The sequence below is a fragment of the Petaurus breviceps genome, unplaced genomic scaffold (assembly GCF_028583685.1).
Source record: "Petaurus breviceps papuanus isolate PSGF00001 unplaced genomic scaffold, PetGlider_PUasm1.0 90792, whole genome shotgun sequence".
Lineage (NCBI taxonomy): Eukaryota > Metazoa > Chordata > Mammalia > Diprotodontia > Petauridae > Petaurus > Petaurus breviceps.
The window spans coordinates 8,034,440-8,103,664 of NW_027187347.1; the positions used below are offsets into that span (position 1 = coordinate 8,034,440).

The 69,225-nt window shown below is 40.3% G+C and overlaps 1 protein-coding gene across 1 annotated transcript; it reads left to right on the forward strand.

The window, feature by feature from the left end:
* The first annotated feature begins 31,929 nt into the window (after positions 1 to 31,929).
* Positions 31,930 to 55,560, forward strand: TAGLN3 (transgelin 3). Its single transcript, XM_069069830.1, has 4 exons — positions 31,930 to 32,302; positions 33,486 to 33,660; positions 52,381 to 52,483; positions 54,039 to 55,560. The coding sequence occupies exons 1-4, from the start codon at positions 32,123 to 32,125 to the stop codon at positions 54,178 to 54,180; spliced, it is 600 nt and encodes a 199-aa protein (XP_068925931.1). The 5' UTR covers positions 31,930 to 32,122; the 3' UTR covers positions 54,181 to 55,560.
* Positions 55,561 to 69,225: the final 13,665 nt, after the last annotated feature.

Consider the following 69,225-nt stretch of genomic DNA (forward strand, 5'->3'; position numbering starts at 1 on the left):
TTACATTACACATCTACTGACTAGTGCTCAATCGGTGCCAAATGGTGGGATTTCTCTAGATGTTTCTATCTCTGTAGGGGACTCGTGTCTGGCCAGTTAACTTTTGCCAGTGGTTCCACCAATGTCTCAATGAGACTACTGGGAGTGGGGGAAGGAGAGGAAGATGTCAGATCCTTTTAGAGATCTCATAAGGCCCTATAGCAAAGTAAAGAAGATACAAACAGGAGGCAGTCCTCCATCCCAGACCCAGGCTTGCCAAAAAGGCCATGAGCTCATGGTTTGAGACCCCGAATGAAAAGGACATACTTGAAGCAACTGTCTGGTTCAGAAAGTCATCTTTTCACCTTGAAGTCAAAATGAAAAGTCCTGAGAGCCAGGAATTGCTCTTAATTTATCCATGAAGTTCACTGGACAATTAAAAGATTCATCAGGGTCAACAGGAAGCAATTAGGAGATACCTGCCCCTTGTTAGAGGAAAGGAGCAAGGACTTACCCCCATTACTTATCCATAAGGGGGATTACATAAACCTTAAGGTTTACAGAACTTCAATATTATGTAAATGTGAGCTATGATTGTTACTTGCTAAATCTGTATTTTAAAATTAGACGTATATGGAACTCACTCTTCAAAACTAATTTTGCCTGTGAAGCTCTTTTCTCTATTCTCCTGTTGCCAAATTCTCAAGGCTCAAACTGTTATCTTAAAGACTAGAATAATTCCTGTAGTTCACTTTTTTAGGCTGCTTATTTTACACATATTCCAAGAGTCTCATGAACTTGCGCTCTTTTCCAATGGAATTCAATGCATGTCTAGTATGCCAAGGATACAAATGGAATGAAAAAGGGTCCAAATCCTTTTGCCTGAAAGCAGGATTCTGACCTTTCACCAAAATATAATCACACACTAATGAAACAATTTTGAAAAAATTGAAGATATAACCCTTGAAAATTAATTTTATGCTGAAATTCATTCCTATCTCATTTTGGCCAAACCAGCTGTAAAATTATGATCCCAAGTTTTGTCAACCATTTGTGCTAAATTCAAAGAACTTTGGAGTCCACAGTTCCATGTGGCTGGGCTTTCTGAAATTTTTCTTTCCCTGAAATATTGAACTCCCCAACCTATACAGTTCTTCCCACTTCCCACTTAAAATAGTCAAAGCCTGATACAGTTTTAAAATTTTGTGAACTTTGTGCTTTGATAAAGAGAAGGATGCCTTATTTCCTAACCAAATTATTAAAACACCAGTGAGCACACATATTTAAATAGCACACATGAATATACATCATCCCAATACAACAAGACAGCAGATTAGTCACTGAACCATACAATCTTCCACATAGTCATTTGCCAGGGGGAGAGTACCACCAGGTCCCTTAGATTCAACTACAACTACAGAGCAATCTAAAAACTGTCTTAAACCCATGTTGCCATTTTTGCCATTCGGCCTTCTGTCTCAGAGACTTTGCCTGTTTCCTCTGAGAGTGCTAGACAGCTATTCTCCTTTTGCTGAACAGGAGCTCTACAGTTAGCTGGAGAGCAAGGGTCTGGTATTAGTCTCTTTTCTTCTTTTATGGAATGGAGAGCGTTTCCCACCTTATTTCTGGAAAGATGCTCCCTTAGGATGGGAATCATTTCTCCAATGGTTCCCCCGTGCTCTGATAAGAGCATTATGACGTGTGACTTCCACTGCAAAGGAGCCGAGTGAATTAACTGGGCCCTGTTGCGATTTGACAGTATTACCGCATCAGGTCCTGCCAGGCCCGCAGCCTTCCCCAGATAAATCCACTCTATCATCGCTTCCTCCCGCAGGCGCTGCACTGCCTCCTCTAAGGACATCCATGGATTGGGCAAAGGGTCATTATGGTCCACCCGAAAAAGCCACCTTTGCCGCCAGCACTGAAGGCACCATTCTAAGAGTGGGGCGTAGGGAACCGCCAGGGGAGCGCCGCGCAGGATTGCGTTGTAAAGGGTGTCACACGTCAGTGGCCCTAAAGATCTTAGCGTCTTAGCGTCTAGGAGCAGGGAATCCCCCCCTTTGTCTAACACATTCAGAATCCATGCTTTCAAGGATTCTCCTGGCTTCTGCTGGTATTTCTCAGTAAGTGAGGCCAGCTCATAAGTAGTAAAGCTTGGAAAATCTCTAAACGTACTCTGTTGTCCTTGGAGGTCTGCGGTCTCTCGGTCTACGCGCGCAGATCTAGACGTGACCCACATCTTACGCTCCCAAGGGGGAAAGGGAGCTGCTTTATAGTTATCCCCCCGAAAAGTCGTCTTCCAGCCCCTATCCCTATTCTGGCTCATTAGTCGTTTCCACTTTACCGGTAGTGTTCGGCAATCCGCTGCGGTTGGGTCTGGAGACACCTGTTGGGGCGGGGTTGACTGAGGCATGGTTGGTGGTGGAGGGACCTGTGGGGGAAGTGGTGGTATCCGCAGGAGAGGTGAGGGCGCCTCTTGGGGAAGCGTTGATGAGAACGTCGCGGGTGATGCGGGTTCGAGAGCTCCCGGCTGGGATGTAGCTGCTGGTTTGAGTGCTTGTTGGAGAGGTGCTGACAGGGGTGTCCTCGGTAACGCAGGTGCCTGTTGGTGTGGAGGAGACACCTGGGGAGAAGATTCTGTTAGCTGAATCTGAACTAGACAAGAAGGGTCAGGAGAAGGAGAAGGGGAATGAGTAGGGTAGATGGCTGGAGAAGACGAGGGGGCAGATCCAGAAGGGGAAGGGGTGCGGGAAGGGTACTGGGAAAAGGCAGGGGAAGCGGGAGGAGGAGTAGAAGGCTCCGGCTCCTGTTCAGGCTCAGGCTCAGAAAGGGGAGGAGTAGGCACTTCCAATGAAGGCACTGCAACTTTAACCAACTGTGCCTCTACAGCTTCGACCTGGGCAATCTGGGCTTTCGAGGCCTCTTGTAAAACTGTTTGGGCATCTGCTTGCATAGTATTCTTGTTCTGCATGTCCTGGAGCTTCTCATGAGCTCCATCCAGCTGTGAAGCTAATTTCTCAATGACAGTGAGCATCAACCAGAGCAAACTGCCTGTGGCCCCCCTCCTCTTCGGCGTCAGACTACAAGTAATCCACTGGCTCAGTCCGGCAGGATCTATGGGGCATTCCCCTTTGTTCCAGTGCACAGGGCTGCTTACCTGGGAAAGCGCTTTAGCCACACAATACCACTTGTTGGTGCATGGCCACCCAGGAATTATCTTCGGAACCTCCTCCTGTTCCCCTTCTCCCTTAAACCGTCTTCTGAAAAAGTCCATTCTTGTTGAAAAATCACACATCAGGCGCCAGTTGTCCTGGGTGGGCTCATCCATATTCTTCTGCAAGTTGTCAGGACACACAGTGGAAAATAAAAGCTGTTTTGCTGGTAAAGGGGCCAGCTATTAGGTGAATCCTCCATTAAGAAAAAAAAAAACAATTTTCATGTAGATCCATATAGGTACATCACCATGTCCTTGAGATAGGATAATCTTGAAGAACCTTGGCCTTTGTTCTTCTGGATGCCAACTATCATTCTCCAATGTGCCTTATAGCCTCCATCTCAGGCAGGAAAATCAAGAGGAAAACCTCTGATGGAGATGTTGTCTCAATTTATACTGTTCTAGAACAACAGCGGCTCTCATCCAAGCATCATGTATAATGTTAGATAACTTAGGGCAACAATGGTTATTATCCAGATGCTGTGTACTTTTTAAAAATCTTATTTAGATATAATTCATTACACAAAGACACTTTTACTTCCTGCTGTTCTGTACGTCCTGTTCCAAGATGTTGGCTGCTAGCCACATGCCACCTTCTTACATAAAAGACTTGAGATTTTTTAATACATTTACAGAAACCTATTGGTGGGAGATAAGATTGTAATAGTAATTTGGGGTCATATTGTTGAGTTTCTTGAATGCTAATCTGAGGAGTTTGAATACTTCAGTTGACAACAAAGAACCATTTAAGGCTTTTGAAATGATGAGGGCTCACAATTAGTCAGACATAACTGAACAGCAATCTGGCATGTAGAAGTTTTCAGCTTTAGGTCAGGTAGAAAAGTCCCATGGTCTTTTAGGTGCTGTTCCAAGACAGAAGGTAAAACATCTTCTTTAACGTCATGTCCAATGACAAAAGTATTTCCATTTCTCATGTTGAAGCACTTGACAATAACAAGTACTTTAGTGATGAAAATTACCCTTTCCAGGTCTTCAGTAAGTATGGTTGCTGTGCCTGCAGAGGCAGTTGCTTGGCTGCATGCTCCCAAGAAATTCCTTCCCTGAATAACTGGTGTGGGGCCCATGCTAGAACCAGAGTTCTTGATCTAGGAAAGGACTACTGTTCTCAGGGCTCTTGGATTTACCTGCCTCCCAGTGATAGTTGGTCAGTAGGTGCTGGTAAGGATGGTGGGCCCCTTCTCCGTAAAGGCTGAATGAAATGAGACTGGGGGAAGAGATTGGAAGCTGAGATCCAGTGGAGATAATTTGTCATTGGTGTTGTTGTTTTTAGTCATTTCAGTTATGTCTGACTCTTCATGACCCCATTTGGGGCTTTCCTGGCAAAGATACTAGAGTAATTTGCCATTTCCTTCTCCAGCTCATTTTGCAGATTAAGAAACTGAAGCAAAAGTGTTAAGTGACTTGCTGAGAGTCACACACTTAGTGTCTGAGGTCAAATTTGAACTCAGGAAGAGGAGTCTTCCTGATTCCTAATAATTTAACTTAATTAAATTTGATTTACTAAGTCACTTCAAATGTATAAGCATCTCACCACTCTACAGAGTCACATATTACTTGGGTTCATTGTAGGGGAAAAATATAAATGGAATGCCCATCAAATGGCCATCCTGCCATAAGCTCAGGAAGAAATAATGTGCAAAGTAGCAAAGTATTTCACTGGAATAGAAGAACAAAATGACTAACAGGAGGAAACATACTGTGGTAAAATGCCCTGGATCTGGAGTAATAGGATCTAAGTTCAAATTCTTGCCTGTGTGATTATAGACAAGCCATTACATCCTTCCAAAGGAAAAGAAAGGAAAGGAGACAAGCATTTATCACCTACTATGTGGCAGGCACTGTGTGCTAAGAGCTTTAGAAATCTAATCTCATTTGATCTTTATAAAAACCTTTAGAGGTACGTGTTATTATCATCCCTATTTTACAGATGAAGAAACTGAGGCAGAAAGAGGTTAAATGATTTGCCAAGGGTCACACAGCTAGTAAATGTCTGAGGTGGATTGAATTGGCTCCAGGCCTAGTGTTTAATCCACTGTACCACCCAGCTGCCTTTACCTGCCTCTGATTCTCTATTTCTTCATCTATAAAATTAAGGGATTGGGGTGGCTAGGTGGCACAGTGAATAGAGCACCCACCCAGGCATCAGGAAGACCTGAGTTCAAATCTGACCTCACACTTAACACAAAACTAGCCATGTGACCTTGGACGACTCAACCCTACCTTTCCCCTCCAAAAAAAGCAAAAATAATAAATAAATACAAAATACAAAAATAAAATTAAGGGATTGGACTAGTTGGTATCTGAGATTCTTTCTAGCTCTGTATCTATGATCATAAGATCCTCTTAGTCTATGACCCTATGATCATTCTTAGCTCAATAAACAGATGAATATAATATCCTACATATTCACGTACTGATGGGAAAGGGGAACGAAATCTCTGGAAATCTTGTATGCTGAGATGAGGATGGGTTTCGGCTTGAGTTGCATCTGCCTGCCTTTCCCTGTAGCTGGACACACTTTTCCTGCCTGAGTTCTCATGCCTCTCTCATTACTGCTGAGAAGAAGCTACCCTCACTATGTTGATCCTGACTTTCATAGCTTCTCAATGTGGCCCCCGAGTTCCCTTCCTTCCTTTGACTCAACAGCTGCCATCTGCCTAAGTTCCACTCAAACATTGTACTCAAAGTGAGAAAGTCATTCAAGATGTCAAATCTTGATTGAAGACTTGGATTAACACTATGAATAAATTCATCAATCTGGTAGAAAATCAGCTCTTTTTGAGCTTTGTGACAGTTTTGGGTTTTTTATATTTGTAAACCCAGGGCCAAAAAAACAAAAGTTCGGTAAAATAGAATTCAGTACTTGTGTAAAACTTGATAAAAATAGTATTTTAAACTGTACAGTCACCAGAAGCATAATTACAAAACAAAATAATAATCCCACAATTCCCTTGGCATTTCCAGTATCTTCTGATTCCTGTGTCTGGTCTGTCATGGCACCTCCCTTTTCTTTAGGGTTGTTCCCACTCCCCTGCTGACCCTCTGCTAAAGCCTCCACCAAGACTTTGTTTTCCACCACACTTTTTCAGAGTGAGAGCCAACATGGCCAGTCAATGCATTTTCACCAAGTCAGTAAGCCTCATGGCTCTTTTCTGGCTTACAAATAAAAGAGCATCTCCAGGGGTGGCTAGGTGGTACAGTGAATAGAGCTCTGGCCCTGGAGTCAGGAGGACCTGAGTTCAAATGCTGACTCAGACACTTAACACACACACACAAAAACTAGCCATGTGACCTTGGGCAAGTCACTTAACCCCAACTGCCCCTCCAAAAAAAAAAAAAAGCAAAAAAAAAAAAAACCCCAAGAGCCTCTCCATCTACTCTAAGACTTGCAGTTGCCTTTCTCAAAGGAAAGTCCTCAGACCTCTATGACTCTTAGTAGAGTTAGGGTAACTGCATTCCATTCTCTTCTTCGCGACCTAAGGGTGCAGGCAGGGGCCCCACACATGGACACAAGTGCTTAAGACTTCTCAGGGAATGTCTGAAACTGAAGAGAAATATGGGAATGCTTTTGTATGGACCCTTTAAATTAGCATCATGTGACCTCTGTCACTAGTGCCTAACCATATAAATTGTCTTGAAAACTTTTATAAGCCTGCAGAATAAATTGGAAACAAAGTCGGGGAGGAAAACAAGCTGGCAACTTTCTCTGGCAAAGTCCTTGTCCCCCTTACAAAAACATTTATTAAGTAACTGTTAGGAGGGAGGTACCAGGATTCAAACAACAATGAAACAGTCCCTGTCTTGAGGGGGGGAAGGGAACAAACATTTATTAAAGACCTACTTAGAACCAGACAAATAGCTTATTAGATTCTCACACCAACCTTGTGAGGTAGGTGCTATTATTACCCCTATTTTATAGTTAAGGAAACTGAGGCAGACAGAGGCTAAATGACTTGCCCAGGGTCACACAGCTACTAAGTATGTGAGGTTGGATTTGAACTCAGATCTTCCTGACTCCAAGCTGAGCATCTCATCTACTGTACCACCTAGCTGCCACTGAAAGAATGGTATGCTATAGGATGGATATAACATGTATATTATGTGATGTCATTGGTCCTCTCCAGAAATGATGGATGAACAAGAAACAAATGAATAGAAGGTCTCTTGAAGAAGGAAAAAACAGCAACTGAGGGAATTGGAGAAGGAAGGCTTTCCAGATGAGGTAAGCCTTATGGGAAGAGAAGGATTTGGAGAGGTGGAAAGATTGCCTATATAAAATGCTGACTTTTGAGGTTGTTGTTCAGTCATATACAGCTCTTTGTGACCCCATTTGGGGTTTTCTTGGCAAAGATACTGGCATGGTTTACCACTTCCTTCTCCAGTTCATTTTACAGATGAGGAAACTGAGGCAAGCAGGGTTAAGTGACTTGCCAGGATCACCCAGTTAGTTACTGCCTGAGGCTGGATTTGAACTCAGGAAGATTAGTCTTTATAACTCCAGGGCAGGCACACTGTCTATTGTACTACCTAGCTGGTCTTAAAATTCTGACTGGTATATGGCAGATAGTGTAATTCAGCTATTCTGATGAGTATGTGATGGGCAATAATATTAAGTAAATCTGAAAAGGCAGGTACAAGGTAGTTTGGAATGATGGTGCTGAATGCCAAACTAAGAAGTTTATTTTAAGAGGTCAGAGAGGACTCCTGAAGATTTTCAAGCAAGGGAGGAACTTGGTCAAACCTGTATCTTCTCAGGTGATTTGACATCTGTGTAGAAGATTGGAGAGAGAGGAAGGTCTGGAAATGTAAATCTATTAGGATAATTGTGGTTGGATTATGAGGGCCTAAAGTAGTGGTGGGGAATCTGTGGCCTCCAGGCCACATGTGACCCTCTAATCCCTCGAGTGCAGCCCTTTGACTGAATCCAAACTTCACAGAACATATCCCCTTAATAAAAGGATTTGTTCTATAAAACTTGGACTTAGTAAAAAAGCTGCACTGGACAACCCAGAAGGCCATATGAAGCCTGGAGGCCACAGGTTCCCCACCCTGGTCTAGAGTATAGTTTGGCGTGTGAGTGGAAGGAAGGAAATTAATTTGAGAAGTGTTTTGGAAAGACAAACAAAAATTAACAATGAATCTGACATGGTTCAGAGAGATATGGGAGGGAATTCAAAGAATCAAGGGTGACTCCAAGGTTGTGAACAAAAGTGAGTTGGAGGATGGGTGGTGGTGAACTTAATGTAAATTGGCAGATTTGGAGTAGGCCAGGGTTTAAGGGCAAGGTAATGACCAGTCAAGAGGATTAGGAGCGCAGTGTTGTGAAGACCAAGGGATGACTGAGTACCAAGGAGGGAAGGAGAGATGGGCTATTAATATCAAAAGCTACAGAGAGGTAGAAGAAGATGAGGACTAAAAAGAGACCATAGTTTTCAAAGTTAGAAGATAACTTATTACCATGGAAAAAACAATTTCAGTGAAGCATAGGGATCAAAAGCCAGAATGAAAGGGGCTGAGAAGTGAATATGAGATCATGAAGTGGGGGCCACAAATTGATTGATGTTTGACCAAGAAGGGGTAGAGAGAGATAGGGCAATAGGCTGAAGGACAGTGAAGGTGAAGGGAAGATAGGAGTTCTGTGCATGATGCTAGGCAGTAGGGTAGGAGCTAGTTTACAAGGACAGATTTAAGATGGTGGAGGGAGATGATTAAAGAGGCAAGCTCCTAGACAAGACAGGAAGGCGTGGAATCAAAGGAATAAGGAAAACCATTGGCCTTGGAGAGAAGAAAAGCCACCTCTTCCTCTGAGACTGGGAGTGGAGGAGGAAATTGGGAATGATGTAGAAGGATTTTGAGGTATGGTAGAAGAGGCAACCAGCAATTATTTTCTTTTTTCAGTAAAGTTAGAGGCAAGTTCATTTGCTGAAAGGAGAAGGGAAGGGATCTCTTAGGAGTACTGAAGAAGAAGGAAAAGGTTTGAAATAGCCACTGTGGACAGTGCAGCAAGGGTCAATCATGGAAGAAATAAAGGATTACAAAGCAGCAGTGCGGGTCCAGTTGAGTTTAGATAACATGAATTTGTAGCAGAGTCATTTGGCACAACTCTGAGATTGTCATTTTCAGGAATAGGGCATAAGAACAGAGAAGGCAGATTTTAGGGTAATCCAGGTTCAAGTGTTGGTAATGAGTTAAGGCTATAGGACAAAGGGCAAGGGATTGATTCTAGAGTGAAGGTTTGCTTAGAGGATGGGTAGAATGTGGCTTCAGGGAAGAAGAACAAAAATATTGTCTTTCATCTTCCTCTTAAAGGGAGTGGTAATGCTTGCTTCTCCAGAGTATGGCAATATGGTGGGCCCATGCTCAGTGCACACTTAAGGACTGATTACAGTGTCTAGTTGAACTGGTCAGTTCTAGAATCAGGAGCATGAAGGGAACATAGTGATGAACTGGAAAACTTGGGAGATGTGAAGGGATTTCAATGAGCATGAAAAAAATGAGTCTAAAGGGAATGAAGCAGGGGCAGATATAAAGGAAAAGAAGGTTATGATCCAAGAGTCTGAGAGAGCCCATTTATAGGTAATGGCAAGATCTACAATTTTAGCATAGGGGAAGCTGGGTGGCACAGTGGACAGAGAACTGGGCTTGGAATCAAGAAGACTCATCCTGAGTTTAAATCCAACCTCAGACACTAGCTGTGTGACCCTGGGCAAGTCACTTAACCCTGTTTTCCTCATCTGTAAAATGAACTGGAGAAGGAAATGGAAAGCCACTCCAGTATCTTTGCCAAAAAACCCCAAATTGGGTCGCAAAGAGTCAGACATGACTGAAATGACACAATAGGAGCAGTAGACAATATTAGCCTCTGTGCAGGTGGCTGGGGTGGATGTCATGAGATTTGATGAAGTTAATTAATTAGGGTATTTATAGGGAGAGGGAGGCATTAACGTACATATTAAAGCCCTCTGGTAGGAGGTTGAGGTTTGGATGACTGTGAGCCAGGAAATCCTTGAGAAAGAAAGAAGAATGACCCTCCCCTCTCCTTCCCTCCCCTCTTTTCTTTTTTCTTTATAGAAAAATACTTTATAGATGAGGAAACTGAGGAAAAGAAAGGTTAAGGCATTTGCCCAGCGTCACACAGCAAAATATCTGAAACAGGATTCAAACTCAGGTCTTTTCAGATTCAAGCCCAGCACTCTCTCTAGGGTAGGTACTATCCTACACTGTCATAGGACAGGTAGGAACTACCGAGGTACTTCTTGTAGGAAAGAGAGTTCTATTTCCTGAAGGTAAAGAAGATGGCAAAAAGGCCTAGAAGAAGGGGTCTAGGATGAATAGGAGTTTAATAACAATGCCATGAGCGGTCCAAAAGGCAGAAGAAAATTGGGATTGGGGAGGGACAGGGTTGAGCTGAGTAGAGAAAAAGTTTTGTTTTGTTCTATTTTTTATCAGCAAATGGAAATTGAATTACAGGACTCTAAGGAGAAGGAGGTGGGAGTTTTCCAGCAGTAGATAGCCATGGGCTTTCTCCAGTTTTCTCTTCACTACAACACTATCAGTTGATTTTGTCTCTCTCTGGGGTTCTGCAATGATGGAGGGCCAACTTTATTCTAGGTCAGTGGTCTTACCTTTTCTGTCTCCAAACACTGGAGAGTTGGGAGTAAAGGGAGAAGGAAGACCAGAGCAGGAAATCTGGGTAAGTATATATCCATTAATCCATCTCCCAGGGGACCACTTAAATCAGTGACTGTTCCTTAGTTGCATCTTAAAGTGAAGAAGAAGAGGGGATGATTCACTTTGCCCATGGAATATGTACTTGTTTCCTGTGAAGATATGGAGTCTGAGAGGCATTGGTTTCTCGAGTTGTCCTATGACCCCTGGGCATGTTAAATACTATCTCCTCATGTATTAGTTTTTGAGTTAATGAGGCTTCCAAATTTGGTACTTAAAAGAAGCTGGGGCTAAGACCCTTTCTTCCTTTTGGGATCCATTGAAGGAGGAGGGTGGGGTAGATAATGGGTGGAGCAAGGATCTCAATGTCAGTTAATTTTTTCACTTCCAGTTGTTGATAAGGGGGATATATAAAATAGCAATGAGCAGCTAGAGTCTAACTGGGACTGGGCAAAGGGTCTTTGTTCAAAAGCAGAACTTTAAAACAGAGCAAGAATTGTAAAAGGGCTACTGAAAATGCCTGTGTTCCTTTAAGGAAGAAGACAGAGGCAGAGGAAGGAGGGAGGGTAGCAGCGGGCAGAACTGACTGAGCAGAGATTGTGATGGGATGGTGAGATTGAGGGGTCAAAGAAACATCTCATTGGGAGAGCTGTCTGACAATCTCTCTCTCTTTTTTTTTTTTAAACAGAAGAGGCAACTCTTTTACGGAATGGAGAGGATGATATAGGTGGACCTACTTCAGTAACCTTAGATGATGTATTTTCTGTGCATCTCCTACTCAGTCTCAGGCTTGGAGAAATGTGTGGGGATGGGAATAGGATTGGTGGATCCTTCTGGGGTCAAATTGGGTATAGAAGAAATGGGGGGGTGGAGAATCAAGATGTTGCCCTGGTTCTAATAGGTGGTCTCCAAAGGATTGTTTGTCTTCTTTCCTTCAGGTCCTCTCCCAGCTGGAACTTCCCTGGAGGAGTGAGTGGGAAGCTGAACCTTGTGGAGGCCAAGATTTGAGGAATGCATAGCTGTGGCACCCCACCACCAGACCAAAACAGGCTGTGTTCTGCTGTCACTGAACCTTTCAAAGAGTGGAGTGAGGAGGAGATGGGTGCCTGCACTGTCATGGACAATGGAAGAATGTCAATTCTGCTGTGTCCTCACCCAACAGGGTAAGTGTGAAACTCTGCATCTGCTCACCAGTGTTGAGTCTCACCCCTTGGAACTGGTCCTCAATCACTATCATCCTGAAGAGGAAAAATGGGCAACCAGCTTTGAGCCTGCATGCAGACCCAGATGTTGGCAGAGGAGGGGAGAAACAGGTAAGCAGAGATCCCGCTCCCCCCCCCCCAACTTCCCAATTCTGGAAATGCTGCAGATAGGCAACAAGAATAATTATTTAAAACAGAAAGTTAATGCACTATTTATCTCTTTCCTTTACTACCAAACTCCCAGAGAAAGCTTTATATTATTTGTTTTGATTTCTCCTCCCACTCACTCCTCAGGCCTTTGTAATGTAACTTCCATTCTCATCATTCAACTCTAGCTGCTCTCTTCAAGGCTCTCAAAGACATCTTAGTAGCTAAATTGGGTTGCTTCTTGTCCTTCTGATGTAACATTTGAAAAATACTGTTGGCCTCCCACCTCTTCCTGGGTATGCTCTCCTCTTTTAGTTTTCCTGATGCCACTCTTTCCTGAGTCTTCTCCTACCTGTCTGATCATTCTTTCTCAAAATCATTTTGTAGACCACCATGATCTCCCACTCTTAGTGTGAATGTGTCTTAAGACTGTCCTGAGCCCTCACTTGTCTCTATATCTTTCCCCAGCTATTTCTAAACCTTGAGAGCTGTCCCTTTGCCCTCCACCTCCTACCAGAACTTGGATGATGCTCCTGGATCCCTAGACTCTGATAGGTTGGCTTTTGCCTTGTCTTGCCCAGAAGACCACTACATCACTTCCAAATCATGTCATCTCATGTATATTTGCCACCCTTTCCAATTCTTGCCCCTCTTTATGTGCTTTATAGTACCCTACCACCAGAATATGGAACTCCTTAGAATATAAACTCCTTGAGGAAAGGGGCTGTCATACTTTCTTATTTTTGTGTCCCCTGCACTTTAACAAAATACATGGTACATTAGAAGTGCTCCATAAAAGTTTATAAAATTCATTCATTCATCATGACTTCACATTTAGAGAGTAGGTGATCATGGTGGTCTATACAATGCTGTTGAGAAAGATTGATGAGACAGGTAGGAGGAGACTCAGGAAAGAGTAGAATCTAGAGTAGTTCCAATCAGCTGCTGTGGGTTGAACTAAACATTTAACAAATACTTACTGGCTTTACAAATGAATCTCAGAACTACACACACACACACACCCAACCCCAATCACTCTCCTGAGCTCTAATCTCAACTACTTACCTGTTGGACATTTTCAACTAAATGTCCTTTAAGCATCTTAAATTTAGCTTTTCCAAAACTGGATTTATCTACTTCATTCTCTCTCTCCCACCTGCCCCCCCCCAAAAAAAAGCCAAGCAATTCACCCTGTCTCCGAACTTCATTATTTTTATTGAGGGCACCAGCATCTTACTAGTCATCTGGGTTCAGTTCCTCAGGGACATATCCTTGACCTTTCCCTCTCCCTTACCTGTCATATCCAAATTTGTCAAGTCTTGGTGTTTTTTTTCCCCTACCTCCACAACATCCTCCATTCATCTTCTTTCCACCCATATGACCACCAGTATAATTCTAACCCTCATCATCTTTCAAACTCGCAATTGGACTGTTAGTTTTTAGTCTCTCCTTTCTTAGATACATTTTCCAACATGGCTACAAAAATAATCTTCCTAAAGAACAAGTCTGACTATGTCACTCTCTTGCTCAGAGACAAGCTAGATGTCATAATGGATGAATGATTAGCCTGGAGTTGGGAAGCCCTGAGTTTGAATTTGACTTCAAACACTTACAAGCTGTGTGATCCTAGGCAAGTCACTTAAACTTTTGCAGCCTTATCTATGAAGTATGGATAACATATTCTGTGTCTTAAGGTGATTGAAAAAATAAAATGAATTAATAATTGCAAAACACTTTAAAAATATTTAAGCACCATATAAAGTTAGTGGTTTATTTTACTATTTAACCATTCATTCAGTTTTTTCACTCATTAATCTACTTTAAAAAATATTGTTACTAGACTTCAGTGGTTCCTTCTTGCCAATAGGATAAAAATAAACTCTTCAGCTTTACATTTAAACCCTTCACAGTTTGGCTCTAGATTACCTTTCAAACTTATTTCATATTATTCCTCTTCAGACATTCTATAATCCAGTTAGACTGACACACTTGTTATTTCCTGAGCTCAGCCTTCCACTTCTTACCTCTATCTTAGTACAGTCTGTTCCCCATTCCTGGAATGTCCTCTCCTTTCACTTCTGGCTATGAAAATCCTTACCTTCTTTTAAGACTCATCAAAAGACCATAGGAAGCCTTTCCTAATCACCTTATTTATGCTTGTTCTCTCCCTCCTCAATTTGTATTGTGTTTTTTTTTTACCAGTTGAAATGTTTTATTCCTTAACAAAATGTAAGAATTCTGAAGGTAAGGAATTTTTGTTGTTTTGTTTTAGTACTCTCAATGCATTACATAGTGATTAGCACATACAAGATACTTAATATGCTTATTATAAGTAATAAGTGATTATAAAGCCTTTTATATTGGATTGGAAGCTTCCAGAAGATTTCCCTATGTTATCTCCTCTCTCCTCCCCCATTTCAGTTTCCTAGGGTCTTTACTTCTTGATTCCCAACCTGAGGGTGTGTTTCCGCAGGTACAGATGTTCCTCATTAAATCTATTAAATAATAATTAATAATAAGATAAATCAAATAATAACTAATCAAATAATTAATTAAATATGGGTAAGAACTACAAAACAGTCTTTACATAAATAGACAAATCTAATAGTTGAAATATTAATTGCCCATGAGTGAGCCAAACCAATATAATAAAAATGACAATACTAACTAAATTAATTTATTTATTCAGTGCCATGAAAAATCAAAGTATTAAAAGATTCGTAATAGAACTAGAAAAAATAATAACAAAATTCTTCTGGAGGGACAAAAAGTCAAGAATCTTAAGAAAATAATAAAAAAATTGGGAAGGAAGGGGGCCTAGTAGTGCCATATTTTAAACTATACTACAAAGCAATAATCATTTAAATAATTTAGTACTAGGTAAGAAATAGAAAGACTAATCACTGGAACAGGTTAGGTTGTACCCAATAAAGACAGGCAATTAAGCACAGTAGCCTAATGTTTGGAAAATTCCAAGATTCCCACTATTGGGGAAAGAGTTACACTATTTAACACAACTTTTTTAGAAACACTTGAAATCAGCCTGGCAGAAATCGATATGCAGCAATATTTCATACCATATACCAAGATAAATTCCAAGATAAAGGGCTATATGATAAACAAATTGGAGGGGCATGGTCATTATCACTTGTCATATACATAAATGATACGTATTTTTATGTATGTGTATCCATATCTATCTACTCATAGATACAGGTTATATATATGTATGTATTTACATATATATGTATAATAGATACACATATATGAACATAGTCAATGTGTGAATTTGCTTTGCTTGACTATACATATGTTACAAAGGCTTTTTTTTTGTTTTCAGTTGGAGGAAGGTGGAAAGGAGAGAAGAGGATTTTTGGTTACTTGAAAAAAATTAGTTAAAAAATCTTTGTGAGCACCTGAATTAGCATAGTGTTAAGATAGAGGAAAAAAGAGAAATTGTGAGAGGCATTGTAAGTTGAAATCTCAGGATTTGGACACTTACTGAGTTTGAGAATCCAAGGAGAGGGAACAGTCAAATATTTCTAGTCTTGATGATAGGGAGAGTGGGGGTGCTATTTAATATAAATAGGGAAAATATGACAAGATGCTTTAGGGAGTGAGTTGAGCTGTTAGGGGTGGCATAGTTGAAAGACAATGTGGAACAGTAAACGGAACACTGAGTTTAGAGTCAGGAAGATCTGGATTCCAATTCTACTTTATACTTACTTGCTGTGTGATGATGATCAAGTCCTGTAAGCTCTCTTGGTTTAGCTATTTATGAAGAACGTAAGTCTCCATGTTTTCTTAGCCTGCCTCCAATCCTGGATTTCCAGAGAATCTGGTGGTTTCAGGAGCTGAATAGCCTAGCCAGACGTCCAGAAATTTCTTAGTCAATGTGATTTCAAGGGTGAAGACAAAACTGATGCTTCCTTAACCCACACAAATCTCTTGTTGGCTGGATGATGCCTGGAATTTCATTATGAAGGCCCCATCCCTTCATCTGACTTTAAATTAAGATGTAGATGCCCTTGGGAGGGATAACAGGTGCAAATGACTAACAACTTTGAGTGAATAAAGGCTCTAAGAGGAGACTCTACCATCAATGTAGCCTTTGTGTTTATCATTTTCTTTTCTGAGCATCTGCAATTGTTTTCAAATAAAAAAAAAAACAAACAACATTGTTTCTTCAGTCAAACAGAAGTGTCTTCTACCATGTCCATTCTAGGACATGTCAAGTCACGCATTTAAAATGCACGGACTCTTTTACTCAATTTATTTCAACCCAACAAGCGTTTATTAAGCATGTATTAGATGCAAAACCATTTGCTAGGTGCTTGGGATACAAAGACAAAAATGAAACCGTGCCTGCCCTCAAGGAGCTTACATTCTATTTGTCAAAGAACAACAGCCAAACTATTTAAAGTAAGAAGAAAAAAGGTAATATGATAGTCATAGACTCTGGAGGTTGAAGGAACCTTAGAGATTATCTAGCTCAAGCTTCTATTTAATAGGTGAGCAAACTCAGGTCCAGAAAGGTGAAGTGCAGCTTGGGAAGATCTTAGGGGCACCAACAATGTACAAATGACAGTGGGTCACAGGCCCCCTTTCCTCCTGTTATTAATATCTTCCCTGTTGACTTATATGTTTTTTTTGAAGCTTATGGTTTTTCTTTCTTTTTTATTTTTCCTTTTATTTTTGCTTTTTGGAAGGGGGAGAGCAGGGCAATTGGGGTTGTGACTTGCCCAAGGTCACACGGCTAGTAAGTGTTAAGTGTCTGAGGCCTGATTTGAACTCAGGTCCTCCCAACTCCAGGGCTGGTGCTCTACTCACTGTGCCATCTAGCCACTCCCTGAGTCTTCTTTCTTATGAGATCTTTGGTAATTGTATTCTTTCTTCCTTATATTTCCCTATTACCAACTTTTTGACTCTTCCCATCTTGATGTCAGATCCCTCAGAGAGGAGTAAAACCTCAAAGCTGCCTCATTTTCCTCTCACACTGGGGAATTCACTTTTCACTGGCCTCAAACCCCATCACAAGTGACTTTGGAGTTCTGACTGGCTCCAAATGGGATGCCAGTCCCCTTTCCTTAAGGCCCAGTGGAGGCCCACATACATGCTGGTGCCCTCCCCCACTTCCCTCTGTTCTTCTTTTCTCTGACTGATCACAGCTGCTCAATGTACTGCCACCACAGATAGCACATGTTTCTGCTTTCTTCTACCTTCCCTTCCACCAAAAGGGGAGGGGGCAGAGTTGGAGACCAATCCTTGTTACCACAGATTGGTGGGGGGAGGGCAAGAGCAAAACATCTAGCCAAGACTGTTGTAGCAGCAAGGAAATGCCAGACTGGATGAGAGGACAAGCCAGTGGGTCAGACTGGACCACCCTGGGCTAGTGGGGGAAGGGACCGCTGAGCTAGAATGAGATTGATTAAAAATTAGCCATCTAACTGTTAATTCATTGGGCTGTTACTTTATTAGAATTCTTGATATCTTGACCTGAAGAGGCAGCAGCAAGTGCTTTATAGTTACTATATATAGCTTTATAGTTCCTTTATAGTGTATAGTTCCTATTTGGGGTGTTTTGAGAGTTTTAGAGGACTAGAGAAAGTATCTAACCCTCTAGCTTGTTGGGCCACAGAATTCAGTTTCAATTATTTTGTTGCTTTTATTTGCAATTTCATGTTTGTAGTCATTGCATATGGTGTTTTATTGGTATTTCTTGCTTTACTTTATATCAGTCTATATGACTATATGATATAAAGATTAACAGTCTTCCCATGCGTCTATCTGATTAGGAGCAGCAGCATGGCGTGTAATGGGTAAGTAGGGGTGGGGAACCTATGGCCTTGAGGTTTCATGTGGCCTTCTAGGTCCTTGGGTGCCACCTTTTGACTGAGTCCAAGTTTTACAAAACAAATACTTTTATTAAGGGGATTTGTTCTGTGAAGTTTGGATTCAGTCAAAGACCTTCACTTGAATACTTAGAAGACCACATGTGGCCTCAAGGCTGCAGGTTCCCCACCCATGTTGGATAGGGCCTTAGACACTCTTAGGAACACCTGGATTTGAATCCTTCCACAGTCATTTCCTAGTTGTGATCCTGGGCAATTGATTTCACCTCTCTGTGATACAGTTTCTTCGTCCCTCAAAAGATGATTAGACAAGATAACTTGTAAGATACCTTCTAGTTTTAAAGGTATGATCTTATGACTCAAAAAAGAATAATTTTGAACATAAACACCAAAACAAATTTTCTCCATATATACATAGTAGTACACAAAAAGAGGATTTTATATGAAACTGTGGATATCCATTTCATTTTGCTTGTTTTTTTTAAAACCAACATAATAAATTTAGCATATTACTTTCAAAGCTGTTCTGCTTGTCTGTACTTCTTTCTGAATTTTCTTCTGGGCATTTGAAAAATATTTCTTTCTTCCCCCTCCTCCCACACTTTGATTTCACTATTGCTAACCACTTCCTCCCCAACTATCATCCACCCCCTTTAAAAAGAAAAAAAACAAAACAAAAAAACCCCAAACAAAACCCTTGTAACAAATAAGCAGAACAATCTATATGTAGCCATGCCCCAAAATATATGTCTTTTTCTGCTTTTTGCGTTCATCATTGTCAGGACATGGATAATACGCTTCATTTTGATTGTATGGAGATATGATTGGTCATTGATTTGATAAGAAATTTTTTTAAGCAATTGGGGTTAAGTAACTTGCTCAAGGTTACACAGCCAGTTATTCTGTGTGGGTGCCAAGTATTTGAGGCTGGAACTGATCCTGGGTCTCCCAACGCAGGGGCCAGTGCTCTTACTCACTGCACCACCTGGCCGCCCTGATTTGATAAGAATTTTTAAGACTTTCAAAGATGGTTTTCTCTACATGCTAGTATACTTGTATAAATTGTTTTCCTTGTTCTGTTCACTTCATACTTCTTCTGTTCTTCTTTCCTAGTATTCTCTGAAATTTTCTTAATGGTGCATTAATATTCTTTTACATCTATAAACCACTGTTTGTTTAGCCATTCCCCAAATAATGGTCGCCCCCTTAGTTTCCAGCTCATTTTCCCTTTTTATCTCTTCTTCAGGATTAAGAAGTCCATTTTCCTTGAGGTCATTTCTTTCTTTGAGCTATCATCCCTTGTAACACCTTCTCTATCTATCCCTTCATATTTCCCAGATGAGTTTGATGTACATCTACTTTAAACTCTTGTTTATATGTGCATTCAATCTTCCTTTGTCTGGTTCCGATAAGAATGGGGGTCATCTAATACCTACTTCCCAACTACTTTTTCCATGTTTGTATACTCTACTCATACACCCCAATTATGAGGATCAAGACCAACTCCCCTCTTCCTTTGTATATAAGTATTTCCCTCCTTCCTTCCTTTTTCTTTCTTCTTTTAGAATCCTCAGAACAGAATTAACCAACCCCTAGGTCCTTTGTTTTTCTTTTTTAACTCCTTTGATAGCCTTTAAAGACATTAAGGTACTGAAGGGACATTTGTTGCTTCTCTTCCTATCAGAATGTTAACCCTATATGATCATATAACCTTTTCCAGCTGCTTAAATAAATTTACCTTTCTGGCTTTCTCTGGACTCATGCTTGCATTTCAAAATTCCCACTCGGTTCTGATATTACCATCAAGAATACTAGATAGGGACGGTTAGGTGGCACAGTGAGTAAAGCACCGGCCCTGGAGTTCAGTTCTGGCCTCAGACACTTAATACACACGCACACACACACACACACACACACACACACACACACACACACACAAACTAGCTGTATAACCTTGGGCAAGTTACTTGACCCCGATTGCCCTCCAAAGATGGCCAAAAAAAAAAAAAAAGAACACTAGCTAGTCCTCTGTTGCGTTAAAGGCTTACTTTTTCCCCCTGAAGATGACACTCAGGTTTGCAGGATAAATTATTATAGATTGTAAGCCTATCACTTTCACCTTCTGAAATTTTGTATTGGGGCAGCTAGGTGGCGCAGTGAATACAGCACTGGCCCTGGAGTCAGGAGGACCTGAGTTCAAATGCAGCCTCAGATACTTACCACTTACTAGCCTTGTGACCTTGGGCAAGTCACTTAACCCCAGTTGCCCTCCAAAAAGCAAAAAAAAATTTTTTTGTTTGTTTTTTTGTTCTTTTTTTTTAGCTTTTGTATTAAGTATATGAGGCCGCCCCACAAAATGTTTTTTTTTTAAAGAAATTTTGTATTCCAATATCACCTCTGATTTTTATTAGAAGCTTCTATGTGATCCTAGATCCAAGAGCCTTTCTACCATTATTACTGTGGTAACTTGATATTTTCAATCTTTCTTTATGATTGTTTGGAGTATATTTGTATGGAGTATATTCCCATAAAAGTTAGAATTTCTCTTGTTTGACTGAACTATTACTACCATGGTACTCATTCATTCTCAAGTTTTCTTTTTCTTCCCTCTTTTTTTCCCCTTCCCTTTATCCCTCCTTCTTTCCCTCCATATCTCCCTTCCTTTTTTCTTACCTTCATTTTTTCTCCCTCCTTCCCTTCCTTTCTCCTTCCTTCCCTTTTTCCTCCCTCACTTTCTCCTCCCTCCTCTCTTCCGTTCTTCTCTTCCTTTCTCCCTTCTTCCCTTTCTCCCTTCTTCACTTCCTTCCTTCCTTCCTTCCTTCCTTCCTTCCTTCCTTCCTTCCTTCCTTCCTTCCTTCCTTCCTTCCTTCCTTCCTTCCTTCCTTCCCTTCTTTTTTCCTGTCTCTTTCTCCCTCTGTTTCTCTTTCTGGCTCTCTTTCCTTCTTTTGTCTGTGTTGACCTACTTTGACCAGGATGCAAGTGCAGTAGTCACTCACATCCCAATACCATTATTGATAAGCATGGGTGCTTCAACCTGCTCTGCTTTTCCCACCTGGACCAGTTTGACCTCCTTAAGCAGCCTGGTAGCTCCCCCTGAACCTAGTGGCTCACAGTACTGTTGCTGGACATGTGATTAGTTTTGCCTACTACAGCTCAGAACTTCTGAGTTCAAGCTATCCAACAGTTTCTGCTTCTCTAGCATCAGGAACTGCAGGAGCCTGACCTGCAGTTTAATTTCAATAATAATAGCTAATATTTTTATACATATTTCAACTTTTCAAAAGACTTTTCATACATATTTTCATACATCACAATAATCCTGTGAGTTAGGGATAATAAAAATAATGATGAAAATAATAACATTTGTATAACACCTACTATGTGTCAGACATTGTGTGAAGTGCTTTATAATTATTATCTCATTTGATTATCACAGCAATCCTGTGAATTGGGGACTATTATCCCCCTTTTATCCTTCAATTTTGCTCAATGTGTCTAAGACAGGATTCAAACTCAGTTCTTTCTGACCCCAAATCCAGTACACTATCCACTGTATCACATAACTATTATATATTATTCTGAGAAGATATTTATTGTTGTTGTTGATTGTTGTTTATGCTAAAACCTATGCTCAATTTCCCATAGGAATAAAGAAAAAACATTCCATAGCTGCCTACCATCAACACATATTTTATTCAATGTCTGCTATTGATCAGAAATGATGCTCTTCCCCTCTGCTATTTATTATCTGTGTCCCCTTGGGCAAATCACTTTCTGACTCTTGTTATCCTTATCTGGAAAATGACAAAGTTGGATGAGATCATAGATTTGGAGTGGAAGAAGGACCTTACAGGCCACTGCATCTAATGTCCTCATTTTACAAATGAGGAAACTGAGTCCCAGAGAGGTTAAGTGACTTGTCCAGATTCACATGGCTAGTAAGTGTCTGAGGTAGGACTAAAGCTCAGTCTTTCTGACCTCAAGTCCAGCATTCTATACACCATGCCACAAAGCTACTGTTAAATCTATGATCCTGTGACCACCATGGTCATCCTAGTCTTGTGGTTCATATATAGGTAGGCTATGAATCATCTTGGAAAATATTCTCTTGTTTGAATGTAAGCTCCTTGAGGTCAGAAACTGCTTTATTTTTGTCTTTGTTTCTCTAGCACATGCACAATTCATGGTCCACAGCAAGTGTTTAACAAATACCTACTCTGTATGTAAATTGATGGTAATTGATGAGGGTATGCAAAGCACTTAGAGACTATAAGGGCTGCTCTCTAGTTTAAAATTTCATTGGGCACAACTCCAGTACATAGAATTGTGGAATTTGAGAAGAGCAAGGAACTTGGGCTATCATTTAATCTGGCCTACACACTTGACGTTTCGGACTAGCTGTTGTCCAGCTTCTGCTCTAAGACTGTCAGGGTCTGGTTGGCCCTCTGCTACATAGCTTATTGTTGTTTGTCCTTTGTTTTCAAAGAGGACCATGACATCAGGAAGGTGATGTCATGACTTGCAAGTGAATTGGATTTAAGTCAAACAGGGCTGTGCAAAGTCACCAGCCTCATTCTGTCCTCCAGAGCCAACTGGGTCCAGCGGCAAGATATGGATTGGGATTACTAGAGATGGCCCTGCATAGTTTACCTAGATGGCCCTGCATAGTTTACCTAGATTTCTAACAACCTTTGGATAAAGTATATCATTATATGATTTGGAGAAGATGGAGTGATATAGATTAGATAACAATACAATAAGATAGATTCAGAACTTGTTGGATGAGTCAACTCAAAAAGTGGTTGATTCCATGTCAACACAGCAGAAAGATTCCAATGGAGTAACCCCAGGGATCTGTGGTTGGCCCTCTACTATCTAACATTTTTATCAATACTTTGGTAAAGACTTGGATGGTAGGTATGCTCATCAACACATTAGATGACAAAGTCATGCTCCAAAAGGTTAGAGCACTGAGCTGAATCTCACAGGATTAAATTCAATGGGATAAATATGAAATCCTATATTTTGATAGAAAAAAAATCTCAAAAATAGAAAGTAGAGGAGAAATGGATAGCAATTGTTTTGAAAATTAACTTGGGGTTCTGGTAGACTGCAAGCTTAATATGACAAGTTCAAGATCATTCCACTTCTGGAAAGTTAGGAAGTTTTTCCTTACATTAAGGTGAAATTTTCTGCTTTACAGTTTTTACTCCTTTTTCCTGGTTTTGTCCTCTGGCGGGGGTGGGGCGGGGTGGAGAGGCAAAGGGAATGAGTCTAATCCTTCATTCAAATACTTGAAGCTAGACATCATCTTCCCTGCATCTTCTCTAGGCTACACATATCCAGTTCCTTTGACAAAACCTTTCATGATGTTGACTTGAGGCCCTTCACTATACTGGTCACCCTTCTCCCAGGGCAGCTAGGTGTCACAATGGATAGAGAGCTGAGCCTGGAGTCAAGAAGACTCTTATCAATTCTGTACCCAGTCAAGAACCTTTCGGATACTGACTTTGGGTTTGTTTGTTTTTGTTTTTTGCTTTTTAGAGGGGGAAAGTTAGGGCAATTGGGGTTAAGTGACTTGCCCAAGGTCACATGGCTAGTTTTTGTGTTAAGTGTCTGAGGTCAGATTTGAACTCAGGTCCTCCTGGGTGCCCTATTCACTGTGCCACCTAGCTGCCCCTTGGATATTGACTTTGTCATCTAATGTGATAGCTATCCCTCCCAGCTTTGTGTTCTTTGCACTTTTGATGAGCATGCCATCTATGTCTTTATCCAAATCATTGATAAAAATGTTAGATAGCAGAGGATCAACCAGAGATCCCTGGAATATTCCATTGGAGTCCTCCAGCCATGTTGGCATGGAACCAACCATTTTTTGAGTTAAGCCATCCAACAAATTCTGAATCTATCTTATTGTCTAATCTATATCACTCCAACTTCTCCAAATCATATAATGAGATACTTTATACAAGGGTTGTTAGAAATCTAGGTAAATTATGTTCTATGCACTCTTTTCATCCACTCATTTAGTAGTTCTTCTGAAAAAGGAAAAGATAGACAAGAATGACCTATTTTTAAAGCCATGTTGGCTCTTTGTAATCATTTTTTCTTTTTCTATATGATTGACAGCCATCTCTTTAATAAAACAGTCAAGGAATATTAGTGCCTATTATGTGTTAGACAGTAGGGATGCAAGTAAAGGATTAAAACAATTCCTTCTTGCAATGATCACATATTCCAATGGGGAAGGGAAAGCATTTATTTAGCACATACTATGTACACTGTGATAAATGCTTTCACAAATATTCTCATATTTGATCCTCACAACAGCCCTCTGAGTTAGGTGCTATTACTTTCACTGTTTAAAGTTGAGGAACCTGAGGCAGACAGAGATTAAGTAATTTGCTGAAGGACACACAAGAGAACAAGTGTCTGAGGTCAAATTTGAGATCAGGACTTCCTGACTCCAGGTCCAGCACACTCTGGGGGATAAAATATGTACATAGCAGAAATACTAAGTTTATAAACATAAATATACTGGTTGGTTTGTTGTTGTCCATCTTCCCAAGGAGGACCAAAATAATATTGCTATGTTGGAGTAAAGGTACAGGGTTTCTGACTATGCCTGATCAGACCCATATGATGTCAGAAGGCTCTCCTACAGGTGAGGCACAGATAGTCCACATGAACTTTTGGAGTGGTGATGTCTCTAAATTTGGGCATCTCACATTTCTTTTGCGATACTGTAAATCTGTTTTGCTCCTAAAGCACAACACTTTCTCTAATAAGGGCACACCATGCTGGGCAGTCTTTCGCTAGTGTCTACTATGTTATACAACTGATTCCGAAGTTCTTCAGAGAGACCTTGAGGCTGTCCTTGTATCATTTCTTCTGCCTTCCATGTGATTTTTTACCTTGTGAGTTCTCCAAAAAAATAGACTTTTAAAACACAAATAGAAGTAGCCCAATACAAAGTAGTTTGGAAAGGAAGGCACTTTCATTTGGGGCAACAGGAAAGACTTCAAGCAGAATATGGTACCTGAGCTTCATCTTAAGAAAAGAGACAGGGGTAAGAAAGGAATGAATTTCAGGCATTTGGAATGATCAGGACAAATGTATAGTGATGAGAAATGGAGTGTTATGTGTGAAGAACAGAGAGAATGTCAGTTTCTCTGGATCAGAGTACAGGAGAGAAGTAATATTCAAGGAGGCTGGAAAGATAGACCCTGGTTTCAAGCTAGCTTGTATAGAAATTTAAAAGCCAAACAATGGAGTTTATGTCTTATCCTAAAAGCAATAGGAAACCACTGGAGTTTGTTTTGTAGGGGAGTCACATAGTTAAATCTTCACTTAAGGAAAATTACTTTGGAAATAGTATGTAGGATGGACTGGAGTGGAGAGAGATTTGAAGCAGGGAAACCATTTGTTGTTTTTGTTCAGTCATGTCTGATTCTTCATGACTCCATTTGGGGTTTTCTTTTTTTTGGTAAATATGATTTTGGTTTTTTTCCAATTACATGTAAAGATAGTTTTCAACATTCAATTTTTAAATAAGATTTTGAATTTCAATTTTTTTTCTCCTTCTCATCCTTCCTCCCCAAGATGGCAAGCAATCTGATACAGGCTATACATGTGCAGTCATGTAAATATATTTTCACATTAGTCATGTTGTGAAAGAAGAAACAGAACAAAATATAAAAGGCACAAAAAAGTGAAAATAGTATGCTTCAATCACATTAAGTCTCCATAGTTCTTTCTCTGGATGTGGATAGTGTTTTCCATTATGAGACTTTTGGAATTGTCTTGGATAATTGTATTGCTGAGAAGAGCTAAGTAAGTCATAGGTGATCATCGCACAATGTTACTGCTACTATGTACAATGTTCTCCTGGTTCTGCTCACTTCACTCAGCATCAGCTCATATAATCAGATCATCCAAGTTTTTCTGAAATACACCTACTCATCATTTCTTATAGTACAATAGAATTCCATTACATTCATATACCACAACTTGTTCGGCCATTCCCCAATTGAAGGACATCCCCTCAATTTCTAATTCTTTGCCACCACCAAAAGAGATGCTATAGATGTTTTTGTACACGCGGGTCCTTTCCCCTTTTTTATGATATCTTTGTGATACAGACCTAGGAGTGGTATTGCTGGATCAAAGGGTATACACAGTTTGATTGCCCTTTGGGCATCATTCCAAATTGCCCCCCAGAATGGTTAGCTCAATTCACAATTCAATGAACAATTCATTTGTCTCTCAATTTTCCATTTAGGGTTCTCTTGGCAAAAATACTGGAGTGGTTTGCCATTTCCTTCTCCAGCTTATTTTATAGATGAAGAAACTGAGGCAAATAGGGTTAAGTGATTTGCCCAAGGTCACACAACGGGCACATGTCTGAGACTGGATTTGATCCAATGAGTCTTCCTGATTCTAGCCCAGTGCTTTATTCACCATGCCACTTATCTGCTCCACATAGCCATAATATTGTGCTTTCTTTTATTTCTGAAATTATGCCACTAAATATGCATAAAACTAAATGTGGCCCTTCTCTACATGCCTGTCTGTTGTAAGACATTGGTAACAAAGCTCCACACACCCTCAGATTAGTGTAAGAAAAGTTAACAAGGCTTCAGATTGCTTTCTTTTCCCCAAACAAAGTCAACAAATTAAAAGGCTTAACTTTCATTTTATTAAAAATATTGTTACATATTCTTATAAATCTTGAAAAGCTTACAAATACCAGAAAATATATTTAAAAGGGTTATTTTTTAAACACAAAGATCCATCCTTTAAAGTGTTATGGTCAGAAAAGTGACAGTTAAAATGGCATCTCAGTAGTCAAAATTGAAGCACAATTAGGGACTTTTAAAATAATTGAGACAGGAATTAAGGTAGTAGCTATGTGGATGGAGAAAAGGGAAGAGGTGATAGAAATGATAAGATAAAAATATTAAGATTTGGAAACTGATTGAATATGTGGGGTGAGGGAAAATCAAAGAGTGCAGCAAAATGCTGAAACTATAAACTTGAGAAACTGGAAGGGTAGTGGTACCTTTACCAAAAATTGAAAAATTTGGAGAAGGTGGGGGTGGGGAGGCAGGGGAGGTGTAGTTAGGGAGAAGTTAATAAGTTAAGCTTTAGACATGTTGAATTTAAGATGTCTCTGGGATATCCAGTTTGAAATGTTCAATAGACAATTGTTGATGTGAAATTGGTCTGGTGAGAGTAGTGGGAGACTGGGACTGGATATAATGATCCAAGAGTCATTTCCACAGAAATTATATTTAAACCCGTGAGAACTGATAAGCCACTCCAAAAATTTCCCAGGGATTTAATTCATGCTCACTGTCCTATAAATGGAGACATTTGCCTTTCTTTAATCTTATTATATCCCTCCCAATTTCCACGATTATTTCCCTATTTTTTGTTTGTTTATCTTAGGCTCTGACTTGAATCAATTAAGGTCAGCTAGTTTCTCTCTTGTTATCTCCTTATATATTTTTGGTATAAACTACTATTTAGTCATTTTTGTTCTGTCATTTCTTAGCAGAGAACACAGAAACAAAAGAATTAAGTGACTTTTCCTTCTCTTGGTTATCATTTATGATCACCTCATACACCTGATATAAGGGTACTAATCCTTCTTTGATTCTTCTTTTTCTCCCAATATAGCTCCAAAAAAATCCTTTCTGTAGGTGCTTCTAATACTTCTGCCTTTCATGGGAGGTAGTTGTAAGAGAAGGATCAGGAGAAGAGAACCTTGAGCTTAATATGAGGATGAAAAAAAATCATCAGTGAAGGATTTATTAGTAAAGTATCTCAGAGGTTGCATTTTGGGAGAAGAAATTTGACCAAGAACAATCCAGATAATTAGTCAAGATCAAGAAAAATAAGGAGGTAATAGAAGAATGAGGAGGATCAAGGAAGATTAGAAGTAGAACCTGAAGATGAAGACTCAAGAAGAATAAGAAGCCAGTAGTTGGCAAGACAAGGTAAAGTAAAGAAAGGTAAGGAGAACAATTAATTGTTGGCATTCACTTGTGTCTGACTCTTCATGACGCCATTTGGGGTTTTCCTAGCAAAGATACTAAAGTGGTTTGCCATTTGTTTCTCCAGGTCATTTTTACAGATGAGGAAATTGAGTCAAACAGGGTTAAGTGACTTGGCCAGGGTCACAGAGCTACTAAGTGTCTGAGACTGGATTTAAACTCAAGAAGATGAGTTTCCCTGACTCCAGGCCCAGTACTCTATCCACTGTACCACCTAGCTGCCCAGGGAACAATGAAAAGGTTAATCGAATTGACACAGTGAATTCATGGGTGAGTCAAACAGGTATAATACATAGGAGAGTTCTAGAAGGCTCAAAGGGAGGTGGGTGTAGCTGTTGCTGTGGGGTTGTGAAGACAAAGCAAAAGATTTTGAGTGGAGTTGTCAAATGATTAAGAAGTGATAATTAGCTGAGAAAAAAAAAAAACTTCATGAAGGTTTAGGGTTGAATTGTAAAGAAAAAAAAAACAAACCAAAAACCCAGGAGGAATTTCAAGAAATAAGGCTGAAAATCTCAACCGTTATGGAGAGTTAAATTATGCAGTGACTTTCCTGGAGTGTGAGATATTTTTATTTCTGCCACCTGTGAGTGACTCTTATCTGCATTTCAAGAATAAGCTAATCTCCCTCCTGGAGGAGGATGTAAAGGAACAACAGTATGTTAAGACATCGATGCAAGTTTTCAATGGGAAAAAAGGAGGGCCCTGAGATGGGGGAGGGGAGAAAAGTCTCATTAGGATGATGGAAAATGGAAGTCTCACATAAAAGAGGAAAGTAAGGAAAAGGTGACCTGTATAATTAAAGCTAAGAGTCTCAAGGCTCTTTCTGAGGAAGAGAGATCTGGATGTTCTAAGGAAAAAGAAACCTCTCGTCCTCCCAGCACAGACAGAGTAGAGCTACAGAACTTATTGGGTGAGAAATTTTCCAGTGATTGGCATAGGGAAGAAGAAAAAACAGCAGTATTGGTGATTCCTTGTCCAGGGGTACTGAAGCAGGTATTTGTTAACCTTGATAATAGTAGGAAAGAATGTCTTCCTGAGGCATGTATCCAAGGTGCAACAGAAAAATTCTCAAGGTATCTACTCACTTCTGGTGCCCCAAAAGCATTCCCAAAGATTATGAAGTCTGGAGCAAGAAACTGAAGACCATAGAGATAAAGGATATATTTTCTTCACTGTTGCCCATTGAAGATAAGGCATGTGGAAGAAAAAAATTTAATCTGGGAAATGAAGAGTTCATTAAGAAAGTCATGTCTGAGAAGGGGATTTGGATTTTTGGAAGGAAAGAAAGAGTGAGTCATTTATTAAGCATCATGTTAAGTGCTTCATAAATATTTTTTTATTTGATCCTTACAACAACCCTTAGAAGCAGGACTACCATTATCCCTATTTTACAATTGAGGAAGCAGAGAAAAACAGAAGATAAGTGACACGACCAGAGCCACATAGCTAGTAAACATGTCTGGGGCTGGATTTGAATTCAGGTCTTCCTGACTACAAGTCAAACTCGCTAATCACTGTGACATCTGATGTCTTATGGAGTTGACAGATTCTTGATTAGAGATGAAGTACACTTAACAAAGAATGTTAAATCTGCTCCTCACTTACTGATGACAAGACACCAAGGAATGATTATTTCTCACGGACCACTGTTCCTTTCCCCCAGCTTTGTACAAGCCAAGGGGAGAAATCCCTAAACCCATCAGTTAGATAAACTTTTTTTTTTGCTTTTTGGAGGGGGGAAGGTAGGGTGCTTGGGGTTAAGTGACTTGCCCAAGGTCACACAGCTAGTTTTGTGTTAAGTCTATGGAGGCCACATTTGAATTCAGGTCCTTCTGAGTCCAGGTGCTCTATTCACTGTGCCAGCTAGCTGCCCCAAGATAAACTTTTGAGAAAGGGAGAAATTGCAAAACCACTAACAACTTTAATTTTTTATAAGCCAATAGCATCTTTAAGTTCACAGAACAAAATTATTTATCAAAACCTATGGTGCCTATTCCAGCTAACATGGCTTTCCTGTGGCTCCTTATACATGACATTTCATCTCCAGTATCTAAGCCTTTGCAGAGGCTGTCCTTCATGCCTAGAATACCTTCCCTTGTCACTTCATCTCTTGGAATCCCTAGTTACCTTCAAAATCCAGCTCAAGTTTTATCTCACAATTGAGGTTTTTCTTGATATTCCTAGCTGTTAGGGTCTATCTGTCTGTCTGTCTGTCTCTGTCTGTCTTGTCTGTCTTTCTCTTCCCAGTCCCTGATCCCTTCCAAAATTATTTCGCATTTATTTTTCATGTACTTTGCATTTATTTGCATGTGTATATATTGCTCTCCCCCCCCCCCAGATTGTAAACTCCTTGAGGGCAAAAAGTTTTGTTCTGTTTTCTTTTTCTTTGTACCCCCAATATACCTGGCACAAAAATATATGCTTCATAAATGCTTATTGAATGAAAAAAAAAACTATGGTGCCAAGAAGTCCAAGTACCTTTGTAATACCAATAGCTCACATTATGAGTTATGAATGATTTGTAAAACCTTATTTCCGGTAGATAGCAATTCCTTTAAAATTCAAAGGGTTCTTGGGATTTGTGAACTTTTAAATATTTTGATAACGGTATTTTAATATAATTGATTTTTTTGTTTTTCTATGTACTATTTTTATGCATTCAAAAACATTACTCTGAGAAGAGATCGATAGTTTTCACCTCATTGCCAATGGGGCCTATGAGACAAAAAACAAAAAAAGGTGAAGAACCCTTTCTTTAAACGTTATATTACAAGAATAGTAAAGTAACAAGGATAATAGAAGTTTAATCCTTGTTTAAAAAAATTGAATTGAATTTAAAATGATTGGAAACAGACTAGTTTCCAACGAGGATGAAAGTTTTGAGATGAAACCTGGGATGGGGACCAAAAGCCAGTGGCAATCAGCCCTATGCTACTTGCGGGTGGTGGATAATGGAGGAAAGCGGTTTGTTTCTTCATAGCAGATGGGCAGTAGATAAAAAGACTCTCTAGAGATTTATATACTCCTCCCTTCAGCATCCTCCCCACCCCCGCCCCGTTTCTCCCAGTCTGCCCCAGCCCCGGATCTATTGTCCTCTTATAGACCACAGCCTGCCCCTTATTCTCATCCCTTCTCCCAAGGGAAGGGGATATAATTATGCAGGAGGAGAGATGGGCAGTGCGTGACTCTGGCAGGAGTGGGCTGGCCCCTAGTAGGGCTCCTAGCAACGCCCCTGGCTTGACCTTCGTCACACCGTAGAAAATCAAATCAGTGTATCCTTCTGCAGATCACCATGCGGTATCAGCAGTGCAGCATACAGCCAGCCTCCTGCTCTGCCTGTTAATTTCCAGCTCCTTTAGATCCCATGGTTTCAGGCTTCCCAAAGAACAACTGAGCTGGGGGATAACATCAACACATTTCCCCTGTTAACTGGCTTCGATTCAAGTTCCACTGATCTTCCATGTACAGTATCAGTATCTCTCTCTCTCTCTCCGTCTCTCTCTGTCTCTGTCCCCCTCTCCTTCTGCCTCTCCCTCCCTTCCTCTCTCCCCCTCCTTCCCTTTTTCCCTTTCCCTCCTTCTCTGCCCCTCCCTCCCTCTATCTCCCTCACTCCCTCTCCCCCCCTCCACCCACCCCCAACAAACTGGAGATGTTCAGGGATCCTGCTTCCCTTTTTGGATTTGTTGGGGATTGAATTTAAAGCTCCATACGAATATTGTTGCGTTTTCCTTTCCTGGATCCAGGAGAAGCTCTGCTCACTCTCTCGATTTAAAGTGCACCCCCTTCCCCTCCCCCCGCCACTTCCCTCCCCCGTTTCTACGTCCTCCTTCTGTTACTGCCCCTGCAGCTGCAGCTGAGACTCCTTACATTTTCTTCCTGGCCCTTTAAACCGAAGCCACCGCTGCATTTGGTCTGGGATCTTGGGGAGGCGGCGGCTGCTATTGTTTGAATGACGGCTGTGTTATCTCTTCTCTTCCAGAGATGGCTAACAGGGGACCAAGCTATGGTTTAAGCCGGGAGGTGCAGGAAAAGATCGAACAGAAGTATGATCAGGACTTGGAGAATAGACTAGTGGACTGGATTATTCTGCAATGTGGAGAGGATTTAGAGCATCCACCCCCTGGCCGGACCAATTTTCAGAACTGGTTAATGGATGGAACGGTAAGTATTGATTGAGCTTTTGTTTCTGGTGGCCGAGGTAAGTTAGCACACTAGGAACATCTCCGCTATTCTCCATAGACAGGTTGCTGGTTTGTGCTGCTATGCTGGGTCTATCATTCGGAGATTAACAATCCCTTGGTCTCTCCATGGTCCACACTTGCCCGCCTGGACAATTCTCTTTATAACTAGCTTGGTGGACTTTCAATGTCTCCCAGGTATTTCTGATGGCTTTGGAGAAAATTTCAGACAATTTCAAACTGACTCTTCCTCTCTTAAAAGAGACAATAGTTTTCTTTTTACGCTCAGCGTTGTTTTTGTTTTGTTTTTTATAAATCCTCTACCACCATCTCTCTACCACCCATGGTGCATTAATTTATTTCAGAATCTGGTTTTTTGTTTTGTTTTGGTTTTGGTTTTCCCAGTGGGTGGGTTCCCTCTTGTGTTGTGGTGGTCCTGTTGCTTTGTTAAGGAGACCCAGGGTTGAAGCTAGTGTGGAGCCCAGGGAGATCATTATTTAATGATTGTTTTCTAACCAGATGCTTTCAGGGAGATAGAGTGCTGCCTACATGAGCCTGTGAGTCAAGCAATCCTATCAGACCTGCCCTCATGCTGTGATTTACTGTTACATAATATTTAGCATATACCTTCAATTCATTTTCTTGGTTTGGACGTTTTATAGGCTCTCTCTCTCTCTCTCTCTCTCTCTCTCTCTCTCTCTCTCTCTCTCGGAGGGTTAAGTAGATTTTCTAATTCATTTCTTTGTCATAGCAATAACATGTGCTTGGTTGATCACCAAGCTTGATTTCAGTATTTGGATAGAAATTTAAAAAAAAAACTAATAAGTAAATTGATTGATAAATGCTACTGAAATAACTTCCCTGCAGCAGCCATTCCCAGTAATTAATTACTCATCAACACTGTCTTATGAAGTTTGGGTCCTGGTAAACTGACTTCCTTGTTCAGAGAGGTTAGGTGGCTTCTTTGTGATTGCACAGCAAATCTTTTGCAGCACTGAGAGCAGGACTTAGATAATTTAATTTTCTTGTGTAAACTACCACACCTTTCCCTGCACCACTGATACTGCCCATTGTGCAAGTTGCATGGGTTAGGACTTGTTTTTTCTTTTAGTGATCTGTAACTAACAATATTAGACAGACTCTTCACTCCCTCTTTCCTTTTTCAGGTGCTGTGCAAGTTGATAAATAGTTTACATCCAACAGGACAAGAGCCAATCCCAAAGATCTCAGAGTCAAAAATGGCTTTCAAGCAGATGGAGCAAATCTCTCAATTTTTAAAGGCTGCTGAAATCTATGGAGTCAGGACCACAGATATTTTTCAGACTGTGGATCTATGGGAAGGTAAACAGTTGAAGTGTCTGTGGGCAAACAACTGATGTGTGTATTAACAAAAGAAATTTCATTCTTCTCTCCCCTCCTTTCCTTCTTCATTCTCTTTCTCCTTTCCTTTCCTTCTTTCCTGTCTTCCTTTCTTTATTTCTTCTTCCCTCTCTCCCATCTTTTTCTTTCCATCCTTCTATTTTTCACTCTGTTCTCTCTCTCTGTGCATCTGTCTTTCTCACCATTTTTCACTTTAATTCTTTCCTCCACCCAAAGACATAATCTAGTGCCATTATCCCAATTGCTCATCAGTTTTCTATTATCATAATGCTCTGTTGATGGCACATTAGATCCCTTTTGTGGTAGAGGTCTCACATTGAGGATATTCTGGAACCTTTTCAATTTGACAAATAACCAAAGACGACATCATTTGGAAGAAAAATATGCAGTGAATATATTTTATTTCTCTTGCCTCACCCACAACATACTTTTCCCAAACAAATATCAGCTAATAGAAAAGTGGTATGGGGAGGTGGATACACCTTCCATTATTAATGGGATTAATGCAAAAATGATTCTTTTACTTTTTGTCATAACATCTGGGAAGTGGGTGATAATCCTAACTTGTAGTTAACAGCTACTTAGAAGTCCACTACATCCTCCATATGCATATCTGGTTTTGTTGACTATGGTTCCTATAAAGCCTTCTTGAATAGCTAAGAGACAGACAATGGCTATGAAATCAACTGTTGTTTCATCTTTATTGTTATTGGCTGTCTCAAAAGGCCAATGACACAGTGATCTGAATGGGTTGTTATCACATGAGGCTAAATGGTGATAACAGTTTTTTCTCTCTATTAGACATAATAGTATTTTAAAATGTACTGAGTGTTAATGGCTAAAAGAAAGACAGCCTTCCAGCTAATGCTACTATTGAATGAATACTGGTATCTTCCTGCTAAGAAACCTAACTTACAAAAAATGATTTGTACCATTATGGCAATACCTCTATGAAAAAGAGACAGAAGCAGCATTGTTACCTTCCTGAAGGAGAAAAAAAGAAATGAGCATCTGAGATTAAGAGTATGGCAAAATCATCACAGAAACTGAGAGTTTCATGGGATGATAGCTTTACAGCTGGAAGGGACTTCAGAGACCATCAAGTCCAACCTCCTCATTTTGCCAATAAGGAAAATGAGACCCAGAGACATTAAGTGACTTGCTCAAGCCACACAGGAAAGAAGTGAGAACATCAGGATTTGAATCAGATCTCCTAATCCCAAGGACACCCAATATCTTTGTACTTGTTATCCAAATCTTTTCAAGCACAGATGATAGGATTATAGATTAGAAGCTAGAGGCACCTTAAAGACCATCTAGTCTAGCCATATAATTTTATTATAAGGAAACTGAGGGCCAGGGAAGTTAAGTGACTTGTCCAAGATGACATATTTAGTAAGCATCAGAGGTGAGATTTGAACTCATGTCCTTTGAATGAGGCAGTGCTCATTCTAGCTTTCATATAAATCTTCCGGACTATGGTATATGTTAACACAAAGCCACCATATAAAGTCAGGTCCTAGATTTAGGTTATGGGCTTCCATTAATTAGACATAATGATGATGATGAGATCAGGCAATCATTTTGTGTTCCATTCTTCGACTGCATGCTCAGCTTTCTTCAGCTACTTAAAAACTGCTATTAGTATTAGCTACTTTAGGCAGAAAGCATGAGTAAGTTTGGATACTGCACAGGACAGAATTATCCAGCACAGAAACCTTGGTTTTTTAAATGGGAAATTAACACAAATTAAGATACCGAGAATACAGGAAAGGGCACTTCGAGGGAGGATGGATGATGGCAGGTGGTCTGTAAAGATGGTGTTTATGTGTTCTTTCCTGTGGCTTTCTTTAAGAATCTAAGAAAGGAATATCTCCCTGGGTTTTGTAAAATTCCATTAAATGCCTTACAAATTGTAGGCTCTTGTTAAGTATCTCTTGATGGCTATTATCAATCCTCTTTGATGAGATCATCTAAAAATGTGTGATTGGAAAAGGAGGTGGGCCAGTCATGTTCTATCAGTGAGGGAAACGAACTACGAGTGATCCAAAAGTTTTGGTTCAGTTTAAAGCTTTAATAACTGGAGAAGATCTGGAAGGTTTCTAGCACATTGGATAGCACCCCTTTGAAACATCTATTGGGAAAATGGATTAGAATTACACAGAGTAAAAGACCATCAAGGAATTGCCATCTACAGTGATAGAAGAAATGGTCACTTTAATGAGATCAAAGATGTATTAAAATATTTTTTGGGGGTGTAACTTAGCAACTAGGTGGTACATTTGATAGAGTGCCAGGCCTGGAGACAGGAAGACTTGAGTTCAAATCTGGTCTCAGACACTTACTAGTTGTGTGACCCTCAGCAAGTCCCTTAACTTTGCCTCAGTTTCTTTGTCTGTAAAATGAATTGAAGAAGAAAATGGCAAATCACTCCAGTTTCTGCCAAGAAAACCCCAAATAGGGTCACAAAGAGTCAGCAACTGAGCTACAAGAGTTAGATCTGGAAGGGACCTCAGAGGTCATTTATTTCATCTTTATCATTTTATGGATGAGGACACTGAGGCCTAAAGAGCCAAGATTTGAACCCAGGTTCTCTGTCTCCATATCCCCCAGGCTTTCCATTTCATCATGCTGTTTCCTTGACTGATTTGTACTATTGCTTCCACCCCTTAATGGGTGGAACCAAGGAAAGTAGACATGTTCTCTCCTCTTGCCCTTCTACTCTTGCTATACATTTTGAAGTCTTTCTTAGGATAGGTGGAGGTGAATGGTATGATTAATGGGATCTAGAACTCAGACTAGCAAATAAGACGGTAGTAGGAAAGGGCAACATTAAACAAATAAGAGAAAGATGGAGCCAGAGAAATCCAGAATATAGAATTACACAACCACAGAATCTCAGAGGTGGAAATGGCCTCAGATACCATCTTGTACAACCTGTACCTGAACAGGAATCCTCCTGACAACACCCATGGCATATGTTTGAGGATCACTAGTGAGGGGGATTCACTACTTCCTAGGTAGCCTCTTCCATTTTATTAGCTCTAGTTATTAGGAAGCCTTTCCTTATGCTAAGCCTAAATCTTTCTATAACTTTCATCAATTGTTCCTAATTTCACTGCCTGGATGAATCAAATTCCTCTTTTAGGCAATAGTATATAATAATGTATAGTAATATGTAGTAATAATAATATGTAGTAATAAATCCATGAAGATAGGCGTCATACTACATGTAGGCATCTCTGTTCCAGACTAACCTTCCCTAATTCCTTCTACTTATTATTACAAGGTATAGTTTCCATTGTCCTCACCATCCTGGTCACCTTTCTCTAAGAGGATTCCAGCTTGTCAACACTGCTGCCTTAGTCCTTAAGTGCCCATCTCTTTCAAAATGTTTTCTCAGTAATAGGAGAGGTGGAGGGAGGGTGGAAAGACACTAGTGGGAGGTAAGAAAGCAAAATCCTGCTTCGAGGGCTGTCCCTGAAGAGGCTCTCTCAGTTAATGAGTTGAAGAGGAAAAATAGGAAGCAAAATCAAGGTCAGAATGTGTGTCTGAAGGGATGTGGAGGAGATAAGGATGCAGTTGACGTTGGAATGAATGATTGACATAGACATCCATGCCATGGGACTGGCTTACATGAGTAATGGGCAAAGAGGCTGCCTGTAGGCAGCTAAGGCATAGTAGAAGGGGTACTGACTCTGGAGGGAGAGGATCCAAATTCAGATTCTGCATCTACCATTTATTAGTTCTGGGACTTAGGGCAATCGATTTAATCTCTGTGAGGCTCAATTTTCTCCTCTATAAAATAGAGATAAGCCACAGTTTACTTATCAAAAAGTAGGCATAAGAATAATATCTGCTTCATAGTATTGTGAAGAACAAAGAAGATAGTAGATTGAAAGACAGCATGGTTCCATGGAGAGAGCACTGGGTTTAGAATCAGATTTGGCTTTGAATCCTGGCTATCCTACTTTATTACCTGTGTGTCCTTGGGCAGGTTACTCCATCTGTCTGGACCACAGTTTCCTCATCTGCAAAATGAAGGGGTTGAACTAGATGATCTTTGTGGCCTTTTCTATTCCTAAAATAATTTTTCTTTTGCTTGAATAGTCATGTCCAACTTTTCATGATTCCATTTGAGGTTTCTTGTCAAAGATGCAGGAGTGGTTTGCTATTTCTTCCTCCAACTCATTTTACAGAGGAAAAAACTTAGGAAAACAGGGTTAAGTGACTTGTGCAGGGTGACATAGCTAATAAGTGTCTGAGATTGGGTTTGAAGTCAGGTCTTTCTGATTCCATGGTCAGCACTCTATCTGCTGCACCAAAATCTATGTTCCTATGTGAAATGCTTTTGCAAAGCCTATTTAAATGTCAGCAGTTGTTATTATTTGAACTATGGCTTCTTAGTCCTGGGTAAAGATGATTGAAACTCAGAAGGCTTGTGGATGTCACCCCTGGAGCTCCAGCCAGGATTGTTGATTATGCCATTGGCAGGAAGAAGGGAGGACTCTGGGGAGAGGAGAGGGCAGGCAATCCAGGAGGTGAAGAACAGAGGAGACAGGATGGAGCCTCAGGTGAAATGCCCAGAGAGCAGTGAGTAAAGGGAGAGAGATGACTCAGAGCTGGCAGAACAGTGACTGATGAAGCCCAGGAAGCAGGAGCAGGAGCCGAGCCAGGCATCATGAGGAGGCATCTGCTTAGAGGAGCAGCTGAACAGGTATAGGAGAGTCACTGAGGCATGAAAGCTCTCAGCTTAGAGAGAGGAGGGCAGGAAGGACAGGATGAACAGGGTGTTTGTGGTGTGTGTGTGTGTGTGTGTGTGTGTGTGTGTGTGTGCAATGATAACACTAGCTAGAGGCTTGCCCTTTTGCTCACAAATATCCTTCCTCACCTTCAGCCTCTACTTTGATTTTAATGCCAGCCCCAGCATTGCAGATCATTTAAGTCCCCAGATGCATGCACTACCAGGTACCTCCCTCTTCTATCTCTTTTCTCCTCTCCTTCCTCCTCTACAGAGCCTGCAATTCAGATTCATTCCAAATTAACAGCTAGTCTTGGTCATATTGCCCTGCCCTGTTCCATTGTAATGAAAGGAACATGGATTCAGAACTTGAAGGGACCTCAAGGGTCATCCAATCCAACCTCCTCATTTTACATTCAATGAAACTAAGGCATAGAGAAATTAAGTGAATTGCCCAAAGCCATACAGATAGAAAGGATCTGAGATGGTATTTGAACCCAAATCCTTGAGGGAGCGAGGTGGTGCAGTGGGCAGAGCCACAGGCCTGGAGTCCATAAGATCTGAGGTCAACTCTGGCCTCAGACACTTCCTAAGCTGTGTGATCCTGAGCAAGTCATTTAACCTCTATTTACCTCCGTTTCTCATTTGTAATATGGGGACACATGGGAGAAGAAAATAGAAAACTATTCTGGTGCCTTTGCCAAGAAAACCCCGTGGACGAGACTGTGGGGTCATGAAGAGTTGGATATGACTGAATGACTGAGTGACAACAGAAACAACCTCAGACTCCAAATCCCACCTCTTTCCACTGCATCTGTCCTCAGGACACTTCATTTCTCACATGCATTTGTCTCTGATGTCTGCCTCTCTCCACCTCCCTCTGGTTGAGGGACCACAGCAAACCTGCAGGCATCCACTGGCCCTAGGTGATGCTTTTGTGCTTGTGTTCACAGAAACTCAAGAGGAAAGTTTCCATTATTCAAGCAGGATGGGACTCTACATGCATTTAGGATCCGATAACTTGAAAGTCCCTTTTAGCAGAGAAGCTAGAAAAGGATAGTCTTAAGAGCTTGGCCTTGGAGTCAGAATAATGGTAATAATAACAGTAGCATTTTATAGTTCCTACTATGTGCCAGGCATTGTGCTAAGTGCTTTACAAATATTATCTCATTTAATCCTCACAATAACCTTAGGAGGTGGGTGCCCTTATTATCCCCTTTTCACAGATAAAGAAACTGAGGCAAAAGCAGATGTAGATTTTAGTTTGGGCTACGACACTTGCTAGATGTGTGACTTTAACTCTAAATCTCTGCTTCTTGATTTATAAAGTGGTGATAAGATATGCTCTATTTCATAGGTTAATTGTAAGGAAAGTGCTCTGTAAACTTTAAAGTGTTATATAATTTGTGAGATTATATTAGGGTAATATTATCATTCTATTATATTTGCAATGAATTCTTGAGGCAATCAGAAAAGATCCACCATTTCTAATAAGGTCCTCAGTGTTCTCTGCATAGTGCAGGCAACAGTATAAGATATCAATTTGTAAAATTTAGATCAATGAGAATGAAATATTCAAGACAACCCTGGACTTCTCTTCAGTGTTAGGGGAGAGGGGCTAGGAACAACGTAAACAGATGATGGATCACGATATCCACAATACTATTTTTAAAATATTTCTGTTGCTCTCTTTTGTTTTTGATCACTTTCATTTCCAAATGGGTCTCTTCCCCTTCTCTGCTCAGCAAGACATTCTTTTAACAAAAAAAAAAAGACAAAAGAAAAGTAAAAGGGGAAAAAAACCAAAGAAATTCTAGATAATTTACCGATATAGCTGATGGCATATCTAATCATCCAAATCCATAGACACCCTCCTCCCATCTCTACAAATAGGGGAAAGGGGTGAATTTCTCTCTTTTGGGTTGAGTTTGGTCATTATAATTGTACCACATTTAGGGTTTTTGTTGTTTTCTCTGTTTACTTAGTTGTAAGTATTGTATATATTGTTTTCCTGGTTCTGCTTATTTCACCTTGCTATCTGTTCATATAATTCTTCCCATGCTCTCTGCACTCTTCATATTCATCTTTACCTATAAGGCAGTAATATTCTATTAGATTCCTGCATCACAATTTGTATTTCATGGGAATATTCTTCCTTGTGGCAGTAGCAGGAGAATGGTAAGTGAACTGGCTAGTTGTTTTTTCAAAGTTCTGGCATGGAAAAATCAAAGTATCATATCAGATCATAGATTTCTATCCTGACCTCTTAGATAGTTATGGATAGATTATATGGGCATTTTCTGTGAACAATAGTTTCCTGAATCATGGGTCTCAGCTGGAAAGGGTGCCAGAGGTCATCTAGTATAACACCTTATTTTATACATGAGGAAATATCTATAGAAAGTCACATAGGAACTAAGCAGAAGGGCTGGATTTGGACCTATGCCCTCCAAATTCAAATCCCTTGCTCTTTTCATGGAACAATATTGCTTGCCTATTGGGAAGGTAGGGTACTAATCCAATCCTTGCTGATTCTCTGGAGCTTGGAAATCAAATGACTTGGTTGACCTAGATGTATGCTATGTGGTGGGTTTTATCTTCCTGGTCATCATCATTAGGTGTATCAAGGAAGAGATCCCTATCTCAGAGAGACATGAATGATACAAAATCATAGAAGCAATATTGGGCAATTTATCTTATCCTTTTTTGCAGCTAATGGAAGGAGCAGGAGGGAGAATAAAAACTGAGAAAACTTTTCAAATTGCATCTATTAACAAAAAGACTATATTAAGTAAAATCTCTTGAAAGTTAACATCTAATTGCATTGCTGGCTTTCATTCTTCTTTGGAGCAGGCCTTAGACTGTGTCTGTTTCCTTAGCTAAATGAATATATCCCTTCCCCTAGGCTCTGTGAGAGCTAATGTGATGTAGCAAATAGAGAACTGACTTTGAAGTGGAAAGGACCTGGGTTGAAGTCTGTGACACAGACTGGATGTGTGACCTTGGGCCAGTCACTTAACCTCTCATTGACCCAAACAAACATTGATCCAAGACTATTAGCTTCAAAGAAGATATAGACTTGTGTTGCTGGAGGGAGTTTCCTCATGTAATAGTAACAAAATCATAGATCCCATAGCTATATACTAGGTTCTGGGAACAGAAAGTTAAAAAGGCCTTATCTTTAATATTTCACATTCTTATTGGGAGTGAAGGGCATGTTGCATGTAAAATTAAAATATCATTAAATATGTAGGAACAAAGTGGCCTGAGGGATGTTGTAGAATAGGATCCTTTTAACTGAGGATATGAAGGAAGGATTCATGCAGGAGGGAGCATCTGCTCTGGGTCTTGAAAGAAAAGGAGGCTTTCAGCAGGAAGAGAGATATGGGCAGGATTTTATTTCAGAAAATACAGAGAAGCTGGGGCCAATGTATGGAGGTGGGGGCAGGCAGGATGAGATCAGCCAATGACCAGTAATCCAGTTTGCCTGGATTTGTAAGGGACACTCAGTGGAGGACTCTGTGTCTTATCCTAGAGACAATGGAAAATATCTGAGCAGGAGAGTAACATGCTTACCCTGGTGTGTCAAGATGATTGTGTTTATAGAGACTGGATTAGAAAAGGGAGGGATTGAAGAGAGGCCAATAGGAACCTCATGTGTAATAGCTGAGGTGAGGGGTGACAACAATATGAGGGGGAGAAAAAAACAAAGACGGGAGATATCAGGTAGGTTGGAATAAGATTAGAAACATGGGTTGGAGTCACATTTTGACAGTTGGAGAGGTCAAATGCCAGACTAATGGGTTTGTATTTTATTCTGATGAGATTCTCCTCCCCCACCCCATCTATTATGTCCTGCCATATCATAACTGACAGGGTGAGACAGCAGCTCACTCTTTTTTGTACCCTTGTCTCCTCTCCTCCTTTCCCTATTTTCTTCTTCCCTTGACAAATGGCTGTAACCATATCCTCAGTCATTGTGAGCTGGTAGGGGGAGAAATGGTCCCCTAGATGCTCTGTGGTCTATTTCTAGCACCCTGGTTCTTGCGGCATTTGGTGCTCTTTCCAGTTATACAGCTGTTGCTGGTGCTTCCCCAAGGCGGTGATGGTGGTGGCAGTGGTTCTGTTTACAGAGGGAAACCTGGTCCCTCTTCCCATTTAGACAAAAGCTCCAGTAGAGGCAATGTGCCATCTTGATTGTTCTCATGGAGTCAGTCCTGACTTTTGTTTCCAAGAGTTAGTGTAAATGTGGAATATAAGCTGACTGAGCTCACGTCCTACCTTCTGCAGGAAGTCTTTCCTGTCCCCCAGCTGCTAAGATCCGCCCCTTTCAGATCACCTTCTGTCCACTCTCTGTCTTTCTTCCTTGTACTTAGTTATTTACATGTTGTCTGTCGCACTGGAACAGGAGCACCCCAGGGGCAGGCACTGTCTTTTGCCCTTCTCCATATTCTCCACACTGAACATAGTGCTTGGTACATAGTGTATAATTAGTAAATAAATACTTATTGATTGACTGCATTGGCGAAAATTCTGGTACAGGTTAAAGAAGAATTTATTGGGATGTATAATATGGTTGACAGCCACCAGGATGAGCTAATTACACATAATAACCCTGTGAAATAGGTTAGTATGGTTGTTGTTCAGTCATTTTCAGTTGTGCCTGACTTTTTGTGGTCCTCTCTGAGATTTTCTCTTGATCATGTTAAAGATGAAGGAACTGAGGCAAACGGGTAAGTGACTTGCCCAGGGTCACACAGTTAATACATATGCTTGAGGCTGGCTTAGAATTCATTTCTTCCTGATTCTAGGTATGGTACTATGTCTACAATGCCATAGATTCTATTAAATACTAACCCTCTAGATTTAGCCCTGGATATGATGCAGAGATAGGTAGGGCTCTCTATTCCCAGGAAGGTTCTCCAGTGCCAAAGCTTTCCTGGTCTTAGAGAGAAAGCCTTGGGACATATCTGAGATCCCTATCCCCTTCCCCAAATCTAAGCTAAGTCCCTGAAGCAGTCCTGGAGTCCCTGGTGTATGGAGAATAGAGAAGGGATTTCCAATTTGGGGTGCTCAAGTCCAGAGGCTACAAGAATGGTATAAAGAATATTTGGTTAATAACTAATCTTATTGAAATTAATTAATTACATTTCTTGTATGCATATGCATGGTAAAATCTAGAATGTATTTCCTTTCATATTGAATAAGAAATCCAAGAAGTTTTACTAATAAGTCAAAGGTTAAGGGGACTGAAAAGTTTAAAAGTCCTTGGAATAGAGGATGGAAAGTAGTGGTGTTGGAAAGTGGAAGGAAAGTCCTGTATCTGGACAGTTTCTGGGACATGAGAATGATGAGCTGAAGCAATTCTTTGGCATGGGGGCAGCAAAAAACTAAATGGGCAGACTTCATCTGCAATTCACAGAAGAGTTTCAAATATGGCTCTTAAGTATATTCAAAGATGGACCTGTCTCTCCCTCATTCTGTCATTTCCATCCTCACTAAATTCATGAAAATGTGGCTTAAGTTGGAGTGTGAGTGGTAGGGAAGCTTAAATATGCTCTTCCCATGTTTATCCCCAGGCTGTAGGGGGAGGAAGTGGGCATTGCCACGTGGTGTCTTCCTGGGCAGCAGTAGCAGCACTTAATTCCAGTGACAGCTTAGCTGTGTTTCCATGGAGGAGGAAACCTTTCAGTTTGTGAAGTATTTTAGGGTTCTGCCTGGGAGATGTTTTCCAAGTTACATTAGGGATTGCAATTAGCTCAATCGTTTTAAACCTTCTGACCAGCAGAAAGACTGGGGAAGGCTTTCTGCCCTTTCTGCATCCATAACAATAGCTCACCTTAATACAGCAGTATTGTGGTTTAGAGAATACTTTGCTCTCAATACCCTTCCTCCCTTGAGACTAGTAGTACATGTGTTCATATCATTTTTGCCAATGGAGAAGGATCAATATGTTGTCATGGGAAAAGTGCTAAGGATGGTATCAGGAAAACCTTGGTTTCAAATTAAGGCTGACATTTTCTGGCTGCGTGATCCAGCTCAAATCATCTAATTTCTTTGTTCCTCTGGCAACTCTCTTGTACTTATACACTAAAATCAGAGCCAGGTTTAGAGCTACACATTGTATAAATCAGAGCTCTTTCCCTTCATTTGTGGATGGAGAAACGGAAACTCATGAAGTCTAAGTGATTTTGACAGGTCCACACTGCTAAAAAAAATGTTGGAATCAGGATTCAAACATGGCTTCCTTCTGACACCAAGTCCATCGTTCCTTTTTTCCCTTAAAAAGTTTTATTTATGTTTTGGGGGTTGTTTTCGCATTATTGTTATTTCCAAATAACCCCTCCTCCTATAACAAAGAAAAACGAAAAAGGAACCATGTAGGACAGAGTATAAAACATTCTGCATCTGTGTAATCCACCATGTCTTCATAGAGAGGAGGGAAATATATATCATCATCTGTCTTCTGGGATCAAGATTTGTGGTTGCATTAATCTAATTTCTAATGGTTGTTAGTATTGTTTTCCTTTATATTAGTTAGTACTTTGTGTTTATTGATTTCTTGTTGTTTTTTCTTTCTTTTTTTGTGTGTTTTCCCCCTCAGAAACACTTGGAATAATGACAGCCAACTCTTCCCAAGTTTCTTTAATGTACTCATAATTTTTGTTTTGAATGGCGCAACAAAATCTCATTACATTCCAGTATTACAAGTTATCCAACTATTTCCCAATCAATGGACGCCTATTTTTTTTTCAGCTTTTTGTTAGCACAAAAATTGCAGCTATGAATATATTGGTCTATGTGGGATTATTTTCTCTTCCTTTGGCTTCCTTGTTTTATATGCTCAGTATTTGGGATGAAGGACAAGAATGTTTTAGTCTCTTTTTTCATATATTCTAAATAGTTTTCCAGGATAGTTGGATCAGTTTGTAGGTTCAAAGTATTAAATTTCTCTCTACCTTTTTTCCTTTTTTAAAAAAAAATCTTTGACTATTCTCTTTGAAGGATTGGTATGTAGAGGTGCAACTGGATTGGGTCTAAGAGCAATGTATAGAAGTTTTAAAAAGACAAACTTAGCTTTAATGTGAGGAAAACTTCCTAATAATTGGAACTGTCCTGAAGTAGAACGGGCTGCTTCAAAACATGGTGTATTCTTCCCCTTGGTGATCTTCAGGTAGAGGCTGACAGAGTACTTGTCAAAGATGTTGTGCTTGGAGTTCCTTTTTATGCATCAGTTGCACTTAGATAGCCACTGAGGTCCCTTCCAACTCCTTAATTCGTGATTGGCATGAGGTGAAATCTCAGAATTCTTTTAATTTGCATTTCTCTTAGTATTGGTGATCAGGAACTTTTTTTTTTTTTTTTTGCTTTTTGGAGGGGGGAAGGTAGGGCAATTAGGGTTAAGTGACTTGCCCAAGGTCACATGGCTAGTTTTGTGTTGTGTCTGAGGCTGGATTTGAACTCAGGTCCTCCTGACTCTAGGGCCCGTGCTCTTTTCACTGTGCCACTTAGCCGCCCCATCAGAAATATTTTAAATATGATTGTTGATAGTTTGCATTTTTTTCTTTTGAAAACTGTTTTATTAATTTAATTAATTTATTTATTAATGTCCATTAATCTATTGAGGAATGGCTTTTGGTCTTATGTATTTGTGCTAATACTCTATATATCTTGGTTGTGATACTTTTATCAGAGCTAGAAATATTTTTCCCCACTAGATTTTATTGCTGTTGTTATTCTAGTCTAGCATGCTTTCCACCCCATTATTCTGCTATTCTTTTTCTCCCTCAATTCCTCCTATAATTTGGATAACCTTCCAGGGAAAAATTACTATATTCTGGATACATCCTCTATTGTTTTTCCACTTTGTAGGATTTTCTCAAAAAACTCAGTGAAGCAAGTAGCAAAATGTGAAACAGCCTGGGGTGAACTCTACATACTCTCTCCTGCTCTTCTCCCCAGGTCTTTTTATATACAGTGGGCCACACCTTTAGGGATGATTCCAGGATCATTTCAGAGAGGCAGTGGAGCATGGTGGATAGAGAGATATCCCTGAAGCCAGGAGGACCCTGGTTCAAGTATGGCTTTTGACACATTCATGCTGTCTGATCTGGGCCAAATCACTTCATCTCTCAGTATTGTAGACTAGCACTATTCAAACTTTTTGGTCTTAGGACTCCTTTACACTCTTAAAAATTGAGGATGCCCCAAGTAGTTTTTATTTATATATCTATCAGCATTTACCATATTAAAATTAAAATGTCAGTATTATTATGAAAATACATTTGACCTCAAGGGCCACCTGAAAAAGTCTTGGGGAACCTCAGGGGTGCCAGGACTATGCTTTTAGAACTGCTGCTCTAGACAACTCTCGAAGACTCTGAGTTGCAAAGGAGGTACCAACCTGTATTGGTAGAGGGAGCTTTCTCCTTCTGGGAGTTTCCCAGCCCAGTGAAATCCCAAGTCTAGTCTCTGTGCCTGTTTCAGAAACAAGCAAAAAAGGAGGGATTTCCTTGTGCTGTCTTTATGTTGCCCCAGCGGTGCTATTGCTTCCCTTTGGTAGTTTATGGAAGATGAAAACAACCAGTCTTCCATGAGTTAAGAGGATGAATCATGCGTGATTGATCCAAAATAGAAGAAGTAGCTCTGAAATCAAACATTTTAGACTAAGGATTTTTATTTGAAAAGATTGGTACCCAGTATGAAATGTGAAAATTGAATGTAACAGGAGACTTTTTAATCTGCCTTTAATTTCATCTATATTTGCTTTCTTCTTCTTTTCCTTTTTCCCCATTGTTTTCATTACCTTGACCATACAAATACTTTATAGAAGGTATGTCAGAAGTGGGAGGTAAATAATGAGAAGACCAAGTTAGCTTGGGGCAGTGGATAAGACCAGAAAGATTTGTGTTTAAACCCTACCTCCAAGAGTTACTAGAGTGTGACCCTAAGCAAGCTCCTTCATCTCTGAACCTGTTTCTTCGTGTGTAAAATGAGAAATTTGGATTGTGATGGCATCCAAAGTCTCTCCCAGCTATAAACCTATGATCTCATCAGTTTATATATTCCTTGTTAAAATACATTTAGGGGAGGCTAGGTGGCGCAGTGAATAGAGCCCTGGAGACAGGAGGACCTGAGTTCAAATCCAGCCTCAGACACTTAACACTTACTAGCTGTGTGACCTTGGGCAAGTCACTTAAGCCCAACTGCCCCGCCTTTCCTCCTCCAAAAAGCAATATATATGTATGTATTTGAAATGATAAAACCAAGGATAGCCAGGTTAGGGATAGCCACCCTTCACTCAAGCAAGAGATGTAGGCCAGGTCTTCTACTTGGCTATGATGAGCTAAGTGAGGCAACTTTTTTGAAAGCTAAAATATACAGTCAGGCTGAATCAGTTGCCTTGGTGATGGGAAAGTCTAGTTCAATTAAAATATAACTAATTTGGTCTTGCTTTAAGTGCAGACAAATTAGTAATTAAAATTGCCTCCTCATCTTTCATTAAAGCCTGCTCAGATCTTCTTGTTTCTATCTTTGTCCCAGGTGTCAAATCATCATGTGATAAGTCTCTGCCTTTAGCACTCATTCTTTCTTGTTTTAATATTATTCGTCCCTATACCAACAAATATGCCAACATTCAATCAGTTTTGTTATCTTTGGGCATTTTTTTAGGAAATATGTTCTTTATGTTACTCCTATATTTCCATACAAATACAGGAAGTATCTGTGATTTTGACAGTGTGGGGAACTCTCAGTGTGAAGACTCTCTCCACCAATGAAGACAGCATTCAGTTTATGATTTAGATAAGTCTGGGGGCATATTATTTAATCTCTCTGAGACTCAGTTTCCTCCTTTGGAGAGGATCCATGACATACCTCTAAACACCCTGCTAGATCTCACCCAGTAATCAGAGGATGGTCCCTAAGGCACATGCAGAGTAAGTGACTTAGTAACTATCAAAAAGCTGGTTTGAACCCAGGTTTTCTTGACTCCAGTCTTAGAGCACTATTCACTATTCCACATTGCCTTGTTATCCCTTGGATTTTTCTTTCTTTCCATTACTGTCCACACAGTCCTTTCTTTGCCATCCCAGCACTTTCTCAAGTTTCGGTGTCTCTTCAGAGATAACTTTTCATTTTTGAAGACAACAAGAAAATGTTAATATTACTGGGCCCCAGGATCCACTATTTGGGATAGGAGACTACCCATCTCTCTTTAAATAAATGGGAATCTTGAACTGGGCCTCCTATATGTTACCATGTTTATTCTACCACATTTTAAACTCCAAATTTCATTTCTCCGTTCCATCTGCCTTTTCCCTGTAATTCTGTACTCCCCAATGATCGAGCCACGGTAGTCAGATTTGGTAACCCTGGATATAAAAAGGGCATTTTAATACCTTCCTTTAAACTTTCAACACTGCCAGCAGACTCGGGCCTTCCCTTTTATTTAACCTTTGTCCTCTGCATCTTTTCCACCACAACCTTCATCCCTCTTTTGTGCTGCTCACTTTGCTGTAAACATCACATGAGTTTCACGATCCATCTCCTACAACACTGGGCCCATCTGTCACCGGGGAAAGCAAGGAGGGGGGTGGGAGGAGGAGCATAGGCTACTCTCTCCACCCTCTCTTCTACCACTTAGAGGTCACTCAGCTCCTCAAATTACCTCCCTCCTCCCCCCCCCACCCCACCACACACACAAGCATCCGTTATTTATTGTCTCTATTGTTCAGCTCTCTTGAAGCAGCATGAACTAGACATGTCAATCCTTGGATCCCAATGAATCCTTTCTGTCTGGTCCAATCTGGCCTTGGAGTCAGATGAACAAAATTAAAAGTCCATTTAAGATAACAACTAAATGCTTTAAACATCTAAGAATTAACCTACCAGCACACACAGGATTTATATAAACCCCAAAGTGTTTTCACAGAATAACAAAATAAATCCTGTTTCATGTACATAGATGGATGGACCTTTTAAAGTTTAAACCAGGATAGGGCAACTCCAGGAGCCTTCTGGGATTTCTCTATACAGTGTGAGCTGAGCCAATCACTCCAGCTCCATTTTTTCTCCCCATTACCTACAGTCATTGGAGAAATGCCCTTCTTTAAGGTAGGAGACATACCTTGTGGTAATAGAGAGAGTGCTGTACTTGGAGGCAAGAGCCTGGGCTTGAGTCATGCCTCTGACACATAATCGAATTCTTGTTGCTGTTGTTCAGTAATTTCAGTCTTGTCCTTCTCTTTGTGATCTCATTTGAGGTTTTCTTGGCAAAGATACTGGAGTGCTTTGCTATTTCTTTCTCCAACTCATTTTACAGATTAGTAAACTGAGGCAAATAGGGTTAAGTGACTTGCCCAGGGTCATACAGCTAACAACTAACTGTCTGAAGCCAGATTTGAACTCATAAGGATGAGTCTTCCTGATTTCAGGTTTGGCACTCTATCCACTGAATCTCTTAGTTGTCCCTGATAACCGTGTCACCGTGAGCAAAATCATTTTGCCTCTCTATGACTTAATTACCACATCTGTAAAATGGGGTCAATAAGCCTTTCACTGCCTACCACTCAGGATAAGAAAAATGGTTTTGTAAACATTAAAAAAGTTTACAAAGATGAGTTATTAGTTAGTATTTTAGGTGTTCTTTCTAAAAATTTTTTCAATTAACAAGCATTTATTCTCTCTTTCTGCTACCTCCCCATCCCTCTGTTGGGAAAAGAAAAAGATAAAAAGACAAATATACATAGTTAAGCAAAACAAATTGCCACTTTGTCTATATCTGAAAGTACATGTCTCTTTCTGTCTATTTAGTTCATCGCTTTTCTATCAGGAGATAGGTAGCATTCTCCCACTTCTCTGGTATCATGTTTGGTCATTGCATTGATCAGAATTCTTAAATCTTTCAAAGTTCATTTTTTTTTAATTTTTGGAGGGGGAAAGGTAGGGCAATTGGGGTTAAGTGACTTGCCCAAGGTCACATGGCTAGTTTTTTGTGTTAAGTGCTTGAGGCCGGATTTGGACTCTAGTCCTCCTGACTCCAGGGCTGGTGCTCTATTCACTGTGCCACCTAGCCACCCCCAAAGTTCATTTTTACAGTCTTGTTGTTGTATTGTAAACTGTTCTAGTCCTGCTTACTTCACTTTGTATTAATTCATAAGTCTTCCCAGGTTTCTTTGAAATCATCCTTTCCTGTTCATCATTTCCTTGGGCCCAATAGTACTCTATTCCATTCATACATGATTATTTGTTCAACCATTCCCCGACTGAAGGGATCCCCCTTAGTTTCTATTTCTTTGCCACCATGATAAAAGCTACTTGTTATATATACTATCATTATTATTATTACATGAGTCTTATTATCATGAGTCCTTTTTCTTTGATCTCTTTGGGGACCTTGACATAGTAAATGGCTATTAATAGTATTAAATTATAAGCCAGAGGCACCTATGCCTGCCACCAAATGGATAGATTTTCCCCCACCTTAGACCAAGTCACACCTTCCCTGGGTCTGTTTCCTCATCCAAAATGAGAGTGATGGTCTAGGCAACCTCTGAAGTCTATTCTAGCTCTCAATCTGCTATCTATTGTCTTAGAAACATGTCAAAATGAGTGGAGGCCCCGTGCTCAGGGAAGGGACTGGGATGTGTTAGCCCTGCCACCTGCTGATTACTTGGAATGTATTATCCACACAACAACTGTGAACTGATTAGAATCAGTGACTGTGAACTAATTAGAATGACCCAGTGACTGGGAACTGAATAGGATTTCTTACTCCGTGACTGGAATGTGCTACATACTCAACCCAGGCAGTCCTGTCCATCTTCAGAAGCTTTTAACCTCAGAAACACTTTGTGTTGAAAATATCCCTGGGACTTGGGGACATGCCAGTCACCCAGTCTTGCAATGTAGGCATCATCCTCGACTCCCTTTTCTCTCTCTCTCACCCTCTGCATCCAATCTATTGCCAAGTCCTGCTGATTTTTTCTCTGCATCTTCTCTTGAATGTTTCCCCTTCTCTCCTCTGATACTGCCCTTGCTTCAGGGCCTCATCACCTCACTTGGACTGCTACAGTAAGCCGGCTCATTGGTCTGCCTGCCACAAGTCTCTATACTACCTTTCACCCTCTACTCAGCTGTTAAAGTGATCTTCCTAAAGTGCCAATCTGTGTCATATTCCCCTTCCTGCCCCATCTGCCCCCAATGCAATGACTCCCCATCAACTCCAGGATCAAATATAAGATCCACTGGCATCAAAGCTTTGTAACTTGTCTCCCCCCCAACATATGTCCCCAGTCTTCTTCCACCCCTTTTACTTCCTCGCCTCCCCGCTCTGTGATTAAGTGACCCCGGTCTCCTTGTATTCCTCAGACTCGATTCTCCATCTCCCTACCTTTTTACTGGCTATCCCCATGCACAGAATGCTCCCCCCTCTCATTTCCACCTACCGGTTCCCTATGGCTAAAACCATACCTTCTACAGGTAGCTCTTCCTAATCCCTCTAAACCCTAGCACCTTCCCTCTCCTATTTCCAATTTATCTTTTGTAAATAGCTTGTTTGTGCAGAGTTGTTTGCATGTTGTTTCTGCCCTAAGATTGCGAGCTCCTTTAAAGCAGGGGAGGTATTTTTACCTTTCTAGGTGTCCTTGACACTTAGCACACTGCCTGGCAAACAGTAAGCACTTAATAAATGTTTATTGATTGACTGACTTACAGTGAATCATAGGGCATATCAGTTTTCAGCCCTAATAGTTTAAAACTGATTTAAGACTTTTGAAACACTCTGTATCTTTGACCTGACCTTCCCTAGGACTATGTACCATGACCAGTCAAAGCTTCTTTTTCTTCTTCTAGAGACCCAACCAGGGCTCCAACCCCAAATCTTTGTTTCTTCCTGTGAAATGTATTTTAATCTGATCCTTTTGTTGATGGATTTCTAGGAAAAGACATGGCTGCTGTGCAGAGGACCTTGATGGCACTGGGCAGCTTAGCTGTCACAAAGGATGATGGCTGCTACAGGGGAGAACCGTCATGGTTTCACAGGTAACAAACCAAAAATCCCCAAATCAGTATGCTTGAAACCAACAGTGGTGCTCAGAGGGAAGTCTGGGAGGCTGGCAATGTTAGCTGATATTTACCTAGGCCCAACAGCATGCTTCCCTTTGCCTAACACACAAGGATCACAGAATTTTAGAACTACATAATTGGAAGGCACATTACCTTCATCTTGCCCAACATGGCAGCTAATGAAGGAATCAGATGCAAACTGGCCATTTGCGAGGACATTTTTGATCATTAATTGGAACTGAAAGGGATTTCATTCATTTTACAAATTAGAAAACTGAAGCCCTGTGTCATTTAGTAAGTAGTAAAATTGAGATTTGAACCCAAGTTCTCTGATTCCAAGATAGAGTGCTGGGCCTAGAGTCAGGAAGGCTCATCTTCCTGAGTTCAAATCTGACCTCAGACACTTACTAGTTGTGTGACCCTGGGCAAATCACTTAACCCTGTTTGCCTCAGTTTCCTCATCTGTAAAATGAACTAGGAAAGGAAATGATGAGCCATTCTGGTATCTTTGCCAAAGAAACCTTAAATGGGGACACAAAAGAGTCAGAAATGATGGAAAAATGACTAAGCAATCTCTGATTCCAATGATCTTTCCCCCTACCTTTTTTTTCCCTACTAAAGCTTCAGATTCTTCCCTCACATCTCTTGAATCCTCAAGAATTATCCCAACCTTTTCCTATCTTAAAGTTGATAGGGATAATGGGGCATGGTTTGAACACCAAAATGTATTTTGATCATGGTTTAAGTAGCACCTCTTGCTAATTTTTTTTAAATTTCTATTTAATAAAATATATAGTCTCTTTGTTGTTGTTGAGTTGTGCCCAACTTTTCATGACCCCATTTGGAATTTTCTTGGCAAAGGTACTAGAGTGGTTTGTCATTTCCTTCTCCAGTTCATTTAAGTGACTTGCCCAGGGTCACATAGCTAGTAAGTATCTGAGGTCAGATTTGAACTCAGGTCTTCCTGACTCCAGGCCTGGAACTCTATTCACTGCACTTCTTAGCTGCCCATGGTCTCAGTTTCCTCACCTCTACAGTGAGTAGAGGTAGAATTGAGTTGGGGTGGCTATGGCAATGAAATTCTTGAACTGATGAGAGAGAGACAGACAGACAGACAGACAGAGAGAGACACACACACAGAGACAGAGAGACAGAGACAGAGAGAGAGAGACAGAGAGAAAAAGGAGGGAGGGAGAGAGAGAGAGAGACAGAGAGAGAGAGAGAGAGACAGAGAGAGAGACAGAGACAGAGTGGGGTCTGTATTGCTTCAGGCTTCACTGCCCTCCTTCATAAGAATTAGGGCAAATTTAGAAAGGGGTGGGGTAGAGAGAGAGGCTGGTGATGACAACCATTTGGGAGATTTACCAGGTAAAACTTTGAAATATGCCAGTAGGTTCTGATATACCTGCTGGGAAGTCATATTATAACTTATCCAACAACATTATCTTGAGATGGTCATAGTAATAAGAATAAGTTTCACATTACTATGGAAATTGGTCATAATGACATTTCTCTTCTTTTCTCTGTCCAGGAAAGCTCAGCAGAACCGGAGAGGGTTTTCTGAAGAGCAGCTTCGCCAAGGACAGAATGTAATAGGCCTGCAGATGGGCAGCAACAAAGGGGCGTCTCAGTCTGGAATGACTGGGTATGGGATGCCCAGGCAGATCATGTAAAACGCTCGGTTCCTCTTCCCCTGTAGAGAGGATGAAAGGCTCACAGCACGATCTCTGTTAAAAAAAAAAGATGTAGTTAGTCACCTTCCAACCTGCTCCTCTTCTTCCTCAAAACCTCTCTCCCCTTTCTTGGCTTTTGCAAATGCTGCGTTTCTGCTGAGAATCCATACTTCAAATCGCTGCCACCCGGTGTTCATTTCTGAACTATGCAAAGATGTCCCTGCCTCTCCTGGGAGCACTCCCCTACCCCTCCGTTCCTCTCCAGTACTTTATTTATTTGGTTGTCTATTTATTTGCCAGCAATTCCCCTATTGTTCTTAGATGTTCACCTCATTAAAAAAAAAAAAGAAATATTACATCTAGAAGTGAACAACTTCTTTATTTTAACTTCTACTTGGGCCAAGGTTCTTTCATAAGATAGTAGGAATTAGAACTGAAAGGAATCCTTAGAAATCATCTAGTATAGCCCCCAACTTTTAGACTTGAGGTCCAGAGAGGGGAAGGGATTTTTCCCAAGACAAAAATTCAATGAAGACGACTATTAGTAAGTGATTGCTGTGGGTCAGTCCCTCTGCTAGGTGCTAAATATTATTATTTTGTCTTTGGTCCAAACCTACAGTCTTATTAGTGTAGGAAGCTTTCAGTACAGTAATTCTGGAACTTACATTGTTAAAGAAATGTCTAGGTCCTGAGAGGTTAAGTCAATCACCCACAGTGATGGCAGCCAGTATGTGTCAGAGGCCAGACCCAACGCCAAGTAGACCCACTGTTTTCTACTCAAAGCTGCCTCGGTGGTGCTGGGGATGCAATATTGAAAAGCAACACATTACATGCTTTCCAGGAGTTTATAATCAACCATAAGTTGTGACAAGTACACCAATATATGTGATGCCACATAGAATATGATAAAGACAAAGAAGTCATGGGATCAAGAGAGTCAGAGCTGGAATGGACCTTTAGAGTGTAAACCTTTCACTATATACATGAGGAAAGTGAGGCACAGAAATGTTAAGTGGCTTGGCCAGGGTCACACAGCTAGTGAATGTCTAATGCAGGATTTAAACTCAAATCTGCCAGATTCCAGGTGAAGTGCTCTACCCACTGTGCCATCTAGCCATCAAAGCATTAGAAATGTGGACAGCTCATTGTAAATTCAGCAATGAGGAAGCATCCCTTTGGCCTGCTTATTTCACACAAGTGCCTTGAGATGCTCCAGCTGAGGACTAAGCTAATCTGGATGACCAGAGAGATGGGTCTGAATGACGTTTCATACCCTCAGCATTGCAGTGTGGCATGTGACCCTTCTTTCACTTAGAAGAACGTCTGGGAGAGAAAGTAAAACCAGAATTCCCCATGAGGAGAGGTGGAGGAGGAAAAGCCAGATACCCCCCTCTCCATTCAGGGGTGTTGGGTGTAGAAAAGTAACTCGATACATACCAAGTGATTGGTTTGGGGCTTAGCAACTGACAGATGGCTCAGGAATAGCTTAGTGCACAAAAAAGTGCACTTAGGCACTCCATAGATGTGCCGAATGAACAGATAATTCTCATGCTTTCTGCCAGCATCATCAGCATGGAGTGGATCCCGGATTTGAGATCAGAAGGTCTGGGTTGGAAGTCTGCCTTTGCTTGTCATCCTTAGGACTTTAGGAAAATCATTAGCCTTCCTAGCATTCCACAATCCCATGATCCTCTCTGTATTGTGGCAAATGAGCCTTCACATCTAGAAGACAGGTTGAGGCAGTTTTTTCACCAATGAAATGGAAGCATCCTGACAATGGGAAGAGCAATGACTTGTCAGAAAACCTAGCTTCAGAAGTGACTCGGAGGCAGCTGGATGGTACAGTGAATAGAGTACTAATCCTGGAGTCAGGAGGATCTGAGTTCAAATCCAGCCCCAGACACTTTCTAGCTAGGTGACTCAGGGCTTGTGATTAAGTCATTTAATCTTAATGACCTCAAAAACACAAATAAAAGTAACCTGGCTCAGGGTCTCGCTATTTGTCAGACCTTGGGTAAGTACTTTAACCTCTATGGGCCTCACTTTTCTCATTTGCAAAATTAAGGGGTCGGACTAGGCTGTGGATCTCAAACTTTTTGTTCTCATGACCCTTTTACAATCTTAAAAAATATGGAAGACCCCAAAAGCTTTTATTTAGGAGAGGCATTATTTTGGTTGAAGTATATGAAAGAAATCCAACTTCATATTGATATATAAAAGGGAGGAGATTTTGATAAGACAAATAACATCTTAATGTTATTATGAAATTAGTTTTGACCTCCTAAAAGGTCTCAAGGATTCTCAGACTTCATACTGAGAACCACTGGACTAGAAGTTCTCTAGGGTCTGGGTCCTTTGCACCTTTAGGTCTCAGGTCCTATGATCGATCCTATGAAAATCTGATTCCCTGAAGGGTTAATTAAAAAAAAAAACTACAAAACCCAGAGAAATCTGAGATATGTTAGGTTCTCAAATATCTTGCACCATCAAACCACTCTTCTCGAGGGACACCTATGCACCTATTTTTGCTCACTTCCAATAAAAATAACAACTAAAAATACCTCTTTAGGATAGGTGAAAAAAAGGATGTTGCTATGGATGAAAGGCCTCTAAGGTGATAACTGCTTCATAAATGTTCCAAGTGAATCACAAAATCATGTCCAAGACAAAGCTACAGTTACCGTCAGATACACTCAAAGCATTTGAAAAACGAAAACAAACCATTCAGACAGTGAAGGATGATTCTGTCTAGCAGATCAGATGGGATGTGCTCATTCCTCTCAACATGTATCAGTCTATTCTTTTTAAAAGATGAATTATTTAAAAGGATCAATGCTGTCAGATTGATCTGATTCCTGTTTGAAATTCATTCAGAATGACATCCTTGGAAATCCACGAAAAATGAGAATGTTAGAACTTGAGAGACTTTTGGAGGCTATTTAATTCAACTCTCATATTTTATAAGTAAAGAAACGAAGACTTGAAGAGACATAAAATGTTGCCCAAGATCACACAGCTAGACACTAGCAGAGCTCAGACTAGAACCAGATTTCTTTACTCATGGTCCTGTCTTCTTTCCCCTTTGATCTGTCGACTATAGATTTATTCACAGAATTAGATTTCAACCAAGTGAAGTCCATACTTTCTCTCTCTCTCTCTCTCTCAATTATGAAAAGAGTTCAAATAGCAAGTCACTTTTCTTTTTTGCTTTTTTTTGGTGGGGGGGAGGGCAATTGGGGTTATGTGACTTGCCCAAGGTCACATGGCTAGTTTTTGTGTTAAATGTCTGAAGCCAAATTTGAACTCAGATCCTCTTGACTCAAGGGCCAGTGCTCTATTCACTGTGCCACCTAGGCACCCCAGCAAGTCACTTTTAATAGCTGGCATTTATATAGTTCTTTTATGATTGCTAAGCACTTTACAAATATTAACTCATCCCCAAAACAATCCTGGGAAGTAGAGGGTATTATTATTCCCATTTTACAGGTGAGAATACTGAAACAGAAAAAGGTTAAGTGATTTGCCCAGGGTCACACAGCTAGCAAATATCTGAGGTTAGATTGAACTCAGGTTTCTCTTAATTCCAGACACAGCACTCTCTCTACTGGGCCACCTAGCTGTCTACTTAATCTTGGTGGGTCTCAGATTGTCTTATGCAGCTAAGGAAAATTCTATGCCCTATTACCCCCTCCCAGGGTCCACAAAGACCTTCTGTGGGAGGCCCATGCTCCAAATCACTCTCATCTCCCTCTCCTAGTTAAGACCTCCCCTACTCTGCATCCTATTTACCCAAATCTCCTTCTAGGTTATAAATAGGTGCAAAATAACGAATTTAAGCATCTCATCAGGTAATCAGTCAAATCACAAGGCACCTGCTGAGTAGCTAGTGTGTGTATCATATACTACATGTAGTACTGCGGTGGATACAGAAAGATAGAATAACCTCAAGGCACTTACAATCCAGTGGAAGAGATGAGTAACAGACACAAAGAGATATTAAAGAGTTAATAATGCAAGGCAACACCACAAGAGACATCACAAGATAGTGTAAGTAAAGTGCCAAAGAAGTGTAGGAAATAAACAATTAGTGCCACAGGGATCAGAGGAGGGAGGGACTAAGAATCGTCTCGTCAGCGACCCCAGCAGGTGGTGAACTTCTGTTACATGAAGGTTTTTTAATTTGTGTATTAAAATAAATGAAACACAAGAGAAAATCTTCTTCTGAGTTTTTTTTCTTCTATCTACTTCAAGATGTTCTATTGATGATCTTTTCATTTTTTTTTTTTGCTTTTTGGAGGGCAATTGGGGTTAAGTAACTTGCCCAAGGTCACACAGCTAGTTGTGTGTGTGTGTGTGTGTGTGTGTGTGTGTGTGTGTGTGTGTTGTGTCTGAGGCTGGATCTGAACTCAGGTCCTTCCGACTCCAGGGCCGGCACTCTACTCGCTGCGCCACCGAGCTACCCCGATATTTCATTTTTTAAAAACATCTTTACCACTATACTTCATTCTGTATCAGTTCATATACATCTTCCCAGGTTTCTCTGAAATGTTGGAATAGCTTTTTATTTTTCTAGTTCATTTTAATTTTAATTAAATTAAATTTCTCTCCCTCTCTTTCTATGCCACTTATTGAGAAGACAAGAAAATCCATTATGAATATGTATAACATATAATAAATATGTTTAATCATGCAAAACAAATTCCAGAATTAATTATTTCAAAAGAAAAGAAAGAAAAAATCCTTTAATCTGCACTCTGAGCCCATTAGCTTTTTATTTGAAACTAGAGAACATGTTTCATCATGAACCCTTTGTAATTGTGGTTGGTCATTGTGTCGACCGGAGTTATAAGTCTTTCAAATTCAGTTATTGGTTATCTTTGCAATATTGCTATTAGAGGAGAGACTTGGAGAGTCCCAGCAATATCAATAAATGGGGAAGAGAGATAGCAGCAAATGGTAGAGTCATTCTTTTTAAGGTCCATTGCGTGTGCCACTCTTCCTGGCTCAGTCAGCTGTCAATATTCTTTGACTCATCCCCTTTCCCCTTCCTGTTATCATGGGGAAATGTGTCATTCTAAGGTCCTTTATATCCCTGAGCTCCATGGGGAACTCAGCTCAGCTCCTCATGGGCTCCATGGGTGTGCTCTAGTCAGAGCTGCTGGGGGAGGTGGGCTGCTCCCCTGAGCACTCCCATTAGGCACTCACACACACACTTATAAGATCATACATGTTGTGTGTGTGTGGAGAGGGAAAGAGAGAGAGAGAGAGAGAGAGAGAGAGAGAGATTAAAATCTTCCAGAAAAGAGAATTCTTCTTTTACCTTCAAGAAGGTAAGATAAGTATATACTATATATATCACATAGATATGAGGCAGAAAGAAAGAAAAAGAAAGGGAGAGAGAGACAGAATTTTTCATTAAAATTCTTGAAAGTGACTGAGTTTTCTCTCAGAGATATTGATAGCAACATAAAAGGTAGAGATACCATATGAATACAAATATGCATTTATTTTACATTTTACTCTTGAAAATCTATCTATCTATCTATCTATCTATTTATCTATCTATCTATCTATCTATCTATCTATCTATCTATCTATCTATCTATCTATCTATCTACCTATCTAATTACAATCTGTCAGTAGCAAAGGTCTCTGTGTGTGTATTTATAGGTGTGTGTGTATGTATGCATGCATATATACATACATCTTAACAGTTGCCTTTCTGCGGGTAAATTCAGGACTTATGTTGATGATTTGAATCTCTATCTCTGTCTTTCTGTCTCTGTCTTTGTCTTTCTTAAAATTCTTCATTAAAGTCCTCGTCATTGTTTTTAGGAGGTGACCCTGGGTTCTCTCAGGCTGTGCCAGAGCACAGGCTCTATTATGCCCTCTACCAAACTGGAAAGGTATCAAGGACAGTACTGGTGATGAATTGTATGTCTGATGTCTGAGGAACAGGCTAGTTAATTTTGGAGAGGCCCAGAACCAGGCTGGCTGCTTGCAGGGGGATGGATATTTTTGTCCACATCAGCCCTCGAAGATCATCTACTAAGTTGCATAGGGATCAAAATCTCTGTAGTAGCCCCCACTCCAACTGAATATTACAGATCTTGAAACCTTAAAAAGCGTGTGAGTTAAGTCTTTATAAATTGCTTTTCTTCTTCTATTATTATTATTTTTCAGCATCAGCCTCCAGCTAATGGTAAAGGCTAATGGGAAATGTGGAACACGCACTAGAGGGGTAAGGACAGAAATTCCATTAGGACTGAGGAGTAAAAATGAAGCCCAGCAGCAACAAAGTTCCCAACATTGACTGGGTTTCTTTTTTCATTTTTATTTTTTTTTGAGGGAGGGGAGCAAAGAGGATCAACAGAGGAAGAGAAATACACATACTGTAAATTCTCTGTCCTGAAAAGAGTTGGAGAACCAAGAAGCCTTTGAGGATTGAGAGATTCTTAGCAGATCTCCTCTCTGCTGTATTTTCTCTAAACAGAACTTCATGTAATGATGTCATGGTTCGGGAGCAAGTCAGTGGAGCAAGTACTGATTATGGAGTCAGAATACTTAACTTGGGTTGAAATTTTTTCTCCTCTACCTGCTACCCATGTGACCTTGGCCTGTTGTGTAACCTTCCTTAGCCTCGATTTTCTCTACTATAAAAGGAAGGAGTTGGATTAGATGGCCTCTGAGGTAACTTCCAGCAAGTGGTCTGCTTATAAATGTTTAAAAACTGGCTCTCCAGGTGAGAAAAAAAGAACTTACCCTGCATACTTTAAAGTTTAAAATACATTTTCTCTATCACTTCCTCAAATCTAGACCCTCAACAAAACAATCAATCAAATCCTGACTTGTATCCTTTGCTGATTTCTGAGGTTTGCTGATTCCCTAAATATAAATACTCAAATTGAAAATTTAACAATGGACTCTCAAGAACCAGTTTGAATTGGCTCCATCATGATGTTACTTCCAGCTCTAATTCTATGATACTAGGAACTTGTGGTTTAGATTCATGTCTTTAGAATGATGAAGGCCTCGGAAGAGCTCCGTGTGTGTGTGTGTGTGGGGGGGGGGGTGTAGTGTGTTTGTATACGGTAGAATTGTCCTTCAGTCTACCATATTTCTGCCTGATATTGTTGACAGACTCTTGTTATGAGTGTTTCCATAGCCCAGCATTGTCAAGCCTTTCCCTGGTGAGTTGTGCACAGAGTTTAGGATTGGGTAAAACACTTGTATGACATGGTAATGACTTTCTGGCTTTTGTTACTGACCCAACCTTCCCTACTCCCACTTTGTTCTATATTTTTCTTTAGGTTTTTGTAGCAGCTGCTCTTTTCAGAGAATATAGGCAACAGAAAACAATTTGTGTCTCTCCTTTTTACTACAACTGGGGTTGAGAACTCCAGAAAAAGAAGAGAGGAGGTGACAGTTAATACTGTTTCTCTGATGTAAAACTAATAAGTCAAGTCTTGGGCTTCTGGGTCCAAATGGAGAGAAATGATCCTACACAGCAAAGGTGGGGGCTAGTGGCAGAGGGTCTCACCTAGGTACTATGTGACTCCAATGCACTGGTATCCCTGTGACTGGGGCAGCAAAGTGAATAGAGTGCCAGGTTTTAAGTCGGGAAAACCTGAGTTTAAATCTGGCCTCAGACACTTGCTAGCAGTGTAACCCTGGGCAAATCACTTAACCCTGTTTGCCTTAGTTTCTTCATCTGTAAAATGACCTGGAGAAGGAAATGGCAAACCATTCAACTATCTCTACCAAGAAAACCTCAAACAGGGTCATGAAGAGTTTGACACAACTGAAAAATGGCTGTACAACAGTTGTGGGGGCAAAGGAAGATGATTACTTGCTAAGATAGAATAAGTTGTTCACAACGTGGTTGTGTTACTTTGGGGAATCTGAATTAATAAAGTCATTCAACATTCATTAAACATCAACTATTTCAACCCCTCTGGGCCTGGGAGCCAGGAGGGTGTCTATTCTACTAGGAGGAATATAGAACACAGATAAGTATAATACAAATTAACACAGCATAAGTGCATGAGAGAATTGAAAAAAATTTATGGGAATTAGTGTTGGGTAATTACCTGAGAGCAGGTGGCCATTGGACTGGGTGGATAGGAATTAACAAAGGGAGTAAAGGCAGAGATGGTATTCCACTGGGTAAGGCAGAGAAGGGCTTTCCACTGGGTAAAGGTTAGTGTTAGCAAAGGCCAAAAACAGTTCAAATGCATACATTTCTTTAGTGATGCTTAGCTATTTTGGAGCAGGAGGATATAAATCAGAGGGGGGGGGTCTCTAGAGTTGAGAATCTGCAAATCTGAAAATGTGTTGGGGTCAGAGTGGTCTGGGGAGAAGAATTTCTAGGATGGTGGTTCTTGAGCCATTGATTGTGGCAGGTCATGAGGTACAGGCCTGATAGAAGGCAAGTGTAGCCCAAGTTGAGATGAAAGACTGGAAGAATTTGGAGGAGTTGTATGATAAAGATGAAGAAAAAGTTTAGTGTGAGTGAAAGTTGGGAGAGTCAAAAGGATAGATGTCCCTTGACTTAAAAATGGAATTTTGAAGTTAAGGATTTTGGTGGTCATGACGATCCTTGAACTTATCCTTGAAAGATAAGGTGTAAAAAGGGGTCAATTACAGGGTCAGATTTTCTGAAACTTCATAGATGGGAAATATCAATAATTTCACAAAACAACTAAAGTAAAATTATATTTATGAAATTTCTGGTATAATATAATTTGAAAAACCCTCCTCTAAGGTACTTCTGGCCAACTGCTGGTAGCTACACTCATTACAGGCACAGAGGTCACAAGAAACTATAATTCTATTTTAGAGAAGGCAAGTGGCACCCATGTCACAGGCTAGTGTTCCTAATCTCCCTTAGGTCTTGTTAGTGTGTGTTATTGCATGAGGATGCATAAATTTTAGGAATCCTTAGTTATTTTTCCCAAATATTTCACTTAACAGTCTACATTGATTCATGAGTCAAAATTTACCAACTATTCAAAAAACTAGTTTCAGTGTTTTAAAACCATGTCTAAGGGATAGGACAATACCCCTACTCTGCTTTTGTGAGAGGATTCTCTTTGGTTCCTTATATTCTGTTCTTCTAATGACAAATCCAGTTAGCCAATAAATATTTGTTAAATGCTTACTATATGCCAGGCATTGTGCTAAATTCTTGGGATACAATGAAAGAAAGAAAAAAAAAACCCAACCCCAAGTAATTGACATTCTTTTTCTTTTTTGCCTTTTTTTTGAGGGCAATTGGGGTTAAGTGACTTGCCCAAGGTCATACAGCTAGTGTGTGTGTGTGTGTGTGTGTGTGTGTTAAGTGTCTGAAGTTGGATTTGAACTCAGGTCCTCCTGACTCCAAGGCCGGTGCTCTATTCATTGCACCACTGAGCCGCCCCAAGTAATTGACATTCTAATGGTGAACAACATGCAAAAAAACATACATTCTGTTCGTACATAGCAAATGGAAGGTAACCTCAGAGGGAAGGCATGGGACAAGGAACTGAGGTAGGTGGGGTAGTTAAGGTCTCTATAGAATGTGGAATTTGATCTGAATCATGAAGAAAGCCAGGTATGTCAAGAGACAGAGGTGAGGAGAGAAAGCATTTTAGGCATGAAAGCCAATGAAAAGTCATAGACTTGAGACATGGAACATTGTGTGCAAGGGACAGTAAAGAAGGCCAGTGCGATTGAATACTTGAAAGGGAATCAAGTATAAGAATGGACTCAATGAACTCATCCCTATTCCTTATCCCAACATAGGGACACTGAGAGAAAAGTATTAGACTTGCCTATTGGTGCCGTTATCAGGTTCAGAATGTGGACAGGTGATGGATCCCAGGGATAGTGACTGTAAGTTCCTGAATCATGCTGGGATATCTCTTTGGAAATACTGGACAGAGTCTGATGGCTAAAGTAGGAGATGAGAAGGAGCAGATAATGCACTGAACTTTTGTTGACTATGGCATAGAAACAGGCTTGTTTGTGTGGCTTAATTATATCATAGAGATTGTGCTTATCTTGTAAAGTGTTCCAATCAAATCTTGCTGAGGCCTCCTGAAAAGCAAAGCCAGGTGTTTGCAAATGCATCCTGGTCTTAGTTTGAACAATTTGAGATCTTCAGAATAGGTTGTGTTATTGATTAAACATACTCTGGGCTTTTATTGGAACTAAAAGTCAGGTGCCTGTGAATCTGAATAATGCACACAAATATCACAATTATACTCCAAATAAGATATTTGGGCAGCCTGCCCAGTGACCTTGACTCAGATAAGCAAGGTCATAGGTTACAGATGATTTGTTCATTCTCATCTTTTTAAAATTCATTTTTTTTTATTTTGAGGGGGGAAGGCAATAGGTAATTGGGGTTAAGTGACTTGCCCAAGGTCACGCAGCTAGTAAGTGTTGTATCTGAGGCTGCATTTGAACTCAGGTCTTCCTGACTGCACCACCTAGCTCCCCCTTTCATTCTCATCTTAAAAGAATGGTAAATAAGGGCCTTCTGTGTAACACAATATTATATAAGGTATTATATTACAACAAATACTGAGACTCAATTTCGTCCATGGCTGGTAAAGTGTACTTGAAGGCAGTTCCAGAACTATTGACCAATGGCAGTGTCACTGGAAAAAAAAATGCATAGCCTCCCAAGGAGACTACTTATAAAGAAAAATAATAGCCCCATTTGTTTGTTTAACACATCAGTTAGTGACATTGTAGTTAGACCTTTGATCAGGTATCTTGTTGAAGATGATAATAATGACAAAAATTATATAGAATTTTAAGGTTTGAAATTTACATATACTATCTCATTTGGGTAATAGACAGAGGGATAGAGGTGGTGGAGAATAGATTAAATATATATAAGATTTTCAAAGATAAGAACTTTATTTTGGTGGGGAATTTCTCAGTCTGGATTCCTGGACAGCCTAGGGAGAATCTCACCACCAGCTGAATCTACTGACTGGAGGTGAAACGACTTGAGGAGTCAGACTGAGAAGAAAAAAGATTGATTGGCAGGCTAAGGAAACCTCTTTACTGGTAGATGCTTCAGTTTCTTAGCATACAAATTTGGTTTTCATAATTTCTTGGGTCCACTTAGAGTACACAACCAATGGGCAGCATTCTGCAGTACTTTAGGCTAGGTCATAAACAGCACAGGAAAGTGGGGGCAAATGAAAGGGGGAAGGGAAAGGAATGAGTCTTTATATGGTGCCTTCCCTGTGCCGGGAACAATGCTAAGTGCTTTTACAAACATTATCTTCTTCCATCCTCACAACAGCTTTGCAAGGTGAGTGTTATTACTATCATCATTCTACAGTTGAGAAAACTTCCTTGCTATGCATCTAAGGGAAAGATTAGGCTAATTGTTTACTCATAGGGGTTAGAGGGCATGGAACTGAGACCAGTGCAGAAAAATACATAGCTTTGGTCTAACCATGCACTGTTCTCTTTCTTGGCTGTTGTCATCTTGTTGCCTTGGCCCAGAAATTAAGACTCAGATGCCTACAGATTATTTAAGGTGAAGTATTTATTGCATTGAAAGGCTACCAAATAGTATTAGATCTCTAGTATTACTATTTTACATGATATATTAATCCAAAAAGATATATTGAGCCCAATATCCAGATATTTGCCAAGGACAAAGGGATGATTTAAGAAAAAGACTGCGTACAGGCAGGAGCCCAAAGTAATTATCTCTTCCATGTCTGTGATTCCAAAACCATTTCTGACATGATGTCCAAAACTGAAAATAGTTGAAATATGAAAAATTCAATCAAACCAGTTACATCATGCAACCACATTATGCTTTGTTACTGAGATCAGTAAGATGTAACTAAAAAGAAAATGTAAGTAAATGCAACTAGACTTTCAACAGAATTTAGTCCAATCATAAGTTAAGTATAGATAGAGCCCAAGTCATGACTCATATGTTTGCAGCTAGGTGGCTTAATGGATAGAACATTGGACCTGGAGTCAGGAACACAAATCTTACCTCAGACACTTACTAGTTGTGTGATCCTCAGCAAGTCCCTTAATCTCTGTCTGCCTCAGTGTCCTCATCTATAAAATGGGATAGTGTTGTAGTGAGGGTCAAATGAGTTAATATTTGTAAAGTACATAGCACTGGAACAGCTGGCATTTAATGAATGCTTGTGAGTTCCCTTCCCCAAAATGGTTAAAGGTCAAAGTTACATTCTCTCTATTCATCTGGACTATCAATACTGTGGGCAGCTGTAATGTAATACCAAGCAAAGGCAACTTCCCAGGTTCGAAATACCAGCATAGGTGCTCTCTATTTTATTCAGTAACAAACCCAGAACAGAGAAGATCAAAACATGACATCATTCAAAATACAGCATTTACTAAGTGTGATTAAATAATCTCCAAGGCCTACCCCACCCCAGGACTTTCCAATCATTCAATCAATTACAAAGTCTCTGTTCCAAATACTTCTCCACCCCTAGGCTATACCTTAATTAAGTCCACCACAAAGCCCCTCTTCTCAAATGGAGATTAGTTTCCAAACATAAGTAAAATACATTCATTTGCTCAACCATAGAACACAAAAAGGTCAAAAGTTCCCCACCCCTGGATCACAATTGAATCTACCCCAGAGTTACATCAAGTTTAAACACAGCACTTAATACCCAAATGGAGGTCTTTTCTTCATCTTGACACGAGGCAAGTTCTCAGCAATCTTAGTTCCTGGAGAGACAAGGCTTAGCAAGGCCATAAGATACATTGCCAGTCCCTTCACGAATTTATCCTCTGTCTGTAGAACAGTCCTAGAACCCCTGAACACATTAGCAAAGCCCTCTCCCAGGATTTCTGTAAACATACAACAAGAAAATCCTTCTTCAGGGCTTCTGAACCAACAGAAAGGCTCCCAGACCCCTGCAACAACAGCACTGTCCTTCACCAGTGGACAGTATTCATTCTGTCTGCCGGACAGTCTCCAGACCCCTGCAACAACAGTACTGTCCCTCACCAGTGGACAGTATTCACTCTCTGTCTGCAGGACAGTCTCAGGCCTTCTTAACCAAATGCCAGGTTCCAGGACTTCTTCAACAGGACAGTCTTTCACCAGTGGACAAATCTGGCAAAATAACATCAAAACAGACAGACAAAGTACCAGCAAAACAGCCATGTCTCCTCAGTCCTTGGCAGCTCAGGGGGCAGGTCTCAAAAGTCCAGGGCAATTCAAAGCGGCCACCAGCAATCTCTTAGTCTCTCTCCCTCCACGAGGTGCTGCTTCCGAAAAGAACTTCCGCCTCTCTCTTGTCTCTCCAAATCTACGTCACCAGCTCCTCCCAGTCAGGACTTTCTTTTCACATCAAAAAGTCCATCCCACAGGTGGGATTAACAAGCTCTGGGTTTTAATACAATCAATTTGAAAACCAAGCCAATACAGGGGAATCTTTAATTGCCATTACTATCACAGCAGCTAAGTGGTATAGTGGGTAGAGTGATGGGCCTGGAGTCAGGAAGATCTGAGTGCAAATTCAGCTTAAGACACTAGCTGTGTGACCCTGGGCAAGTCACTTAACCCTATTTGCCTCAGTTTCCTCATTTGTAAAATGAAGTGGAGAAGGAAATAGAAAACCACTCTAGGATCTTTGCCAAGAAAACCCCAAATTGAGTCATGAAGAGTCAGACACAACTGAACAACAATAATTGATGCTATGTTCATAAATCAATCAGAAGGTAAATCTTTAGTTTGTAACCTTTACTATCTGATTTGTTCCCTCATGCTGCAGGAGATCTAGCTGTTACATTTGTCTATGCATTTTCTTTTTTTATATTCAAAATTTCCTGTCTTTCCAAATTTAGTGTGCGACCAACATTTTTTTTTTCAGATAAGATAGCTTTTTACCAGCATTTTAACTTTAGAGAGTCTATAGAGCAGGCTTACCTGATTTCCAAAAATGTTAGTTTTTGCTTGTTTCCAAAAACACCAAATGCAATGATTTAATTAAACTAAATTCAATAAGCATTTATTAAGTACATACTACATGACAAGTACTAGGCTAGGGACTAGAGATGAAAAGACAAAAATGAAATAGACCCAGGGCAGCTAAGTGGTGCAGTGAATAGAGCACCGGCCCTGGAGTCAGGAGGACCTGAGTTCAAATCCGGCCTCAGAAGCTTGACACATTACTAGCTGTGTGATGTTGGGCAAGTCACTTAACCCCAATTGCCCTAAAAAAAAGGCAAAAGAAAAGTGAAATAGACCCTACAGTAAGACCCTACAGTGTGCTCTAGGATATACCACATACAAATAGAAAATTAAATATATAATTTACATATGTGATCATTTATGGAAGAGGAAGCTAGCAACTGGAGGCAGAGGGATCAGGATAGCCATCTTCTCAGAGGTGGCCCTTACACTGAGCTCAGAAGGAAGCCAGTGATTCTAGGAGGCAGGAATGGAGAGAGAAAGTATTCATGGCATAGGGTGTAAGGACATGGCATCTGTGTAAGGACACAGAGAGGGAACATGGGTTATAATTGAGATAATTGACAAGGGCTGGATTTACTGGAGGAAGTCAGATGATAATTCTATGACATTATTTTCTTATTGTTATCTTTCTCTTTGTGGCAATTTTCATGTCATTAAGATGAGAATGAAAAGCTGTCTAAAATGGCAAATATAAATCTTGCCATAGAACAAATGAATTTTGAAAAATATCCTCTTGACCTTTATCATGAATGAAACATATATTGTTGGGCCCTCTTGAGAAGAAATATTACACATGTCTATTCTGGCTCCACAAATCTTAGTACCACAGTTTCTTTCTTTTCTTTTCTCTTCTTTTCTTTTCTTTTCTTTTCTTTTCTTTTCTTTTCTTTTCTTTTCTTTTCTTTTCTTTTCTTTTCTTTTCTTTTCTTTCCTTCCTTCCTTCCTTCCTTCCTTCCTTCCTTCCTTCCTTCTTTCTTTCTTTCTTTCTTTCTTTCTTTCTTTCTTTCTTTCTTTCTTTCTTTCTTTCTTTCTTTCTTTCTTTCTTTCTTTCTTCCTTCCCA

Excerpts from the sequence above, each read along its gene's own strand:
- TAGLN3 (XM_069069830.1), top strand. The coding sequence starts at position 32,123 with ATGGCTAACAGGGGACCAAGCTATGGTTTAAGCCGGGAGGTGCAGGAA. Across the intron at positions 32,303-33,485 it reads ACTGGTTAATGGATGGAACG|GTGCTGTGCAAGTTGATAAA; the intron begins GTAAGTATTGAT and ends TTCCTTTTTCAG. Across the intron at positions 33,661-52,380 it reads GACTGTGGATCTATGGGAAG|GAAAAGACATGGCTGCTGTG; the intron begins GTAAACAGTTGA and ends ATGGATTTCTAG.